The sequence below is a fragment of the Elaeis guineensis genome, chromosome 7 (assembly GCF_000442705.2).
Source record: "Elaeis guineensis isolate ETL-2024a chromosome 7, EG11, whole genome shotgun sequence".
Classification (NCBI taxonomy): Eukaryota; Viridiplantae; Streptophyta; class Magnoliopsida; order Arecales; family Arecaceae; genus Elaeis; species Elaeis guineensis.
The window spans coordinates 88,170,980-88,232,638 of record NC_025999.2 but is presented as its reverse complement, the minus strand read 5'-3'; the positions used below and the strand labels follow the sequence as shown (position 1 = coordinate 88,232,638).

At 38.4% G+C, this 61,659-nt stretch overlaps 3 protein-coding genes and 1 long non-coding RNA gene across 8 annotated transcripts in view; 2 read left to right on the top strand and 2 right to left on the bottom strand.

The window, feature by feature from the left end:
• Window positions 1-2,303: 2,303 nt before the first annotated feature.
• LOC105048738 (phospholipase A2-alpha) lies at window positions 2,304-3,436 on the bottom strand. The gene is made up of 4 exons (XM_010928173.4): window positions 3,170-3,436; window positions 3,016-3,064; window positions 2,787-2,912; window positions 2,304-2,631 (listed from the first exon to the last, which is right to left on the bottom strand). Exons 1-4 carry the CDS (start codon window positions 3,305-3,307, stop codon window positions 2,456-2,458), a joined length of 489 nt encoding a protein of 162 aa, XP_010926475.1. The 5' UTR covers window positions 3,308-3,436; the 3' UTR covers window positions 2,304-2,455.
• Window positions 3,437-25,594: 22,158 nt separating this feature from the next.
• On the top strand, window positions 25,595-30,741 carry LOC105048737 (transcription factor bHLH30). 3 transcript variants are annotated; one of them, XM_073261430.1, is made up of 3 exons: window positions 25,595-26,956; window positions 27,726-28,177; window positions 28,324-30,741. In XM_073261430.1, the coding sequence occupies exons 1-3, from the start codon at window positions 26,321-26,323 to the stop codon at window positions 28,364-28,366; spliced, it is 1,131 nt and encodes a 376-aa protein (XP_073117531.1). In that variant the 5' UTR covers window positions 25,595-26,320; the 3' UTR covers window positions 28,367-30,741. The 3 variants fall into 3 exon arrangements, with proteins under 3 accessions (XP_073117531.1, XP_073117532.1, XP_073117533.1); XM_073261431.1 differs by having other exon boundaries at window positions 28,925-29,685; XM_073261432.1 differs by having other exon boundaries at window positions 25,596-26,956; window positions 29,298-29,685.
• An 11,406-nt stretch (window positions 30,742-42,147) lies between these two features.
• Window positions 42,148-47,988, top strand: LOC105048736 (uncharacterized). Of its 3 annotated transcripts, none has more exons than XR_012142994.1 (5): window positions 42,148-42,478; window positions 43,931-44,112; window positions 44,353-44,485; window positions 46,064-46,115; window positions 47,505-47,988. It is a non-coding gene; the product is annotated as an uncharacterized lncRNA (long non-coding RNA). The 3 variants fall into 3 exon arrangements; XR_832692.3 differs by having other exon boundaries at window positions 47,109-47,988; XR_832691.3 differs by having other exon boundaries at window positions 42,148-42,532; window positions 47,109-47,988.
• Window positions 47,989-61,416: 13,428 nt separating this feature from the next.
• The window catches only part of LOC105048735 (DELLA protein SLN1), a 2,779-nt gene continuing 2,536 nt past the window's right edge, over window positions 61,417-61,659 (bottom strand). Inside the window, exon 2 of the mRNA XM_010928170.4 lies at window positions 61,417-61,659. This exon is cut by the window's right edge and continues 2,389 nt beyond it. The gene's annotated coding sequence lies outside the window, so the exon portion shown is untranslated.

Genomic DNA, 61,659 nt, shown 5'->3' with positions numbered 1-61,659 from the left:
TAAGTCATTAGATATGATTTACTATATTTAGATTATTTATATATAAAAAAAATTTATTTATTTTTTCATCATTTGACGTGTAGGTTAAATATCTTTGAATCATATAATTTTTAATATATAAATAATTTAAAATAATAAATCACGTACAATGATTCAAATCATACCAAATATTTATCATCCCATATAAATATGAGCCGGTCAGAATAGAGATCCATTCAAGTTTGCAAACCACAAAGCATTTGTTGTGCATTCCTTTTTTTTTTTTTTCTTTTTCTCGATTGAAGAATCACAATTCGTGTCACACGCCTTCTTGATAATATTGGACGGCGGATGTTCTTTTGCCTTCGTAACAATTTTTTTTTTTTTTAGGGTAGATCTTTGTAACATTTTAATGCATTAAAAAGAAGAAGAAGCAATGTGCTTTATTTTTCTTTACTTGACAAGGGAAGCAACTGCTTTTTATCCCCCTCTCATCTAGGACAATCCGTAACGGAAATATAATTCCGGTGAAAGAATAAGAAACATCTTGAGGTTTGTCTCGTGCACTAAAGTTTGAAATTACGACAACACCGTTGCACCTGCCTGCTTTTATCCCCCCCTGTTCTAAACTATTGGAAGTACGGATAATAGTAAAATCCATTGAATTATGACCAGCTATGTGCTTGCATAAGGTTAGAATTTGTGCCGACAATATCGTCAGGAAACACATGCAAGCAAACAAGCTGGGTGCAGCTCCTGCCGTTCCTTGGCCCGCTAAAGGTGAAGGGTTATTAAACTCTTAAATTCAACTTGGCTTTGAAAAGTATATTAAGGATGACCTCGAGCACATTGAAGTTATGCACCATATGATCTTATGCCTCCTACATTATGTTGAATTTTAGTAATGTGCTATCAAATGACATCAAACTTCTCAAAAAGGTCGGTAGATTCATCCCCTTATTTTATAATTGAGCATTGTTAGGCCACTTATATTATGTTTTGTCGAGCCAATCTATGATGGACCACACTTCTCAAACTTTGATTTATTGCATTGCAATTCTGCAAACTATGTGCAATGACACTCTTGAAATTATAATCCATACATAGCATCACATGTTATATGCATTACCGTCCTCGGATCAACACCTAATCTGGAAGTTAGAGGTGGCAATTTTCAAGCCATCAAATGAAGAGGATCACAATTCAAGTGATTGGCCATTTTTGGATCTTAGAAATCGAAACTTATACTCCTAACCCAGCATAACTTAACCCCAACCAAACCTATTAAAACCCCTACTTGCACCTTCCCCCACGCAACCTCAAAGGGACTTGGATATACAACCAAAGTTTGTGGAAACCACCAAGACCCAATCAAGTTGTAGAGGATTTGACAAAGAAACCCTATGATGGTGGAAGATCAGCCCACTAACTAGGTGGGCCACTAGGGCGAGTACCTTTCTAATGGACGTGTGCCCCAAGTACAAGATTCCACCAGCTCATTAAATCGGTGGTTCTTGCCTACAGTTGTCGTTTTGAATTCTTGGAAAGTTGCAGGCTGGTCAAAATAACTGTGATTTCTACCACACTTTCCATAAAAATTGAAAAAAAAAAAAAAAACTCTAATTTCTACCATTTTTATGTGATAACGTCTAACCCCCGTAAACTGTTCACATTAACTCTGTTTTGTACACCGTTTACTTAATGCTCTTGTTTCTTTTTTTTTTTTTTAGTCTCCAATGCTCTATAAGCAGCAGTTTTAATGGAGCATCGCTTCATGAATCATGAATCTTTGCTTGCTTTGTCTTTTTCACAAGCAAAAAATAGTCCATACAGTGAGAGTTAAAATTAAATAACCAAGAAGTACAATCATAGAATTAGCATTAAGGAACGGTTTTGGATGATTAAAAATTAAAGGCGAAAAACAGAAGTGTAGAAACTAATTAAGATCATTTGATAAATATTAACATGCATAAAAAAACAAAGCAAATAATAGCAGAACACCATCATCTCCAAACCATACGCCATCATTAAATTATCATTCTATGTATTTCATTTGAAGTTGGTGTATATAATTCATGAATAAACTATTAAAATATAAAAAACAGATAACTTTTCATTACTTGTGTTTCCAAGTGAAGGAATCATTCATCAACAAAAGAATCACTAGCAATTTATGGAATATTATATATATTAGCCTTTTGTTTTTCCTTTTTTTTTTTTTTTTGGGTGGGGGTTGGGGTGTGGTTTGTTGGGGGTGCGGGTTGTCGGTGCTCTCAGATCCTCATGCCAAGGAGGACATCAGCAGTTATTTCAGAGAAACCATTAAAGAAAAAAAACAGCCAGAGACTGGGTCTCCATCTGTCCAGGACAAGAGATCACCTTATTATACAATTGGGATAAGATTACACGCTAATAGAGCCCATGTGATGGGCTCAAAAAAGGACAACAAATCCAGACCATCATCCCATACCATGCGCTAGGGCTTGTGAACAATCCTCCCAGCCAACAAGGCAGCCTCTATCACCAGGGTGATCACATCCACCACCTCCTCCACCATGCACTTGTTCCCCTTAAATGTGCCCTTGCCGGATTCCCTCACCTCCGCCATGCAGTTGAGGAGGTTCTCGTTGCACTCCACATTCAAGTAGTCATCTGCGCATCCCCACCACCATTTCCACACCCACCAACCACCCATCAAAACAACAAATGAGTGACACCAAATTAACACACGCACACACCATGAGTTGTGAATAAAAGGAGTAAAAAATAATAAAAGAAAAGCCGGAGGGAAGGTGTGGAGAACAAACTGTTCTTGGATTGGACGCATTTGTCGTGGGTCATGCAGCAGGCATCGAGAGCATCGCATGGCTTCTCCCCCGGGCAGCCGCTGTACAAAATCCCGCAGTATTTTCCGTACTTAAGAAGTGGAGGCACTTTGGTTCCAATTTTCATCAAAAAAAAAAAAAAAAACCCATAATTAATGTTAGTAATTCATCAAAATACTTTCATCAGAATTATATTGAGGCGAGACCTTACCGTTGCAGTGCTGTGACTCGCACGTTCTACTGCACTGCTGCTGCTTGCTCTGTGGAACAAATCAAACAGATATAAAAATGCAAAGCAGTGAAAAGAAAAAACAACAAAAGGAAAAGAAAGAGGGGTTGTTTTATATTAATTTTATAGTGCAGACCCCGGCGATGCCGGAGTCGACAGACTGGATGCCGACGTTGAGAGCGTGGATAGGGGTAGTCGAGATGAGAAGAGCAAGAAGGGGATGGAAGACAAGGATGGCTAACTTCAGAGACTGATGCCTTTTTCCTCCATCCATTTTCTCTGCCCACCGCTCAAACTCACAAGAGAGAACCAAAGAAAGAAGAAACCAAATGCTCGGAAACTTTAGAGCTTGGTTTTCGCCGAAGGCGCTGATTTTATAGAGCAAAAGGGGGGAGAATGGGGATTTGGGGAAGGGAGGAACTGAGGAGCTGTGAACGGTACGTTGTCTTGCGCGGCTCGTGACAAAGCTATGTCTTCTAGCTCACGGGTTGCCATCAGACAATGCCTTTCTTTATCAAATCGGACGGTAGATGGGGTCGCTTTAGAATGATGTGGCTGTTGATACGTGAAGGAATATCTCTAGATGGTGCCGCATGTGTGGAATTCTTCAAAAAGGAATCCACCCAACAGTATAAGATAAATATCTTCTGGGTGTGACGCTGACCGAGATCGCACCCATCTCGGTTTTTAAATTATTTTCAGGGATATGTTAAGCTACAGCGGTTTGAGTTCACAAATCATGAAAACGGACGTCATAACAAAGCAGTTCAGATAATTAAGATAATTTGACTTCGCTGCTTCTAGTAGATATGTTTCCTGGAGTTCAGGTTGGGGAGGGCTAGGGCTAGGGCCAGTAGATGTTTACAGCGAGTGTTGGAGACGTGGCTGCAGCTGTCAAGTGTCAACCGGCCGGGGGGGTGGAAATGGGCTGCACCCAGGGCCTAGTAGGTGTGTGGCCCGGCCCATTTCCAGTCCTATGACCAAAAGGCCTAAGATTGGAGGCATGAGGTCCAAGCACAAAGGGCTAAAACTGAAAGATTATTGAATGGACCAAATCCAATGGACCAATTCAATTATTGAACTGGTCCACTAGATCTGCTTTATCTAATAATTTCTGCAAAAAAAATATCTTCTTGTTGGAGGCCGAGAATTACTGGAGTTATAGAAAGCAAAGATAAAAACCTCTTGGTGGAATTGGATAACAAAGCTAGTTTCAGCTATAGTTCCATTAGAACTTGAATTTTAAGCCATAAATATCTTCAGCTTTTCTAGTAGTTACTTAGACAATTTAGTTATCATTGGCCATTTGCACATGGAATTTAGTTTCATAAATTAGGGAGTTACGGGAAACAAGATAGAGCTAGCAATTTATGTTTTTTTTATTAAAGCCACGATAAATAAGGCTATGGTTAAAAGTTGTAGTAGCCATTTTTTTTGTAAAATAGAAGAAATTATTAGGTAGACTCATTCTACTATAGGCAAAGCTTTCCACACATCAGTTGATTGTTTATTAATTATTATTCATGATGGATCATGATTGGCTGTGAGGTGAAAAGGAGCTAATCAAAACTCACAAAATACTTTGCCTGCGATAGAATGAGTGTACCTAATAATTTCTCGTAAAATGGGGATTGATTGACCACTTCTAAAATGGCATGGAAGTGGTTTTAAGTTTAGGTGGGGGTTGTAAACAATTTGTTCTATAATTTCTTCCCTTGTCCTTCAAGCCTTTAGGTATTTGGAGTTAGCAAATCATTAGTATGATTTCCCACCACACTACCGAAAGCAAGTCTAAGGATCTACCTACAACCCATCAAGCATCAATAGGGATAAAATGGGCCAGAATGCAGGGCATATTTTACTTCCTTTGGCTGGGCTTTCAAGCTGCTGCCCTATTGATATTTTTGGACACACAAATCTAAGACCCAACCCATTAGCATAGAGCATCCCTTGCTATTAAAATCTTGGATTTTTTTGCATGTATACCCTCCTAACAATGCAAAATTACATGAATACTCACATAAAGTTGCTATTTACATGTATACCCTTTTAAAATACTTATTTTGTATGCATATTTTTTTACATATATACTCATATCATTTAATGACGTTATAAAATAAATAGTTTAAAATTAAAATGACTGAAATATCTTAATGCATAGACATCCAAAAAGAAATGCTTATAAAAATATACATACAAATAGGAACTTTATGAGGATATTCATGCAATTTCGTATATTTATGAAGGTATACATGCAAAAAAGATCTATTAAAAAAATGATCAAGACTTGACTGAGGCTTGCCAAATTTTTTATGACTTAGTTAAATTGATAACTGAAAAAAAAAAAAGAAGCCAAGTAACATTATCTATTTTTATTTGTTTAAGCTCTTGACTTGGTCACATTGGAATATTAAACGACTCTTTTAGCAATTATATTCTCACATTTGATTTTGATCTAATTATCATTATTAAGTCTACGAAATCTATATATTCTTCATTATTTTTATAATATTAAAATATATTGAATTTAAGTTAATTATAGATGCTAATATCAATAAAATGGCTTTTAGTAATTTATATATGGCGAGTTGTTCATTCGTTAAGACAAGAAGTTTATAAAGATAATATGATTTCTTGTATAACAATTGATATCAATGTGGGATCATGTGATATAATAATATTAATTTTTGTCATCCTCCTCAACCAAGAATGGCTGAGTTATTTTCACTATAATTAACTTTTATCATATGAGCAAGTGCTCCAATTTTTAATAGGCTTTTTTAAGTGTATATCCTTATACATATATAAAATTACATGAATATTCTCATAAAGCTACTATTTGCATACCTATCTATGTAAAGTTTTCTTTTGCATATCTAACCGTAAGGATATTTCAGTCATCTTGATTTTAAACTATTTATTTTCTAATGGTATTAGATGATACAGGTACATATGCAAAACAAAAAAAAGTATACTTTCAGAATAAGTATTTTATGAGGGTATACATATAAATAGCAACTTTATGAAGATATTCATGTAATTTTATATATTTAGAATGACATAAATGCAAAAAAAATCCTAAAACCTTGCACCATAAAATTTTGAAACATTAACGATGCTGATAGAAACATTTATTTGAGATTAGGATTTGAAATCAAGGCTCCATCCTCTAGTTATGGAATAATCAATGGCCCAATGATCAATCCCCTCTTTTTAGCCGAGGTTTCAAGTTCAAAAATTGGAATGTTTCCTAAAAAAGATTGGCTGTGGGCAATTTTACATGTTGCTCCTTCTACCTTCCTGCACACTCGTGTGTGTGTGTGTGCGCACGCGCACGCGCACGTGAGAGAGAGAGAGATCATTGAAAAAGAAGTTGATAGTTCATAAATTGATGATAAACCATCCAAACTTAAGATCCAAATGTAACCATGATCTACAATACAAAACACTTTGAAATAAAGTTTATGAGTTCTAACCTAATCATCAAGTAAGTATTAAAATGTAAAGATATTAATTATCTTTTTTATATGGACTTGAGATTTAATTGTGTCTTTTTTTGTTGTTAACAATTCTACCTACATCAAAGTAGATGTTTGGGCATTAATAAAGAATGTTGCTTCGTTGTATAGTGAAAAATTTTTTATGGGCCTCTAAATATTGCAATAAGATCAGAAAATTAATGAAGTCATGATAGCAGTATGCACTTGTACAAGAATTCATCATATCAAACCATCAAAAGTTAAGTTGGTTCAAGTTAAAGTTGCAAGCTATGTTGTGTAACTAGAGGCTTAAGTTTGATCAATTCAAAATACTCGAACTCAAAACTCAACTCGAAATGGATCGAATCCTAATATCCAAGCTTAAACTTAACTCGATCAAAATAAAGCAATACTCAAGATTAACTCAACTCAACTCGAATATCAACTAAGATATAATCGACCTTAAATTCAAGCTGAAATTTGAATTTTGGTCATAATTAAATAAAGTTAAAAACTAGGAGTTAAGTCATATTAAAAAATATAATTATTATATTTTAAAATATTTAATTGATAATTATATTATATAAAATTATATATATATATATATATATATATATATATGATTAAGCTCGTGAGTCTTCAAGTCAAGTATTTTGCTACTTGGGTTTGACTCGAAAGATTGATTAAGGTACTTGAGCTTGATAATAGTCAAATTGAACTCGGACCTGAGTAGAACTCGAGTTTTATGAGCTACTTGGCCCTTAAGTCTCAATTATATCTAGGTGATGTTTGCTTGGGGGGAATGAGCATTTAGAATCAGAATGGGAATGGATGACTCCCATTCAAACTATTTGGTTCGAAGGAGTTCCATTTCAAATCTGATTTTATGGTGGAATGAGAATGGCCTAATCTATCTAAAACTCAATCTCCACTCTCTTATGGATTCAAATTTCATTTTGATTCTAATTCTGATCATGAACCAAACGCTTCAAAGGATTTGACCATTCTGACTTCAATTTCAATCCATTTCAATTTTCATTCCAATTCTGATTCCAATCGCAAGCCAAGCACCTCCTAATACTACAAAAATATTCACTATTAGCAATGACTGTATTTAACGATATCTTATTACGATGGACAAGAAATCGGTTGTTAAAATTTAGACAACTATTAACGATGGAATGTCACCGTCGATAAAAATCTTAACTTTTATTTATTTTTTTCTCCATAGAACATGTATTGGCGATGGCGTAATCTAATTATTAGCGATGCAATGGATCGCCATCACTAATAGGTGTCCTAAAATTCAAAACTCCTTCCCGATCGATCACTTTCCGTCACCACCTTCCTCCTTCTTCCCCCATCAGATCCATCATCCCTGTCATCTCCCTTTTCTTCCCCCATCGGATCCCCCATCCCCGTGCCCCCATCCCTACGACCCCGTCTCCCCTCTTCTTCCCCTACCGTGGTGGTTCCACCACCACCCCCGTCCTCATGTCGCCATCCCCACATCGAATCCTCCATCCCCATGCCCTCACCTCCCCTCTTCTTCCTTGTAGTAGTTCTCTCGCCATCTCCACTACCTCCCCCTTCTTTCCCCGCTGGATCTGCCGTCCCTATCACCTCCCTCCTTCTTCCCCCATCAGATCCACCATTTCCGTGCCCCCACCTCCCCTCTTCTTCCTCTATTGTGGTGGTTCCCCTGCCCCCACTATCCCCGTGCCGCCCCATCCCCATGCCGCCGTCTCCGCATCAAATCGCCATCCTTCCTTGCCATTCCCTCCTCTTCTTTCCGTCCTCTGGTGAGTAGTAGCGACGTCGGCGACGACGGTGACAGAGCTGTTGCCGCACACCATTGCTAATAAAGATTAATTAGTTATTTATTTAATATATAGATGTTTATTTAAATTTATGATATAAATATTTATTTAACATATATGTGATGTTTATTTTAATTTGTGATGTATGAATTTAATTTGCGGTGTGGCCCGATCGTCCAGTGCCTAAAGGCCACGTACACGGGACACACATTTCGACCCTCCATTTACAATACTGCTCGGTACTTTGAAACCCTAGGGTGGGATTTGCCTAGATGCTCTACTAAAGTGGTAGGGGGTGCCGCCTTTGCGGATGCCCTGGCTTGGCCCATCGGCATGGGATGCGCAATCCGACTATCTTGGACGATAGTCCCTATTACACAGGTCGCACGATCCGATCATCTTATGATCGAAGCCTGCATATGTGGGATATGCGTCCCAACCTTATCCATTTACAAGGCTGCTCACTACTTTAGAACCTCTGGGTGGGATTTACCTAGATATCCTGCTGGGGTGCTAGGAGGACAGCCACGGCTCGACCCATCAGCATGAGATTCATGACTCGACTGTCTTAGACGGCAATCCCTAGTGCATAGGGTGCACGGCCCAGTCGTCTGACACCCCAAGGCCGTATGTGCGGGACGCATCCCAGCCCTCCCTGTTTGTAATGCTACTCGATACTTTGGAACTCCCTAATTTAAAAATTTTAAAAATATTATATTGCATAGAACCATGGACCCATCTTTTGATTAATGTACATATTCTATAGCATCCATACATTTATATATTTTTGTACGGATGAAAGAATTATGTATATTAATCAATTGGTTGTCCAGTATGAATAGTTTGAAAAATATAATTAATTCTATGGGTCATTACAGTAATCTAACAGTATATTGAGGATTCACAAAAAATTTCAAATAGTATTTATCTTTAGTCTCCTCACACATCTTAAGCCATGTATGAAAAACTAAGAAAAAATACTGCTAAAAATTTTTTGGCCCCATCACTACAAGAAATTCATGTATTAGTGACGGCTAATAGCAACGGTAAAAATATTATCGCTAATAGTGCTATTCACCGATAGAATATTACGATCAAAAATCTTTCCATCGCTAAAAATTGATAAATTATTAGCAACGGCTTAATTGATTATTAGCGATAAGAAAGTCATTGTTAATAAACTATTAGCGATGGAGTGCATGCCGTTGGTAATAACTTATAACTTTTTTTAATTTGATCGTAATCTTAGTAGCAATAAAAAATTTTATTAGCAACGATGTTTTGCCATCACTAATAGCACTAGCAATGGCTATAGCAATGGTAACTTTGCCATCGCTACTACTACTTATATTTCACTCCTCATCTAATTTTCAGCTTTTCACTTTCCCTCTTCTCCTCCTCTTTTTCCCACCTTCGATCCCCACACTGCCCCTCTCTTTACCCCACCTCTGGTCTCTCTCTTTTCCTTGCTATCGGATCTCCCTTCTCCAAGCCCCTAGCCACCGGATCTCGCTTCTCCAAGCCTCCAGCTGTCTCCTACCTCCTCGAGCCCCTGGTTACCTCTCCGAGCCCCTGGCCCACCTCTCTCCGGCTATCTCCGATCCCCCTCTTTTCTCCACCACCGGATCCGACTTCTGCGAGTCGTTGGTCGAGCCCCGGGCCTACCTCCCTCCTGCTGCCTCCCCGAAACCCCGATCTGCCTCCCTCCAATTGCCTCCCCGAGCCCCCAACCCACCTCCCCCCATTTTCCCCCCACCTTCCTCTTCCCCCCTTCCCCTTCTTCTCTTGCGGCGCAGTGCCGTCTCCTGCCGCACAGGCCGCCTCTATGCCGCAGCGACATCTTTGTGGGTTTGGTTAATATTAGCAATGGCTGCACAGTGATCGTCAAATATTGTTATTTTAAATTTTTTTATATTTTTAAATTAATATTTATAAGATTTAGTTAAATTAAATTTAATATTTAAATTAAATTAATAATATTTAATTAAATTAGATTTAAATTAATAATAGTTAATTAATTTAAATTAATAATAATAATAATATTATTATTATTATTATTATTATTATTAATTTTAATAATATTATTAATAATATTATTACTTTTAATATTATTCTCAAGAGGTAGAATCACTTCGGAAAGCTCTCTAGCGAGTCTGGGTCAGGACATGGTTTGGGTCTGATTTTTTTTAAAATCATTGGGTCTAAACCTATCCTGAAGCTCGAAAAAAATTTTTGGATTGGGCTCGGATAGGGATGGGGGGCTCGGAGAGGCTATGATGACTATCTATATGAGATGCGCCTAAAGAGTCTAATGAGAGATCGATGGAGGCGATGCATTTTTATTCTTGTTGTTATAGTTGCAGGACAAGCTTGGATGGTTTGTTACATTGCAGACAACCGTTTGCAGTCATCTCATGGTTAAAGGTGCAGAGGAACTTCCAATGTCTTATTTTTCAAAGACAGATCTGAGCCTTCTTCTTTTCCTCCTTCCCTTGTTTACTTTGTTGGTCTCTGATTTAAGTACTATTTTTAAATTTTTATTTTATTTTTTTAAAAATTTCTACTCCTAATTTGCAGCCTTCTTACTTTGCAGCCACCTCATGGTTCGAACCCATCCAAATGGGTTTGAGCCGAGCTCGAGCTTAGGCTAGGATATGGTTTGGGCCTAATTTTTTCTAAAATCATTAGACCTAAGCCCACCCTGAAACTCAAAAAAAATTTTCAAGGTAAGTGTGGGGGGCTTGGGGAAGCCATCGGGGGCTCGGAGAAGCTACGATGACTGCCTATGCGAGATGCATCTAAAGAGTCTAAAGAAAAATTGATGGAGGTGATGCATTGCTGCTCTTATTGTTGTAGTTGTAGGGCAAGCTTGGATGGTCTGTTACATCGCAAATAATCGCTTGCAGCCACCTCATGATTACAGGTGTAGAGGAACTTGCAATGCCTTATTTTTCAATGACAAATCTAAGTCTTCTTCTTTTTCTCTTTCCCTTGATTACTTTGTTGGTCTCTAATTTAAGTATTATTTTTAAATTTTTATTTTATTTTTTTAAAAAAATTCTACTCCTAGTTTGCAGCCTTCTTACATTGCAGCTACCTCATGATTTGGGTTCGAGCCGGGCTCGAGCATGGGCTAGGGTATGGTTCGAGCCTAATTTTTTTTAAAATCATTGGGCTTAAGCCAGCCCTGAATCTCGAAAAAAATTTTCGGACTAGACTCGAGAAGGGGTGGGGGGCTCGGGAAGACTATGATGACTACCTGTGCAAGATGCACCAAAGAGTCTAGAGAGAGATCGATGGAGGTGATGCATTTCTATTCTTGTTGTTATAGTTGCAAGGCAAGTTTGGAAGGTTTGTTACATCGCAGACAACCAGTTGCAGCCACCTCATGGTTAAAGGTATAGAGGAACTTGTAATGCCTTATTTTTCAATGACAGATCTGAGCCTTCTTCTTTTCCTCTGTCTCTTGTTTACTCTGTTGGTCTCTGATTTAAGTATTGTTTTTAAGTTTTTATTTTATTTTTTTAAAAATTTTCAATGAATTTGGGTCAGGCTCAAGCCTCCCAGAGTTATGATACTTTAGCTGAAGTATTTGAAAGATGTGATTTTAAATTACTGTAAGTAAACTACTTTCAGATAAACATGATGAATACAAGTGTAATATACTTTTGGAGATGGCAAGATCTAGACATCAACTACAGGTTAATTTCTAACTATGATTCTAAACTTTTTGGCATACTTATCATGAAAAAATTTGCAATATTTAGACTCGAGATGCACACTTGAAAGGCAAAATCAAGTCAAGAAACAAAAAATATTCAAACCTCCAAGATATTATGCTCTCTATCTTGAGAGCGTTCGCATGTAAAAGTCAACATTTCAGTTACTTGTCGCTCATTCAGCTGAGCTCATTGTCACAGCCATCACAACAAGTAAGTCAAACAGCTGAGCTCGTTGTCGCTCATTCAGCTTTAAATTTTTATATTTAGAAGCTTCAAATAGTTATGTTTGAGTCGGAGAAAGGGGATCTAAGGGTCAAAAATCAATCTTTCTATTCGATGGATGGGATGGAGGTGTAGATACATTCGCATTATCAAATAGGATGTATAGGAACAATCCATTCAAGAATCGAAGGAGTATATCTAAATATACTCCTACATATCGGTTTAGACTTGAGGTGGAAGGAATGGGTATAAGGGGGTCAAAATTTAATTTAACCATTTGATGGATGTGTCAGAGGTATGTACAGCTCTATATCATCAAATAGAACGTGTAGAAATAATTCATTCGAGAATCGAAGTAGTATATTAAAATATATCTCTCCGTTCCAGTTTAGGCTTAAGGCATATCAATTAAGTAGATAGATCATATTGAGTTTGTTTTTAAGGAGCATCCTATCGAGGAAGGTGAAGAAGAGGAAGAAGAAGAAGTGGAAGAAGTGAAGGAAAAGGAAGAATCAGATGAAAAATTCGAGCAGTACCATACATCTGAATAGGTCGATGAGTAGTGCTTGATTTTATGAACATATATACTCGACTTTATTCATATATACTCAATTAAATTTTATAAACATATATAACTTCTTTAATGTTATCCTTGATCTACGGCAGATGGCTTTTCGAGACTGAAGCCATCACAGCCGAGGAGAGAGCTCTGAAAAAGAGAGCTCTCATGCTGCCAGCTCGCATGGTTCTGTGATACACATTCCATACGGTAAACTCTGATATTTTAGATATTTTTTATATTATTTTATCTTTATTATCTAATATAATATTCTTTATGATATCTTGATACTTTCAGATTTAGATGATATGGGATCACCAGTGACCCCACACTCACATGAAGTAGCATCCGACTCTTAAAGTCAGCAATGTGGTGAGGATTTGTCAGGCTCGTGACACCCCCAACTCGGTCGGAAGATAGAAAGCTCGTCTACATTCAAAACCGTACATAAGTACTATATATCTTCACTGAATATGTTTAAATTTTAATCATTTTAGAGTTTAACATTTATTTTTAAAATAAATTTATAGCATATTCATAGAGTCTGAGGTGCCTCGTGTGGTTACTGATATCATCCGACGATTGATGCCAGGATCGGTGAATGAGTTCTCCTATTGGCCATCAGGAACTCGTGATGTAGTCTGGGAGATATTCCTGATAAGTCAAAAATATTTAATTTTTAAATTTATGATAGATTTATATTCTATTTATTAATACACAGTTGCTTCTACTTGTAGAGGTACTATCAATTCGAGACTCCTCAAGATGAAGATGCTAGCCGTCGGACCTTCAAGGAGGTGGCCACACAGAGGTTTCAAGATGGGCTGTATAACTTTCGGCAGTCCATCATAGAACACTCCAGTTTTAAGTCACCATCAGATTGAAAGTCTTACACAGATCATTGGATATGACGAACATATGGGAGGCCCTCTATGACCAATAGAGTATTGATGAGTACTCTAGTAGGTGGCAAAGGGTACGATAAAATCGATCTGTCCTGCAGCATTCGATCAAGCACACTGGTGGCTCAGTTGGCACATATGTTGTAGCCGATATATTGATAAAAATTTTACACTTAAATTGATTTCATATTGAATTAATCATATATATATTAATTAATTTAATTTTATTATTTATTTATTATAGACACAACAGCTGAATCGTACATCAGGACAGCTGCAAATATGGGAGGCCACATACTAGTCTAGGAGGACTGATGATTACTTAGATCCTCGATCTCGATAGATCACGATAATAATTTAAAATATTATTTATTAAATTTTTATATATGTTGATATATATGGACTAATAAATTTTTAAATTGTATAGATGAATCATGTAGAGTATCTCGTATTGCGGCACGGTGAAGACCCATCATCTCAACACCTCCTTGACCTCAATGGATGGCTCAAGGCCATCGAAGGGATGAGTAGGAGTCAGATCATAGGATTTAGCCATAGCTTCGACCCTTCAGTAGCTTAATACTCCTCTCAGGACTCGACGACTCAGACGTGGGCTGATGCATATGTGGAGGAGGTCGTGCAGAGGCTATGGAACCAGCGATCTTAGAGCTTGTAAAATACCGTCTGTGATACGGTCATTGAGATTCTTCGGGATCTGCATCTGTGCGATCAGCTAGGCTCATTATCACAGCCATCATAGCAGGTAAGTCTATTAATAATTTTTTTATTTATTTTAAATTTTTATATTTAGAAGCTTCACATATTTAGACTTGAGTGTGAAAAAAAGATATAGCAAGTAAAAATTCAATCTAACCAACCAAATGATGGGCCGAGGGATGTCTATAGCTCCGTATCATCGAATAAAATATATAGAAATAATCTATTCAAAAATTAGAGTAGTATATCGAAATATACATCTCTACATCGATATATATGCTTTCATATCAAAATTTATTAATAATATTTTATTTTTCTTCATTACAGGATATTAGGACATCCGACTCTTATCCACCAGCTCCTGAAAAGGACGTACAAGAGCAGGAGAAGGATAATGAGGAGGATCTTATATGATTTTTTTTTATGTGTATGTAATTTTGATACTTATCAAGTAGTATAAATTTATAAAATTATATAATTTATATTTTAATATAATATAATTAATTTTATATTTATAATTATGTTAAATAATTATTATTTTTATAATAGATTTTAAAAATATTATTACTCATTAATGTGATTAAAATAAGATTTAAAGTATTTAATTATAAATTTTTTAAAATAAATTTAAAACGATTAACGATTGTATTTGCTGTCACTTATAGTGTTTTAAAATTTTTATTAAAAAATTATTAACGATGGTAGTAGCGTCGTCGTTAATAATTTTTTTTAATACTTTAATTAAGAAAAAAATTAAAATTATTAGCGATAATTTTTTATCATTAATACCATCGCTAATTATTGTTATTAGTGATAGTAGATTTTTTATCGCTAATAATGATAATTAGCAGTGAGGTTATTTTTGTCAGATTTTTAGCGATGGCGTGCCATCACTAATATTATTAATGATGGCAACATGACTATTAGCGACAGCTAAGATGGTGAATTTTTTTATCACTAATAATGATAATTAGTGATGAGATTATTTCTGTCAGAATTTTAGCGACGGCGTGCCATCACTAATACTATTAGTGACAACAAAATTACTATTAGTGATGGCAGTTAGCCATCGCTAATAGTCAATTTTTTTGTAGTATATTGCTTATCGTTTGATTAATATAATTGATCTATAAAATTAATGTAATATTTGAATGGGACAGGACCTTCTATACCATTAGTCGATGCATGGTAGGATGTATTTATTATATAAGTTATTTGAAATGATAAAGTAATCATTTAGCAATTATCTTGTATTTGTATATGCAGAATCCTTAGGTAGTGTGCCATGGACTGTAATTGGATGGACCGTCGAGTAGTCGACAGAATGATTTCTACTGAATATAGGAAGGATGTAGAGTACTTCTATGATTATGCTTTTATGAATGCAGCACTCTTACATCAAAGACAGGCTCGTTGCCCTTATAAGAGATGTGGTAATAGAGAAATGCTTAATTAAGATACAATGATTATCCATTTATATAGGAATAGATTTATGTCCAACTATAAGTATTGTACCTACATCGAGAGATGTGGAAGATAGTTGCAAGAATTAGAAGTGAGGAGGACAAGGACACAGATAGAATGGTAGACATGGTTATTAATGTGTTTGATCCTGAATTTAACTGGGATGTAGAGGATGATCCAAAAGATAGCAGTGATAATTTCTATCGTATACTGAGATATACTGATGAATCACTATAGTCGGGATGTGAAACACACACTATATTATCAGTTGTGTCAGAATTATTAAACTTGAATATCGAGTTTAATATGACAGTCAATTGTTATGATAGGAAGATAGCAATCATAAAGAAAATGCTATCGAAGGATGAGAAGCTTGTTGGGAGCTTCTATGCTTCAAAAAAAATGATAAAAGGATTAGACATGAGATACGAGAAGATAAAATATGCATGCCGTAATGATTATATGTTTTTCTATAAAAAGCAAGAGGAGGAAGAGGAGGATCTCTATTGATTATTTTTAATTTTGATATAATGTATTAATTTTGATATTTAAGCAATATTATCTTATATAATTGAATAATTTATATTTTTATATAATATTAGTTTTTTATTTATAATAGTGATAGTTAATTGTTAGTTGTTATAGTATCTATAAATATATATTGCTTGTTAATTTAATTATAACATATTTTAGTAAATATAATTACTTGTTAATATAATTATAATAAATTTTTAACAAATATAATTTCTAATTTTTTTTTAAAAAAATTATTATTAGCGATAACAATGACGACAGTAACTCCATTTCATTGCTAAAATCACTATTAGCGACAGTTAGGAATTATTAGCGATGGAGCTATGCGATTGCTAAAACTTGAAACCATAGACAATCGACATGTGTCTCAATTATCATCGATGGCATATGATTCACTAATGATGATATTCCATTGCTAGTGTATTTTTAATTTTTTTAATTTAAATTAAAAAATAATCAAAAAAATATTATAAGCAATGGATTTGTCGTTGCTAATAACCGTCACTAATATGATTGTTAGCGACCATTATTTCTACTATCGCTAATAATGATCTTCAGTGCCTAACTTTTTTTCAATGATTTATTGGCGATGGTGATCCATCACTGTTGCCTAAGGATGGCTACTTAAGGGAGGTGAATTGGATATTTAAAATTTAAATGACAATTATATAGAATAAAATACTAAGTACTTAATAAGATAAATTAAAACATATATAATGAATGAGAATAGTAAAAGAATAAGCACACAATCACAAACACTATAATTTTATAATGGTTCGGTGCTAAACTCAGCACCTATGTCTCCTCTCTAAATAAACTACTTGAGAATTCAACTATAATCACTAAGTTTGATTACAGTTTAATTATTTTCTTTGGGTTCACAATCCAATCCAGTTAGTTTTAACCTTGGCTCACTAACCACAATCGTATAAAGATTGTTTTCCTAGGCTAACAATTAATCCTGATTGATTTTAATCTTGGCTCATCGATCAAATCACTATAAGTATCCAATTCAAGGCTTGGACCAACCCAAGTTTTTTACCCCAAGAAATTTGAAAGAATACAAATAAAAGTAAGTTTAAAGAAAGAAAGAAAACTCAATAAAACCCCAAAAGAAGAAATTTTGAGTTATTGCTTATTGGTTGCTTGATTTCTTCTCTTTGAATGTTTGAGAGAGGTAGGTGGAGATCTTCAATATTGATGGCCTGACTTCTCTCAACTTGAGGATGATGGAAGGATAAAAGATTATCTGAAAATTAGTCCTTCTCTTCACTATTTGGCTTATAAACTTGAATGCACTGAAAAATGACTTGAATGTTCTTCAATATAAATTTTAAAAATATCTTTGATGCTCCAAAGATTTTTCTTTTATACTCCTGAGGTTTTTCATCACTTTAAGTCACCTGAAATGGTTATATTTAATGTTCTAGCCGATGGAAGAGAGAAACTAACTGTTGGGAGTGATTAAGGGGCAAAAAACTGCAGTTCTGAAAAACTAGCCATTACAGTCACTGGATCGACTCAATCTTCTCTGAGTCGGTTCAGTTTCTTACTGGATCAACTCACAAATCCTCTGAATCAACTCAGTATCAGGTGGCTCAAGCTGACTTTCTATCTTGACTTCTTCACTGCATCCTATCGGCTCAGGCCCTGTCTGGGTCAGCTCAATTGATCTCTAGGTCGACTCAGTGACCGCTTGGTTAGCTCAGTAGACTTGATCCAAAATTTTATATTTCTATCTCTATCTGTCTTCTGAGACTGGATCCGCTTACTGATATTTTGGATCGATTAACTTCCTGTCTGGGTCGGCTCATCTGAAACTTGATCTGCTCACTGAATACTGCTTGAAAATTCAACCTTTTATCTTTTGTTACCTTCTGAAATTGGGTCGACTCAACAGGCGTCCCAAACATACCATAGATTCTTAAACAGCTTTTCTTTTCTAATTTGATTTCTAGACTAGGCTTGCCTTCTTAACTTGATTTAATCCTCATTAAAATTTTTTTCAATGTGTATCCAGTCTAGAGTTTCTTTACTAAGCTCTTGAGTGGTGGTTCTTCATTTAGTTGTCGAAAAATACTTGAAAATTATGAGCACTTGGAATTTGAAACTACACATCCTCATAAACAACATTAGTAATTTAATAAATTATACTCAAATACTTTTGTTATCATCAAAATCAATCCAAAAATCAACAATCTTCTCTTTTTTGATGATCATAAATCCTTTGAGTATAATTTTTCTTTCAAATTTTAAATTACTTTACTTTCAATCATTGCATACACATCATATACATTCAAATTTTATCAAATTACATATACTCCCCCTGAGTATGATAATCATGCCCAAATTAATTTATAATTTAGTGTTGCTCCCCCTTACTATGTGTCAAATGTTCTTTAGGATTTTACTTTGTTCTAAATTACTTTTTCATATTTTATCAATTTGTAATTTTAATTAATACCCATTCTTCTCCTCCTTTTTGTCACTATCAAAAAGATAGATATTGTCAAACATTCATAAAGGAGACATTGCACATATAAAGAAAAATAAACTTCAAGTTTCATTCATTCATTTAAGAAGATACAACATACAATAATCTCAAAAAGAAACTTGATTATAACATAAGACATTGATAAACAAAAAGCTCAAAATGATAATGCAATTGCATGCAACCTAATCCAAGCTAGAATCGAGAGGGGCGGAGGAAGCTGGATCCATGTGTACAAAAGAATACTGTTTGGTAAAGGCCTCTCTCACAGCATTCTTCACCAGTGAAGAAAGACAATCGAAAATCCAATCTAATACATGCTGCACGATCTCTTCTACCTGATCCTCATCAATTCGAATAGTGGATGAAGATGTAGCAAGTGCTGGATGCTCTAGCAGGTCTGGCTGAACTGTAGGATCTACAGGATGTGGTACGGGCTCCGACACACCTCAACTTTCTCTTCCTCACCTTCTCTGACCCACTGTCCTTCAATCTTTAAGAATCCCATCCTCTTCATTGACTTCTCATTGTATATATCATAATGTTGAAGTATCTTGCATAACTCTCCTACCACACCAACTCCAAAGTCATGGAACATCATAGTAAGGAACATACAATAAGGAAGAGCTGGCTTGGCTCTCATTTTAATTTCTTGCATTATCCTCAACAAAGTGCTAGCAGATTAAATTTTTCTCTCTTTAAGATATGATACATAATCCCAACATCAGTCTTCATCACAAAATCAAACCTTCCAATCCTTGGAATGAGAATCTTAGCAATTATGTGGTGGAGAAGATGGTGTTCAATAGACAGATATTTAGCAAGACTTTCTTCAAAATCTAAAATATCGTCTCTCCCAAACAACAACCGCAACCCACTAGACCTATCATCCAGTCTCTTGGCTCCCTTAGTAGGTGCCTTCAGAAGTTCTCCCAACTTCTCCACAGATAGATTAAATTTTAACATTCTTAACTTTAGTTTCAAAAAAGTTAGCTTGGATCTTAGCATTTCCAAAGAACTCCCTTATAAGATTAGGATAAGTGGGCAAATTCAAGGTGCATAAATACTCCCACCCTGAAACTTCAAACATTCACCAATCTCAAAGTGCTCTCTTTTTAGAAAATCAAAATCTACTTTTCTTTCCATGGCGACAGCCCTAGAAGAGAGAGAAATCACCCTTTCTTGTGCAGGATGCGGTGAAGGCTGAGCAGGAGATGGTGAATGCGGCTGAGCAGGGGCTGCTGGAGGAGGAGAAGATGGAGGCACATTGTGAGTAGATTGAGATGACTCTAGGCATTGGTCTTGATGAATCTTGGTCTGTTGTTCTTCGTGAATCCCTCTTCTCGATGATGAGAATGTGCAGGGATGCTTTGTCTACGGAGCAAGTCACTTCTTAGGTACCATAGATCCAAAATCCTCTTTGATTTGCAATGGATGTAGGGTTCTAAGAGATGGATTTAGGGTTCTAAGGGTCTAATGGTGGGACGGCTCAAAAGAAACAAAAAATGAACAGTAAAGATCTCACAAAAAATCTCATTAAAAAAATAGGATTTCTGACAACTAAGTCGACTCAGACTCATTTTGAGTCGGCTCAGTGATTGATAGACTATATTTTTCATTAGTCAACTCAAAACTTAATCAACTCAAGAAATGAGTTAGCCAGCTCAGTCCAACATAGACCCAAACTATCTAGGTTTCAAGGCCAAGAATAATGTAATTTAAAAACATCTTTCCTAATAAAATTAAAATATGAATAATTTAAGAAAATCCATCATATTAGAAGCAATCATTTCAACATAAAATGCACATTCAATAATTCAATAAATTAGATCAAATAATCCTAACTGTTTTCTTATTATACAAAATCTTTCTTCATTTAAAGATTTAGTAAAAATATCTGTAATTTATTTTTTCAGTTGGTACAAATTCAAGAGTTATATCATTATTTTGCACAGGATCTTTAATAAAATGGTGTCTAACTTTTATATGTTTTGTTCTTGAGTCTAATATAATATTTTTAGTTATGTTTATGGCACTAGTATTGTCGCATCGAATAGAAATATTATTATAAGTAATATCATAGTCTTCTAGTTGTTATTTGTTCCATAATAGCTGAGCACAACAACTTATAACAATAATGTATTCGGCTTCCGCCATAGACAAGACTATGAGTTTTATTTGTTGCTAAACCATAAGAGCAAATTTACTCTTAAAAATTGATACATACCACTTGTACTCTTTCTTTCTAAGTAACAACCAGCAAAATCTGAATCACTATATCTAATTAAGTCAAATGATGATTGTTTTGAATATCATAAACCTTCATCTTGAGTGTTTATTAAATACTTAAAGATCCTTTTAACTGCAACTACATGAGATTCATTAAGATTTGATTGATAACGTGCACACATATATACGCTAAATATTATATCCAGTCTATTTGCAGTTAAATAGAGCATAGATCCAATCATATCTCGATATAGCTTAGGATCTACTATTTTTTTTTTTGGAACTTGATCAAGCTTGCAACTCATGCTCATAAGGGTGCTACTTTCTCTGGCATTCTCCATCTCAAATATTTTTAATATTTTTTTGATATATTTTCTTTGATTGATGAAGATCTTCTTATTTGATTGCTTGATCTGAAGTTCGAAGAAGAAGTTCAACTCTCTCATCATGCTCATCTCGAACTCATCTTGCATAAGTCTAGCAAAATCTCTACATAAGACTCATTAGTAGCACCAAATACAATGTCATGAATATATAATTGCATAATTAATAAATCATTTGATCTTCTTTTTTTTTACTTTTTTTTTCTCTTGGTTCATGTTCAACTCATGAGTAATGAGTGAACCGATGAGCTCTTCCAATATAAGCTTATTTAGGTCCTTCGCCTCTTAAATGGCAATCACCTTTGGCTCCCAATTTTTTGATAAAGACTTAAGAGTTTTTCGAACCACATCACTGTTAGTATAGTCTTTTTTGAGACTTTTTAAACCATTTAAAATATTAGTGAATCGTGTAAATATTTCAGTGATAGTTTCTTGTAGTTTCATTTTCAATAGCTCATATTTATGTACCAACATATTTATTTTTGATTCTTTGACTTGACTAGTTTTCTCATGGATGACTTTAAGTCTATCCTAAATCTCTTTGATGAATAAACTTATTGATATCCTATTAAATTTATTAGCATCCAAAGCACAATATAGCACATTCATTGCTTTGGCATTAAGTTGAGCTTGCTTCTTGTCATGTTCATCTCAATCTTTTTCAAGCTTGGAGATAGATATGCCATCAATTATGATTGTGAGTGTGTGTAGACTGATAATTATGACATTCCACATATCATAATCTTATGTTGGATGAATATTCTCATTCTTGCTTTTCAATAGGTATAGTTAGTCTCATTGAAGAGCGGAGGTCTATTAGTTGATTGTCCCTCAATCAATGAAGTTTCAATTGGAGTTACCATATAATTTTTAGCTCAAAAAGATGAGTAACAAGTGAAGACCTGCTCTGATACCACTTGTTATCCAAAGATGGCTACCAAAGAGAGGGGTGAATTGGGTATTTAAAATTTAAATGATTATTATGCAGAATAAACTACTAAGTGCTTAATTAAAAGATATGCAATGAATGAGAATAGTAAAGGAATAAGCACACAATCACAAATACTATAATTTTATAATGGTTCGGTGCCAAATTCAACACCTATGTCCACTCTCTCAGTAAATCACTTAAAAATTCAACTATAATCACTAAACTTGATTACAGTTAGATTATTTTTCTTAGGTTCACAATCCAATCTAATTGATTTTAATCTTGACCCACCAACCATAATCGTACAAAGATTGTTTTCTTAGACTAACAATCAATCCTAGTTGGTTTTAACTTTGGCTCACCAATCAAACTACTACAAGCATTCAATTCAAGACTTGGATCAAACTAAGTTTCTCACCCTAAGAAATTTGAAAGAATATAAATAAAAGTAAATTTAAGAAAAGAAAGAAAACTCAATGAAGCTCCAAAAGAAGAAATTTTGAGTTGCTTGCCGGTTGCTTGATTTCTTCTCTTTGAATGCTTGAGAGAAATAGGTGGAGATGTTCAATATTGATGGCATGACTTCTCTCAACTTGAGAATGATGGAAGGACAAAAGATTATCTGAAAATCAGTCTTTCTCTTTACTATTTGGCTCACAAACTTGAATACACTGAAAAATGACTTGAATGCTCTTCAATGTAAATTTCAAAAGTATCTTCAATGCTCCAAAGATTTTTTTTATACTCCTGAGATTTTTCATTACTTTAAGTCATCTGAAATGGCTACATTTAATGTTCTAGTCGTTGGAAGAGAGAAACTAGCCATTAGGAGTGATTAGGGGCAAAAAGTTGTAGTTTTAAAAAACTAACCGTTACAGTCACTCGATCGACTCAACCTTCTCTGAGTCGGCTCAGTTCCTCACTGGGTTGACTCACATATCTTCCGGGTCAACTCAGTATCAGATGACTGAAAATTGACTTTCTATCTTGACTTCTTCACTACATCTTGGTCGGCTCAGATCCTGTCTGGATCGGCTCAGTTGATCTTTAGGTCGACTTAGTGACCACTTGATAGGTTCAATAGATTTGATCTAAAATTTCATATTTCTATCTTTGTCTATTTTTTGAGAATAGGTCGGTTCACTGATCCTCTGTGTCGACTAACTTTCTGTCTGGATCAACTCATCTAAAACTTGGTCGGCTCACTGAATACTACTTAAAAATTTAGTCTGCTATCTTTTGCTATCTTCTGAGATTGAGTTGGCTCAGATTTTTACTGGATCGACTCAGCTGGCATACCAAGCGTGCCATGGATTCTTAAACAGTCTTTCTTCTCTAATTTGATTTTTAGACTAAACTTATCTTTTTAACTTAATTTAATCCTTATTAAAATTTTTTTCAAAGTGTGTCTAGTCTAGGATTTCTTTACTAAGCTCTTGAGTGGTGGTTCTTCATTTAATTATCAGAGAATACTTGAAAATTGTGAGCATTTGAAATTTGAAACTACGCATCCTCATAAACAATAGTAATAATTTAATAATTTATACTTAAATATTTTTATTATCATCAAAATTAATTTAGAGGTCAACGATCACTAATACAATTAGCGACAATGTTCTGTCGCTAATACAATTAGTGACGGCTTTTTGGATATTAACGACGGCATTTAGCCATCGCTAATAATCAATTTTCTTATAGTATAAAATATTTAGTAGAATTTATAAATATAAATAAAATTTATATTAATAATATCTAGTAGACATTATGATAGAGAATCTATTGATGGTAATGTTTCAAGCTTAGGAGGGATGGACCATACACCGGCACATTTGACACTTAGGCATGATTAACCATGCAATGCGAACCCCACTATGATGCAAGTAAGGAGATAAATAGATCATATATGTTCTTTTTTGTGAAGATAACAAAGAAAAAGTACTTGAGAGAAGCATTGCTTGTTGATCAAATAGAGCCTCTTATGGAGAGATCGATGCAAAAGTGATGCAAAGAGAATTAAGAATCCTAACCCCAGCAAGGGGCTCATAATTAAGAGGCTCAGAATGGTATCTCGTCGATGCGCCATGCTAGCATGATAGGTGTTTGGTGTGATTCATGATGGTTTATGTGATTCATAATTCCTCATAGGTGAGTGGTTGAATCAAAACATTCCACATCCACATTGAGCTTATGGGGCAATTAAGGGACAGCTTAAAACCTTGTTTTTGTTGTTTCAACAATTTGTAAGGCTCCTCCTTAGTATATCAAACCATCTGTGCATCTCACAATGGTTTTGATTGAGTGGGCCTTGTACAGTATCATGAGACAGTATTTCATGTGCCAGAAGGGTTCAATCCAGTTATCATCATCATGCGGCTGCACAAAAAAGATCGGACGTAATCGATTCATGTCCAAACCGGAGAGAATCCACACCGAACTTTTGAAAAATTTTATTAATCCATATATGAGGACCGTGGTGCTTTCCAAACACTGTCCCAATGACCGCTGACCAATGTGGTAATAAGGACGTAATGAAGTGGCACCAGGAAGCTAAATTTACAAAAGATTCGGTGCGAGATACGCGGAGGCAGAATGAACTCGGAAAAGAAGAAAAAAAAAAAAAAACATCACTAATTAGACACATAAAAAGATGCTGTGGTACTGCATGCGCTCATTCGATCTCCATGATAGCCACGATATGGGAGATAAATGGAGGGGGAGGGGGAGGGGGAGGGAAAGGAGGCAAGAGTGGGAGGCATAAATGCCTCGAGCAGCCCACGTCACCAAAGCGTGGCCCTGACATCATCATCAAAACCTCCTTCCCCTCCATTCTCTCTCTCTCTCCCCACCCCTCGCGGGTGCTTGTGTTGCGCCTGTGGTGGTGGCATCATTCGGATCTTTGAATGGGGAGAGGCAAAAGGGATAAAAAGGGCAGGCGGGGGGGGACCGAATCGAGTGCATGTGCGCGACCACCGAAACCAGAAGGGGTCCGAAAGCGGCATACAAAACACAGTCCAAAAGGCCCCAGAAGTCCCACTCTCTCGCTCCTCCCCCCCCTTTACCAAAACGCATATAAAATCCCATGGAAACTGAAACAGAGAGAGAGAGAGAGAGAGAGAGAGAGAAATAAAGAGTTGGAGAGAGAGCAGAGAAAAGCCGAGAGGTGTAGGAAGAAGAAGGGAGCATGAAGCAAAGATGGTTGAGATTATGTTACTGTAGCCAGCCAAGCCAAAGTGAGAGAAAGAGGAGAGAGTAGGGGAGGACTGAGGAGTGTATTCCAAGACACAATGATTACGTCGTTTTAGGGAGGGCAGGAGGGGAGGCGTGGAATTGGAAAGCAGAAGGTTGGGGGTGGGGTGGTGCAGAACGTGGGTCTTGACCGAGGTGGACCTGCATCCAATTTTTGGATCTCTTTTCACCGCGTCAGGCCTGGTCGGCTCTATTTCAATGCTCGGCCATCGCCATGCTCCCTTTTTCCTTCCTTGTCCTCTTTTCTTGCTCCTGTCGCCGTAGCAGCGGAGCGTAATTATAATATCTTCGAGAGGGGCGGTGCCGAAAAGAGAGAACCCCTCCGAATATGGGGAATCGGAGAGCGAATAGCGTAGAAGGAAAGTAAAAGCCCTGAGGATTGCCGTACACGAGAGAGGAGAGTAGATTAGCTGGCTTATACAACTCCCCCAACTGCGCATAAATAGAGAGCCCAATTCTATCTATTCCCCGGAAGGATTAAAAGGAGGAGAAGGGAAAAGAAAACCAAAAAGATCGCAGCTTTTTATGTTGAAATACCCTAAAGAAGGAGAGAGGGAGAGGAAAGGGACGTAGGATTGGGTCGAAGAGATGGAAAATAATGGTGATGGTTCTTCTAGTAAGATCCACGAATTCCAAGGCTATCAGGAAGAGGAACAGCGGCAACAGCAATACAACAATAACAACATGAGCAACCATATTGGTGGTGGTGGTGGTCATGCGGGGTTTGTCTTTCCAGCTGAAGCTGCTGCTGCTATTGGTGTTGTTGGCAGTGTTGCTTCTCCTTCTATTCTGCCATGGCCGCTAGCGACTCAGTTTGCGCCATCTAATTTAGTTCGAGATCAGAATCAAGGGCAGTTCTTTCCTTCTCTCCCGACACTCCCTCCGCCGCCTCCTCTTTCCCCTCCTTTCTATGGCGACTTGTATGCACGGCGGGCTTCGACGGCTCTACAGTTTGCTTACGGTGGTGCTGGTCTTGGCTCGTCATCGGATACTTCGGGATTGGGTGGTCTTTACATGGGGTCCGAGGCATTGGCTCGCGGCGGAGGGGTGTCTTCTTTGTCGGCCTTCGGAGGCCTTGAGTTGGGTAAGTTGACACAGCAGGAGATCATGGACGCCAAAGCTCTTGCAGCTTCCAAGAGTCACAGCGAAGCCGAGCGCCGGCGGCGCGAGCGCATCAACGCCCATCTCGCTAAGCTGCGCAGCTTGTTGCCCAACACTACCAAAGTAAGCGTTAGATTAATTAGATATATTTTCATTCATGGTCCATATATCCTTCTCAATTCCCACGCGATCCTCCCATTTATAATTCGCATAAATTGGTCACGAGTCCCTTATTTTTGTCTCTATATACATCACGACTCCAATAGAAAGAATCTTTTGAGATGTACCAAAGATTCAGAGCTTGAAAACATGACTGGCAGTGCAACTCCTAATATCTATTCAGGTCGCTTAGCTTGTTCCTTCTTAGAATCCTCACTTCTTTTCGGGGAGCCCATAGAGTGTGGAGAAGAGATAGAAAATGGACAGTAGAGGGACAAAGGATGGAGAGGAGCCGCCCTTTTGACGTGAAAAAGAGGAACCAGGGGAGGAATGGTCCAGCAAAAGGCTTGCTTCGAAATAGCTTCTGCCGGAGAGGGGTGATACTAAGAAAGACAAACATGCGCACTCCTGTCAGATAAAAAGAGAAGCACTTACCAGTGGCTTCTTGTCCACCCACCCACAAATCCCACTCCCATGTGGAAGCGTGCGTGCAAGCACCCTAGGACTAGGCGCTGACCATTCATCCCCTCTCACCTCAATTGGCAATAATAATATTAAATTCTTCATGTGAATCCCACTTCCCTTCTTTCCTTACCTTCCCTTTCCTTGTCAAGGCCAGCACCGACCCTCCTCATCCCTCTTCTTTAATCTTCTCATATTTTATCCACTAGTCCACACCTCAATATTACCTACCCACTTCCAAATATTTAATAGTTTGTTACTGTTCTTGTAGACGGACAAAGCCTCCCTGCTCGCGGAGGTCATCCAGCACGTCAAAGAATTGAAGCGGCAGACGTTGGAAATCGCCGAAGAGAGCCCGCTGCCGACCGAATCCGACGAGCTCACAGTTGATGCCGGCAGCGATGAGGATGGCAGATTCATCGTGAAGGCCTCGCTGTGCTGCGATGACCGCTCGGATCTCCTTCCAGACCTTATCAAGGCACTGAAGGCTCTCAGGCTTCGTACGCTTAAGGCCGAGATCACCACCCTCGGCGGCCGTGTCAAGAATGTGCTTGTCATCACCGGCGAGGATGATGCTGACCATCAGCAGCAGCAGTCTATTGCCTCCATCCAAGAAGCACTGAAAGCGGTCATGGAGCGGGCGGCGGCCAGTGATGAGCCGTCCTCGGCCGGAGGTATCAAGCGGCAGCGGACCACCAACCTCTCTACCATACTTGAGCACAGGTCTATTTAACTCAAACAAAAAATATATACATATATAGTAATATAAGATTGTAACTATAACTATATCTCTCTCAATCTTTTTTGCCATGATGGGTTTAGGATAGTAATTATACTGTTGTGTTGTTTGGTGCCTGTCTGCTCGCCAGAAGGGGAAGCATTTTGTTTTGTTGTTTGTGGGGATTGCAGTGATAGAGAAAGGGGAGGTTGGGCCTCTGGCCGGAAAGGGTGGAGGTGGATCCTTTTCGTGAGAAGGAGTGGGGTGCACAATAAATATTCTGATTGAGAAATAGCGGGAGTTAATGCTACTAATGATGGATGGATACCGGACGGGCAATATTGGGCAATGCTTCCCGTGCTGGCTTTGGCCTCTGCAAGGCTTGCAGTCGAGTCTCTTTTTGGTGGATTTGCTTTGTAGTTTGGGGCGCGTCTTGCGACGTCGGCATCGATCCAAGGCGCCGTGCATGACGTATATATGATCCGAGGCATGCAGCTCCCGTGTGGATATCCACTGGAGAATTTGAAGAGAAAAAAGAGGTTGGAGCTCGAGGTTCTATAATCCGTCATTGCCCAAGTTTCTTATGCTGTTGATGGTGCCTGAGTTCAATATTTTTCAGCCAACCATATTTAGTTTGAGGGTCTTAGGCCTGTTTTAGAGAGTGCAAGCATGTATTCAGCTCTAGAAATGTTGCTGTTCTTGTAATCGAGTCTCTTTCTCATTCATTTCCTCATTTACAGTCTTGACTGCAGCTTCTGGAATTCTCTACGCTGAGGAGTAATGGCTATTGTAAGACTGCAAGGTTGTAGCGTTTGGAATGTGGAACCAACATTGCATGAAAACAATGGTAGAATGTTATATTCATATTTTCCTTTTGGGTGTGCGAAAAGGAACATGAGAACAGGCTCTAGTTACTGTTTAGTAAGTTCATTTTGCTCGGAGAGAGCATGCACTTTTGCCCTAGTTATGACTGCTTTTGAGGGACATGGCCAATTCTATATTGGGATTGCATGCGAGCAGTATATATGTAATAGAATCTTTTCTTTTCTTTTGTTCTCTGGGGTTAAGATCACGCAAATATAACAGTTATTGAACTGCGCAAAGCTGATGAGAGGTAAATACCAGATGAGCAAAAATGGAGAAGGGACAAAGCACGAGCACAAAAGTACCCACAAGGAAGGTGCACGGAAGGAGTTGATCAAAAGTACAAGTTTGTGGCTGATCCAAGCAACAGGAGATAGAGAAAGCTTTAAAAGGGTAGGTTTGAAAGTGATCAAAGCAAGTGGCAGAGCTCTGTAAAGGGTAATGTGGCTGGTCCACTTCCTTTGTAGCCAATAGCAAAGCTGCTTGTTTGAATGCTACTTTAATGAGCTTGGCCGAGAATTGTTCCCCTTTTGTTATGTTTCACTTTAAACTGATCTACGGTTCATCCAGATAATTCTGAATTACTAGTAGATTGTTTACAGGTGAAACTTTATAAAATTTCATTATAATATTATGATTTTGGAGGATATAGGGAAGCAGATATATAACTCAAGTACCATATTGAGCACCGGACGGGATCTCTTTAAAGAACAGTACTGACATTTCACTTTTATTCCATGTTTTGCCATCTATCAACCGATGAGAGGTAGCTTTACACCAGCTTTCTGGATGGCATTTTTTGTCTTTTTTCTCTTTTAAAATATTTTTCTTGAAATCATATCAATATTTGTAGTATGCTTCACACCTTCCAGGTTTGCCTATTTTTGGAGCAGTGAGACCCAAATGTGCAGGAATATTTTGCAATTCGATGATGCTAGTAGCAGAAATGCTAATTTAGATGGTACAGTTCAAACTTTTGTGGAAAATTTGATAAATCTTTGAATAGATTCTTAAGTAAAATTTCATTGCCATTGTGTCTACTTCTTAAAACTTAAGTCTAATTGCTTTTATCTTATTCTTTTGTTGAGAAACTAGCTGTATCTTTTGTTCTTTTTTGAGTAAAGGGAAGGAAAATCCTACTCAATTCATTGAGTTAGTGAAAAGAAAAGTACAAAGTAGTTGCTTCTATTGTTTATTTTCTCTGTTCTGCCATCTTTTAATCATCAGACTCAATTCTAGATTCCATCTCCACTCTTTTGCTCATACATGCATGTATCCGATAGAAGTTTGTTGCGGATCGTTGTGTGAATGTTATGTATTAGACATGGTGAGCTTACCTAAAATTGAAAAGTAATGTATAAAGTGGGATGGGATGGGGGTCGAGGGAAGGGAATAAATCACTAGAAAAATAAAAAAGAATGTGGTTTATTGGCAGAAGCAAATGAGTAATATAATTGCATTAAAATATGGAACCACGGAGGTGGAGGGAGGATGAATCTGATGATAGATGGAAAGATAAAACACTTTTTTTCCATTCCATCGCTTCGTGCAGCTTACACTATAATTTAATATAGGACTTTATATTTGTATGCCCTATAAATGATTGTTTACTATGCTATTCCAAAGTCACAGCTGGTAAATAAATCATAGAATCTTTTTCTCAGTCAAAAAGAAGTCATAGAACCTAAGAGACACTTCCTGAAAACTCCAAAAAAAAAAAAAAAAAAAAAAAAAAGCACATTTCATGAATATATGCTGCACTATAAAGATCTAAGATATGCACTAACACTGACTAATACTTCTTTGGATTTGGTTTAATATCAAATATTCATATCTAAATTAGCTCATAGATATTTGTAGATCTACAATGTATGGACTCAACCAAGATAGATAAAACATAAGCGATATAGATTTCATAGGTCAAAATTGTGGTCCAGCTATGACAATGTTCTAGGGCAAAAGTCTCTATGAGAAATTTAAAGCTTCTTGTTCACAAATTTCATGGTATCACGGAAAATATTCAAAGCTTGACAAAATTGAAAATTGTTCGGTTGCATCTTTGAACATTACCCTTAATTAAGGGTTTCACCTTTGTAACCTCCCTTTATACTTATTCTGATAATCAACAAAAGCCAGGCGGCTGCTTTTCCAGCCTCTTTTTACGATAAAGAAAAGGGGTTTCTCCTTCAAATTAAATTTCTTTCATCGTGATCATTGCTTGCAAAGAACGAATATTTGATGGATTGTATGAAGGGATTTCTCTTTGACAACCACTTTGAGAACCTATTTGTAGGGAAAGAGGCCGTGTATCACATATAACAATCGCTTGACATGTCACTGCATGGAGGGACAATGTGATATCTTTCAGTCTGAAAGCTGATTCCAAGTGTTTCGAGACTTTCGACATACTGGAATTGCAGTAGCAAATTCTTGGACTGAGTGCTTGTTGTGTGTTAGAAGATCTGGTACCTGCTGAAGCAATTACCTTTTGAAAAAACAAATAATAACAACTTCCCCAGTGTCAAATATCTGTCTCCTTCCATACTATCAGGAGTGACTATTTGGCATTGCCTATTCAGCCAAACATTTGCTGATGCTTTTGAAGTACCAAATGCCAATGCATTGTTGTGTGGAACTCGCTCATCATATTTAGAGATGCTAATGATCTTTCCTTGTATGCATACTAGCCAAATAAGTGTAAGTGATCAATATCAATGTTTGCTGCAATTGGCATTTTTCAAGCCACACCTAATCTTTATATTTGCTCGACTACACTGTCAGACATGCATTACCTGGCTTAAGATGATATATAATTAATTGCAATGACAGGCTTCAGCATTTGTTGTTTCCTTCTTTTAATTGATGGGGCATTTTGATTGTGCTTGAATTTCTATATATGATGGTCATTAAAATTATGTGGCATACTGTTTCGACCTGTTCAAGACTACAAAAAGCAAATACACCTATCCGGATTGCATGGACTTTGAGGACTATATGTTTCAAAATGTAATTCTAACTTGCAGAAGCCAGATCGAGGTTGGTCATTTATGACCTTCTGCAGAACCATATGCTTAATGTTTCCTATACTTGCTATATCGCATGGATTTCAAAAATGCCCCTTATTGACAGAAGATCAACTAATCTAAGTCTGGACCTTAATTAGTATCTTTCAGATAACATGGCCACATAAGGTGTGACTTTAATCTGATAGCTTGCACCGTCACGTTCCTATATGATTGTGTCTGATAATTTCCACGATGTTAGTGACTAAGATCTGGTAGTTTGTAAGGACAATCTTTAGAATGTGAACTGAATGTGGTCCTAGGATTATCTTCGATGCCACATAATTATCTTCCATTTAAGTGACTTCGGTGGGAGTTTATTGAATTAATGCTCTTAACCAAGTCTAATGCATTAAAATCTTATACTACGACTTTCAAAATTTCAAATGGTTATTCTGGTGGATTGCCATTAGTAATAAAATTTTAACTAGAGATATTCATCTTGAGTTCTGCTATGGCCAGAGCTATTTGGAGTTGGTTTAGAAAAAGTAGGCTAGGTGTCAAGGGGAAATTTGGTGAAGTGTCACTCTTGGTGATCTTGGCGGAGATGCAAGAGTTGGAAACAAGGGACAGACATACAGCTGATACACGAAGTGCACCTGTTACCTGGATGTTATGGAAAGAAAGAACTGCAAGCCTTCCTTAAAAAGTCCCAGTCGTTTCAAAGTCCACATCTTATGACAATGTTTCAATTCTGAACTTGCGGGATGTGTGTTCCAGGAAGATGAGGAAGAAGTTGCTTGCAAATTTTCGGGGGAAGACCCTTTTTTTTTATTTTTTTGGTACAGAAAGACCCTCTTTCAGTTGAAGAGGATTTTTCTGCTGCGTGACCTTGTTATTAGCTGCTGTATTTGGTTTTTGGGTAAGCTAGCTCGTTTGCTTCCCCTTGGCCCTTGGGGTCCTTATTGCAAATACAAACAGGCTGGAGGTCACCTCTTTTTGGGAAAAGAAAAAAAAAAAGAAAAAAAAAGGAAAAAGACAAAAAAATTTAAAAGGCTGGAACAACTTTAAACATATCAAACCAGCTACATGTTCCTCATCTCGATATACTTTCTCTGAGAACAGCCGCTTTCACGCCCTGAACTTAATATCCGGATCAGATACGTGATGGCCGCACATTCCTTAGAGCAAGCCCTAAAGAATATGCAAGGCCAAATTAAATCATTACAACCTTATCAACCATAATATTTAATTTCAATAATAATTCATAAAACTTGCATAATTACAATTAACATTTCTTCAATCCTCTAATCAGGTATCAACGGTACTCTATGTATCTATCTACTCATCCGTAAATCCATACCACAGCCAATCATGAGCATCCTGTAACTCTGAGAAGAAAAAGAAAGATGAAAGATGTAAGCTTTACAGTCCAGTAAGAATTCCCATATCACACTGATATAGTAATATAGTCTGAAAATAAGGATAAGCAATAAAATATAAAATCTCATGTTCAATATCCAGAATAATGTAAACATTCATAAATTTTCTATCTTATTAAAATAGATGCATCATCATATGTTAAAAGGTGAAACACTTTTGTTCAACAATTGTTTCATGTCTTATCTTTCATTTCTCTTTTCATAATCACATGATTTTTTAACCTTTTCTTTCTGGCTCTGGACTATCCAAGTCTATACCTCAGTCATCATCCGAATCAATTTCTACATAAAAGCCTTTCAAGGCTGTCCTAGGATGAGCTCCTGACCGGCTGTCTCACGTACGAAAGCCCGTGAGAGGCTGTCCCAGGCATAAGCTCCTGGCGGGCTGTCCCAGGCATGAGCTCCTGGCCAGCTGATCTACCTGTAAGCCAGTGGGGGCTATCCCAGGTATAAGCTCCTGGCAGACTGTCCCAGCATAAGCTCCTGACCGGCTATTCCATATGACAAGACTAGTCCATACCATATATTTCTTTCTTTTTATTTAATCATTATATATTGATTTCATCAAATCAATTCTGTCTTGCATTATGATCAATTCAGATATGTCATATCCATATAATCATGTCATCAATCTCTGATACATATATATTGACATAACATACTCAAGCTCAAAATCAAATAACAGTATCTTAGATATAATAAATTCATCGATCTCAAATCCGACGATGCAAAACCAATGATGCAAGACCAACAGTAAAATAGCATATATATAATAGTGATCATGTATAGGGATTCTTATCTTTATCGGTGACTGATCCAAACACAAAAATCAATGTTCTTCTTTGATTTATGATTTTTTTAATAAAATATTCCACTCGATATCATATGCAGACAATCATCTCTTCATAACCCTGATCAAATATAAAAATTATATATGAAGAAAATTATCGATAATCGATCCTAATAACACAAATCTAGGACCTCTCTTAGGATTAACCAAAATTAGGATTTGTCTAAGTATCTGGATCTTCCACTGATCCATAAGACTTCTAGAGAGAGAAAATCCATGAAGAGAGAGAAAATTTTAGAGAAATAAAGTGGAGAGAGAAAATAGAGAGAAAAAATTTTTGTATCCTTCAGACGAGGCAATCATGATCGAGATCATCAAAGATCATATCAGGGTGACTCAATATGGATTAACCATGATTGATGTTATCAATTTCGAATAAAGATCGGATCGGAATCTAATCTACTGCATGAATTTTGAAGCAATCTCAGGTCATCATATTTTCATATCAATTTTATCCTAGGATTCGTGATGAAATCAGAGAGAGAAAGACACTAGAGAGATAAAATCCATAAAGAGAGAGAAAAGTCTAGAGAGAGAATTTAGAGAGAGAAAATATAGAGAGAATGTAGAGAGAGGAGAGAGGAAAGAGAGAGAAAGGAGGGAGAGGAGAGAGAGAAAATTTCTCTCTCTTCTTCTTCTTCTTTATTTTTCTCTTTCTCTTTTTCTTTTTTTTTTTTTCTCTCTTTTTTTTTTCTTTTCCTTCTTTTTTTTTCTTTTCCTTCTTCTTCCCACGGCCCTCTCTTGGGCCGAAACAGGGGAAGACCGATGAGGTCCCCCCCAGTGACTCGGGCTCCGATGAGGTGGGTGGTGTCTGGTCGACGGCAACAGAGCAAAGCCGGCCGACAGCAAGGTTCAGTCGGTGAATTTTTTTTTTCGAAAAATAGGGATCCGTCCCCTTTCTTCATGATTTTCGATCATTGGCCGGTCACCGGCCGTCAAGACCTTCAAGGAAGAGGGATAGAGGGATGAGGGTCTTATCCTAGGGGTGAGACGCCGCAAATGACGACGTCGGTGGCCGAAAAGAGAGAAAGATGGCTCGTTCGAACAGAGTAAAACAGGACCATGATGTTTTATGATTTTTCGACGATCCCGACGGCCGGTGAGGGTGCACGAAGCCATAAAAAGGAGGGAAGGAAGAGAAAAAAGAGGAGAAGGGTTTACCTCTGACTTCGGTGAGGTCTCCGCGAGTATTTGAGATGAACACGATGAGGACATCCGCGGCTTCAACGAAAAAATTCGAGAAAAATAAAAGGAGAAATTCGGTGCTCGTCATGGCCAACCTTAAAGGAAAGGAGAGGGGGTTTTATAGGGTGGAGGGGAGGTCGAATCTCCCTCGGATTCAGCTTCTCTTCCGATGTATTTGAGCAGAAGAAGACTCCCAGCAGGACTCTTCTTCGTTTGCCTCTCCTGTTTTTTTTTTTTGTATGGGCTGTGGGCTGATTCTGGGCCCAATTGGGCCGGGTGTTACATTCTGTCCCCTTCAAATAATTTCATCCTCGAAATTAAGTTATGTCGTTTGAGATACATATTTCAAAGTATACATTTTTCATGTCATTCTCAAGCTTACGATAATGTCTTATATATTATTTATTTCTCATGATCTTGTTATAACAAAAATTATTTGAAATCTCAAACTCATCCCTTCTTATTGATTTCTCAACTTTTTTGAAGAACTATAACATTTTAGACTTGTATTAATATACCACCATTATTTGTCTAATACATTCCACTCGAAATTCATAATTATCTCAGACTGTCCATGATAGAAAAATAAATAAAGGCCAAACATCGGGCACTCTTCACGATTATTGATTTTTTTCTTCTCTTGACCTTCCAACAAATTTTATATGTAAACTCTCATCTTAGGAAAACCTCAATCTTCTATATCAGTTCGAGTAACAATATTAAATTTAAAAAAAAAATATGAGATCTATGCAGGACATTCTAAGTTTGAACTAATATCAGAACTATCAAGCTGTTAATAAACTTGAGATATCTAAAATTTTTGGTATTATCTACAATAAAGCAACCTACTGACAAAAATTATCCGGCTATGATCAGATTAGATCAAAATTTATAGCATCCTTTCATTATCAATAAAATCCTTCATTATTTGCAACTAATGTATTCCATCATAATATCTTTTGAATCAAAGAATTAATATTTTTAATCAATTTAATCCACCATGCTTTTGCTGCGCACTCTGATTTTAATTTATCAAATTATATAAGTCTATCAAAGATAAAAAATATTCTTATATGTTAGATCAATCCAGGATAGATCCCATCCTTCAAATTTCATATAAGATTTAGGGCAAAATTTTAAGTTTTTTATCTTTACTACCTTTGGGTATAGCATATAAAAATTAAATCTTGATCCACTTCCTATGTTTGAAATTATTGCATAAGTTTCATCACTCTTCAAAAATCCAATATGTCTAGAATCAATTGGAGTTAACCTTAGATTTACCTTACAATCATTTAGATAATTTCTAAATCAATCTTTCTTTTTAAAAGAATTAATTCTAACTTGACAAACTAGAAGAACTCAAGCAACATCCTTAAGTAGAATCAACTTGATTATTTCTTATAGAGCCCCCTTCATCACAACTCTTAATATTAATAAGTCCATACAAAATCTTGTCCCTTGTATAAGTCATTCAAATTTAACACTAGCAAGATGTCTTAGTTCAATTTAAAAAAAAATCCAAACCTTGACTTGAATAATTAATACACTTCACCATCTTCAACAATCACAAAAAAATTAAAAAAAAAAACTAATCCGCAGATAGTAATATGAATTATTAAAGATTTCATCATAACCTGTATATCATACTCTGACAAAATAAATTTTCTTCTTTAATTTAACAACAATATCAAAATACTTTTGATCCACTTAGAAAAGTAAGCTTTTGATTTGAAATTCAATATAACTTGAAAGATTAAGGAATCATATTCAGAATATGATATTTTGAGTAACCAAAGATTTCACCAAGATGTATATCTCATATTTTATAATAAAATTCAAGTATATTTTTTATCTAAGATTGAGTTTCATATATGATCCTCTTATAGGTTCAATGCTCAAAAATATTTCTCTCTCATATGATGAAATTTCTTCTTAACCATATCCTAACTTCCTTCTGATAAATTTAAAATTTATAATGCTCAAATAATTAATATCAAAATCAAAAAAGTTATCATGATTTCTTCCATATAAGTTTAGTATTCCAAAATCATCGATTATACTCAACATAACATATCAATACCTCCCGCTTCCTTCCAGGGTCAACTCTTCTTATATTCAGGCCACCCTACTAATTGAAATCCAAGATATAACTCGTCAATTCTAATATAGATATCTTATGCCACTTATGCATAAATTTATCTTAATATCTATTGATTCGAAATCTAAATATTGAATCTTCTCTTTTATATCTATCATGTTTCTCATAATTATAACCTAAGTTCAGATATTACTAAAATTACAATTCTGAATAATTATAACCTTAAACTCAAATACCACTTAAATCATATTTTCTAGTGATCATAACCTAAATCTAATATCATTCTATCATACCTTTAATGATCATAATCTTAAACTCTGATATTATCAATCATACTCTATTGATTATAATCCCAAAGTTTTGATATCACTTTATGACAATCCCTAGTGATCTTAAACCTGAGCTCTAGTACTGTTCTATCATATTCTCTGATATCACTCTGTCACATCCTATTGATCATGCATAAAGTTTTGATATCACTTCATAATCCTAGTAACTTAAACTTAAACTCTAATATCATTTTATCAAATTCTAATCACTTATATCATAATCTCCAATGATCATAACCTAAGCTCTGTTATTACTCTATAATATTTTAATCACTTATATTATAATCCTTAATGATTATAACCTGAGCTCTGTTATTACTTTGTCACATCTTATTGATCTTACATAAAGTTTTAATATCTCTTCATAATTTCTGGTGATCTTAAATCTAACTCTGATATTATTCTATCATATCCTAATCACTTATATCATAGATCTCCCATGATCATAACCTAAGCTCTGATATTATTCTGGCTCTGATACCATTCTGTCACATCCTATTGATCTTACATAAAATTTTTAATATCTCTTCATAATCTCTGGTGATCTTAAACCTAAGCTCTGATACCACTTTGTACATTCCGAACCCAACATCCGAATCGGATACGTGATGACCGCACACTCCTTAGAGCAAGCCCTAAAGAATATGCCAGGCCAAATTAAATTATTACAACCTTATCAACCATAATATTTAATTTCAATAATAATTCATAAAACTTGTATAATTACAATTAACATTCTTTCAATCTCTAATCAGGTATCAACAGTACTCTATCTATCCATCTGCTCACCCATAAATCTATACCACAGTTAATCATGAGCATCCTGTAACTCTGAGAAGAAAAAAAAGATGAAGATGTATGAGCTTTACAGTCCAGTAAGAATTTTCATATCACACTGATATAGTAATATAGTCTGAAAATAAGGATAATCAATAAAATATAAAATCTCATGTTCAATATCCAGAATAATCAAACATTCATAAATTTTCTATCTTATTAAAATAGATGCATCATCATATGTTAAAAGGTGAAACATTTTTGTTCAACAATTGTTTTATGTCTTATCTTTCATTTCTCTTTTCATAATCACATAATTTTTAATCTTTTCTTTCTGGCTCTGGACTATCCAAGTCTATACCTCAGTCATCATCCGAATCAATTTTCACATAAAAACCTTTCAAAGCTGTCCTAGGATGAGCTCCTGGCCGGCTGTCCCACGTACGAAAGCCCGTGAGAGGCTGTCCCAGACATAAGCTCCTGCGGGCTGTCCCAGGCATGAGCTCCTGACCGACTGATCCACCTGTAAGCCAGTGGGGCTATCCCAGGTATAAGCTCCTGGCGGACTGTCCCAGGCATAAGCTCCTGGCCGGCTATTCCATATGACAAGACTAGTCCATACCATATATCTCTTTCTTTTTATTTAATCATTATGTATTGATTTCATCAAATCAATTCTGTCTTGCATTATGATCAATTCAGATATGTCATATCCATATAATCATGTCATCAATCTCTGATACATATATATTGACATAACATACTCAAGCTCAAAATCAAATAACAGTATCTTAGATATAATAAATTCATCGATCTCAAATCCGACGATGCAAAACCAATGATGCAAGACCAATAGTAAAATAGCATATATATAATAATGATCATGTATAGGGATTCTTACCTTTACCGGTGACTGATCCAAACACAGAAATCAATGTTCTTCTTTGATTTATAAATTTTTTAACAAAATATTCCACTCGATATCATATGCAGACAATCATCTCTTCATAACCCTAATCAAATATAAAAATCATATATGGAAAAAATTATCGATAATCGATCCTAATAACACAAATCTAGGACCTCTCTTAGGATTAACCAAAATTAAGATTTGTCTAAGTATCTGGATCCTCCACTGATCCATAAGACTTTAGAGAGAGAAAATCCATGAAGAGAGAGAAAATTTTAGAGAAAGAAAGTAGAAAGAGAAAGTGAAAAGAAAAAATTTTTGTATCCTTCAGACGAGGCAATCATGATCGAGATCATCAAAGATCATATCAGGGTGATTCAATATAGATTAATCATGATTGATGTTATCAATTTTGAATAAAGATCGATCGGAATCTAATCTACTGTACGAATTTCGGAGCAATCTCAGGTCATCATATTTTCATATCAATTTTATCCTAGGATTCGTGATGAAATCAGAGAGAGAAAGACACTAGAGAGATAAAATCCATAAAGAGAGAGAAAAGTCTAGAGAAAAAAATGTAGAGAGAATGTAGAGAGAGGAGAGAGGAGAGAGAGAGAAAGGAGGGAGAGGAGAGAGAAAAATTTCTCTCTCTTCTTCTTCTTCTTCTTCTTTATTTTTCTCTTTCTCTTTTTCTTTTTCTTTTTTTTCTCTCTTTTTTTTCTTTCCTTCTTTTTTTTTCTTTTCCTTCTTCCCACGGCCCTCTCTTGGGCCGAAACAGGGGAAGACCGACGAGGTCCCCCCCAGTGACCGAGCTCGACGAGGTGGGTGGTGTCTGGTCGACGGCAACGGAGCAAGACCGGCCGACAGCAAGGTTCGGTCGGTGAAGTTTTTTTTTTTCGAAAAACAGGGGATCGTCCCCTTTCTTCATGATTTCTGGTCATTGGCCAGTCATCGGCCACCAAGACCTTCAGGGAAGAGGGATAGAGGGATGAGGGTCCTATCCTAGGGTGAGACGTCGCAAACGGCGACACCGCAAACGGCGACGCCAGTGGCGGAAAAGAAAGGAAGATGGCTCGTTCGAACAGAGTAAAACAGGATCATGATGTTTTGTGAATTTTCTGACGATCCCGACGGCCGGCGAGGGTGCACGAAGTCATAGAAAGGAGGGGAAGGAAGAGGAAAAGAGGAGAAGGGCTTACCTCCGACTCCGGTGAGGTCTCTAACGAGTATTTGAGATGAACATGATGAGGACATCCGTAGCTTCAACGAAAAAATTCGAGAAAAATAAAAGGAGAAATTCGGTGCTCGTCGTGGCCAACCTTAGAGGAAAGGAGAGGGGGTTTTTATAGGGAGGGGAGGTCGAATCCCCCTTGAATTCAGCTTCTCTTCGATGTATTTGAGTGGAAGAAGACTCCTAGCGGGACTCTTCTTCGTTTGCCTCCCCTGTTTTTTTTTTTTTTTTTGTATGGGCTGTGGGCTGATTCTGGGCCCAATTGGGCCGGGTGTTACAGCCGCACACAAGAAAACTAAAACCAATTCTATCTGCGCAAGACCCATAAAATTGTGCATTGCCTACTTCTCATTTAGTTGGCAAATGCTTCAAGAGGGTGCTTGCTTCGTGACTGAAATCAGAATTCGAATGAAAATCGAAATGGCTTGAAATCGAAATCGAAATGATCAAATCCTCCGACACGCTTAGTTTGTGATTGGAATCGGAATCGAAATTGAAACGAAAATTTGAATCCATAGAGAAGAGTAAGAATTGAGTTCTATACAAATTGGGCAATTTCCATTCCTTTCCGGAATTGGAATCAGAATTGGACTCCTTCCAATCAAATGGTTGAAATGGAGCTACCCATTTTCATTCCGATTTCAGACCCCCATTCTCTCCAACCAAAAACTCTCTAAGTAATATCTAGATAATTCTCACAGTGAAGAGGTGTCTGAGTTGCGTGATTTGAAATTAATTCACAAATGCTCCCTTGCACATGCACCGTGAGCACATGTTTAGCATTTGTGCCTCCAAACTTTAATGGATACCAACGTCTCATGCGAAAATGTTTGGATGTTTGAGCTACTAACCAGAGTTCACAATGCCGCAAGTGTGATCTATTTCTACTGGTTGGCATTCTTCTTCTTTTGATGTACTAGGAAAAGGTACCAGGTTCAAAAAGGAAAGGTGACATTCCTATTATACACTACATGCACTCATGCACAAATAAAAGAGTTCATTCTGAGGAGGCCATTGCACCCTAGGAAGTCCATGGGAAAAAAGGACAGCCCAAAAATGTTCCATTAGCTGATCTTATTGCTAGGAATAGGTTTCCTTTGGGCTTATCAGCAATATTGTCGTAGCATAGGGGTTCAAGAGAGTATGTTGGACAATCTGGCATTTACAATGGGATCATGGGTTACCCCTTAATAGCAAACCAGATACCTAATAAATGATGGATGGACTGTATTATAATTTATAAACCCGCCCTAACTAATAATATAATACTAAGCCGCGGGTTTTAGGTTAAAGAGGCGAAGGGTCACTGGGGCGGCGTTACACTCTCCGCGGCAATCGGCATCCCTCTCCCCTTCCCCCTTGTCGCATTTTTTCAAACTACGAGAAGGCACCGAATAAGAAGCGCGAGGCAGAGAGAGAGAAATGGTCCATGTCCGCGTCAAGCAACCTATGGGTTCTTCTCGGGCTGGGCCTCGCCGGTATCGTCGTCAAGACCCGGCGGCTGAAGCGTGCCATCAAGCAGGATTTCGGGCGTTTCGTCGAGCCGTTCGAGCTCCTGCCTCCCAAGGCCCCCCGATCCCTTGACCGGCCTCTCCTTCGCCATCGCCGACATGTAACCTTATCCGTCCTTGATAGAATCCTCTTTTCCCTCGCGTTTTAATCTTTGGTTGGTTTTCTTCCCTCTGTTCCAGTCGTGAGTTATGCCTAAAATTAATCTTGAATGGCGTTTTGATTTTGTTTGATGTTGTGTTCCTTATTATTGTGGCTGATTCATTGTAGAGTTTGTTGTTATGTTGCAGCAAAGTGGTAATGAGCTGCTAGTATCCCTATGGGTGGAGTTGCCTGTGGTTGATTCTTTAGGTGGGATATAGGACGCTGCTAGTATACCTATGCGTTTTGATTTGGTTGTTAGTTTGGTTCTTAACAGAAAGTAACTATAATTTGGTTATGCCGGACGGTGTTGAACGCTGGCTGTGCAATAAGAACATGTTAAAGCTAGCTACAAGAATGAGATGTAATGGAATGGAAATTTATGTATGCTTGTATCTTGTATTATGTTTCACAGCTTAGAAATGATGTACCGCGTACGATGTAACTTCTTTCTTGGTTGTTCTGAACAACTTCAGCCTTGAAAAGCTTAGACAGCTCAATTAGTCCTGCAACTCATTCTAAGAAATATTATGATTAAATCAAGGCTTTCTACCTGCTTTCTACAGAAGCTACCTATAGGTGAAGACATTTGAATAAGATAGTCTTATGACAGTCATGGGGATTTTAACTCCTATGCATGAGCAAAATTTATAATGATAACTAGGAGCAAAGAGAATCTTATCTTGTTCATAGCTTACTGCCCTTATTCACTGCTGATTCCCTGGCTACAAAGCACAGCATGCCAAGCATCATGTTCTGTTTCTAGGAGCTTTAGACATTGTGGGTGATAATGAGTTTTCGGAGAGCACAATCATTGAATCCCAGTGACACATGCTTTGACAATCTTCTAGATGTAAGGCATTTGTAAACTTGGGGCCAAGCTATGAATCAACAACACAACTACTGATCAATATAAAGTATGAGAACGAATATTTCCTCTTCGCTGGGAGTTTTGTAAAATGTCACACATTCTGTTGTTTCCAAACAATGAAGCAGATGTTGTTATATAACTTGATTGAGTATGTTTATTGTTATGTCATCCCCATTTGCTTGGATTTAAGTCATTGCTAAATCAACATGTTTCTTTGGAAATTTGAGCTTGATACATGATTTGTATTCTACTTTTCATATTAGTGTCTTTATGTTTGGATTTCTGTTTTCTGCGAATTCCTGATCAAAATATGGAGGTGGTTCATCTCTTGCAAATTGTTACTTGCATTTTGCAGTAAGTGCCAGGGCTGTTCTTTCTTTTTAAATATATTTATACTTTTGGTTTTCTTATTGCAAACATCTTTTATATGAGAGCCTAACTAGCACTGCTTGCTGAAATTGACTATTATGTGGGTACCAAACAAGTTATGCCTTAAACTTTCTTGACATACCTTTAATGGATTTCATTGGGTAACCTTGGCAGGGCTATTGATCATTTCACTGATTAACAGATTCGATATCAAAAGATGTGTAACTGGGTTTGGCAATCCAGACTGGGCAAAAACTCATGAACCTGCAGCACGAACATCTTCAGTGGTTTCAGCTCTCATAGATGGGGTTGCTACTTGTGTTGGAAGAACAATCATTTGATGAGATGGCTTATAGGTCAGATTAATATCTCATTATCCAATTCATCACATTTTCTGTTTACGTTTATACAATGACATACAATCAATTGACTACTTGTGGCTTCTTTTGACGTTTGAACCGACCTCTTTCTATACAGCATGACAAAAACGGGATTTTAATGAAGTTTTAAACTCTTATTATGTCTTTTCTTCTCTGGTGGTTTTTCCCTTAAAATTTGTAATGCTTTTGCTTAATTTAAGTGCCTTGTATTTTCAGTATCAGTAGTGAAAATGAACATTTTGGTACACCAACAAATCCTGCAGCTCTTGAGCCAATACCTGAAGGATGTTCAAGTGGATCAGCTGGAGCTGTCGCTAGCGGTGTAGTTGAGTTCCTCTTGTAGTCTTGTGTGAGCTTCAAAACCCCTAAATATTTTGTACAAGATGTAATGCTAGATATTTTGAAAAATTAATGCTTGCTTGGCCTTTGCTTAAGATGTAAGAATGAGCTTATAAACATAAATTGTAAAGTACCACCTATTGGACTAGTCATGGTTGAGCTTATGGAATGCCAGTATACCACAACCTGCAAGAATTTTGGACTGAATGTATTAAGTAACTGCATTCAGTTAAGAAATTACAGTTTCTCACTTTTTATGACCTCAAATAATCATGTTTGTTTATTGGGGCTCTTTTGGAATGCATAACTTCCTGTATATGGAAGACTTTGTCTTCTCCCATAACTTTCATGTTGGTGCCATTTTCTGTCCGTCATTCTATATCATTGATTTATCCATCTCTTCTTTTTATCATCATCTTCTCAATGAGTCTCATATGTGTCAAGATTTATGCAGCTGTTAGTTTATTCAGTAGGTTATGTGTCATTGTTGGCTTGTGCTCCTGTTGTTGAAGTATATGTATGTCTTAACAGCCATGGAGTTAATAATGCTTCAATGATGAACAATAACTTTATTTTTTTCTTGCTGTAGCTTCTACCTAAGCAATGTGAAGGATGACTGTTTAATCAAAATGGCAGCATTACTTCTTATTTACTCTCACTGAATTTGTTATAGAAGAGTTTGGTCTTTGTAATTTGACATTTTTTCTATGCTCTTGGAGCCTTTTTGTTGCTTTTGCTATTCTAGAGGTGACCTAGATATACCTTGCCCTCACCATGCTCTTAAGCTATTAATTGCTTGAAGTATTTGGGTAGTTTAGGAATGCAATCGATTCATCCTGTCTTGACAACATTTATTGTGATGTAAATACATCACCCATGGGCATTTTCTCTGTCTTAATTTTAGTTCTTGCTGTCCTCTGATCGATAGGTAGACAGAACTGAGAATATAAAAGGAAAAAATTTTTTGGAATTAAATGGACTTTTAGAGTTCATTGGCTTCAAGAGTAATAGGAATGTAAAATAATTATCATCGTTAAGGTGAATGTTTTTGTGATCATCTGTAGAGAGTTTATAGCAAATTAGATAATCATTTAACTGGAGCCAAGCAATGGAGTATAACTGAGGAATCCAGAACACATCCCATATAAAAAGTGTCGTGGACAAAAGCTTGGTTTTCATTGTTGCGTGCGTTTCAGATATCGACTTTCTAGGAAACTTGTTTGCACCGTTTTAGAGGAATCAGATTGTAAGGCAGTAGTTTAGTTCTGAAAAAGTGCTGTTAGAATTTCTGAGGTGATCTTGCACAGGAAATTTTAGAAGCAATGGGTTTACTATACCCTTTTTCTTTGGCGATAAGCTACTAGGATCTCCAAGTTAACAACCTTTAATACCTGAATATATTATGCTGGAACAGGCCTTCTTTACTGCCGGTATCCACCTGATGATGTAGCCTGAAATATGTTTCTTTAACTGAAAAATGCTTCCTGCACTATGAATTTCAATAGTTATTCTTATCCATGTGGAATGGTTTTTATTTATGGTAGTATTATCAAACAACTGATTGATGAATTTTGTTTCGTTTAACCAGTTACCTTCAAACTGAAGCTGATTGCGGCACTGCCATAAGCCTTGATAAAAAGGTCAGTGATCTTGTATAGAACACTGAGTGGATTCAAGACTTGATATCATAATGTAGTTCCTCGGTTGAAGTTTGTTAAATGATTATACAAAGCTGGAATCCTAGACCTTTGTGCATTGGCTTTACCATGAGTTCCTCATCCTGAATATCAGAGTTTTCTTTTCTTTTCTCCCTCTTTTTTTTTTTTTTTTCTTTTTTTCTTTTTTTTTTTTTTTGAGGGAAAGAAGGGCCAAAGCCCATTAATTATTAAGAGAGAAAATTATGCATGGGTGAGCAGACCCCAGCTAAGTTTACAGCTAGCAGTTAATTTTTAATTCATGCCATGACTCTATTGTGATTTTTCTATAGAGAGTACTTCACCTAATGAAATGCTGGAATTATATGCGCATAATCTTCATTATGTACATGTTTTTGGTAAGGACCGCTTGATCTACATGAGCTTGTACATGGTTCTTGCCTAGATGTGTTGGATTTAGAGCTAACCATGGGCCAGGCCTCGAGCCTAAACTATATTCATTTTTAATCAAGCTTTGGGCCAAACCTATTTAAAATTTGACATTTTCTTTGCCCAAGGCTGGCTCATCATCATCTCTATTTGGATTCATTGTTTCTCTTCTTTTGGAATGGACCTTCTGCAACATTGCTAGTGGACTCCACATTACCAGTAGGAAAGGCTGTCTCAAGATGCATGTGGGGAATTTTTGCCTACATGCTTGCATAGGTTTAGCACCAACGTTGCTATTGTTTGCATCCTTCCATGTTAAATTTGTGCTATCATTGCTGATCTTCTCTTTTGTAGAAGCAGTTTAATGTGTTTTTATTGCAGATTTTAAGGGGCTTTTTTTGGATAATGAGATGTTCATTTAGTTAAGAATGCCTACCTGATTTTCCATTTAAGTAATATCTTGCATATACCAAATTTAGAACTGCACTTTCATTTTAAATTTGTTAGCCCTTTCTGCATTTTCTCTCATTTTTTTTGTTTGTCATTCAGAATGTCAAAAGCTTATTTACGAAGAGGTAATTAATGGGAGATGTTGGACGATTGAAGGAGGCCATCGAAAGTCTGTGTGTGTGTGTTTGTGTGTTTCTAAAAGCATGGGATGCTTCCCTTGCCATGTTAGGAGCCAGAATAGCTGGAATGACTATATTGTTAGGTGCAAGATAGGTTGCCTGTTAAGCTTGCACTACTGGATTTGATGCACAGTTGCATTTGCGAACATTAGTTTGTTTAGCTTACCTTGCTTCCAAAAACAAAGCTTTTTTCCTACGTACAAAAGACATGTATGGATGATGTTGAGATAATTCAGTTAAAGACAGTGTTACTCAAATTGATCATTTAAATTTACTGAAGTGTAAGCTTTTGCCTCCTCTCACTCCTGTCTAGCAGATTTCAAATATGCACTCATTTTGGAACCAACCAACAAGACGGCAATCCTTGCTACTAGTAGATTAAAGAAGTTATTCCAGTAGATACCACACCAGTAATTTCCAGAAGGTGCAAATCACCTGTAAAAAGTTTGATCAGAATTGACACATACAGGTAAATTTAGAGACGTTGGGGCAGCACCTCAGTGGAGCACTGACCACAGGATTTTGCAGGCATCTGGATTGCTCATCTATTCCAGCAAGTGCTCCACTTTTTTACAGAATCAATGGCTCTTAATATTGCCCGTGTTATTGAAGATAGGTTTATTCCAGTTTTGTTACACTGCTTATATCAAATGGCAGATGTTAGTTTCAAATTTACCATATGCTCTTGGTATGTTCTTCACTATTTTTTAAACTTGTACTATGAGATCATCATTTGTTGCAGCAGCGGGGAGTGGTATTTTTGAATAAAATCACATAGTTTGTGATGGCTTTCCAAGCAATTTATACTTGTCATTATTCATATGTTTTATTGCTTTGCTGTTCTATCAATTTTCTTATGCTGTGGGAATTGCTGGATTTGAAATAATTAGGAGTGAGTTCCTTCTAGAAAATATTTGGCATTGTATACTTGAGTGATGTGGCTGTACATAAAGAAAGGTAACCAAATAGTGTCTGCCAATCATTTTACCTGCTTCCCAAAATTAGCGTGGTTGCAAAGTTGAAAAATAATTTCTTTCTATTTTTTATTGAAAAAGAGAGAGAGAGAGAGAGAGAGAGAGAGAGAGAGAGAGAGAGAGAGATTTCCAAGTTGCATAAGATTGTTTTTTTTTTTTTTTTTTTTTTTTTTTTTTTTTTTTTTTTTTTTTTTTTTTTTTTTTTAAGGTTGAACCTCTGAACGTGAAAGATGATGAGAGGAAGTCACTTAAGTCGGTCTGGTACCCTTTTCCTGCAAGCCAAAGGGCAGTCCTGTTCTTTGCTTGTCCGTGCAATTATTATCATCAGTAAGGTTTCGTACAAAAAGCATTACAAAAGGCATTTAACAATGAGGTTTTGCCATGGTAGTTTTTTTATATTATTTTATAAAATATTAAGAGACATCTTAACCGTTCGATAGATTGGAACATTTAAAATGTTTTAAGATTGCAGGTTATCAGCAAGTTTCAGTCTCTCCATCTTTTTTTATTTTTTTTTTAATTTATTATTTTTCATTAGTTACCAACCTCTATTATCCATTATTTTTTGAAAAAAAATATTTTTAATCAATTTTATTATTTTTTCTATCTACATGTTTCTTTTTCTAATTTTCTTTCCAAAACCGCTTTCCATCTTTCGATGAACTGTCTGCATCCATTTCTCTACTGGTTTCTCCATAGATTTTCTGGATATTTTTGGACTTCTCTTGGATTGTATGTTGCCGGCCTTAGGATTGGGGTAACTTTGTGAAGGAGCAAATTTAGTACCGGAGAGAGGCGAGAGCAAACCGAGCATTGATCATATGGCCTGTGGAGGTGGTGGCCTCGATGTTAGAGACGGTGGAGTCCATAGTGGCGGGGTTGGAGGATTCGATGGCAAAGAGAGAGCTAGATGTCTTTCGGGTCATTGCAAGAGTTGAATGAAGAGGAGAGCTTGAGGGTGGAGCGCCAGAGCTAAACTCATGGGGTTCAAACTTCGAAGAGTCGTTGAGGTCTTCATTTGTGATGACGAGGACAAAGGGGTAGAGGGTAGAGGTAATGGAGAGCAGGACAAGGAGAAACAGGAAAGAGGGTGAAGATGGTATGCTGGCGAGGCATCGCAGACTTTGGTGGAAAAGATTAGCAAGTGGACGAACTTTATTTTGGAATGCCTCTAAACAACAAATTTACCACGCTAGCAAAGCTAGCAATAACCGGTTGCCTATGGATAAATCAAAGCCATGTTAAATCCGGCAATCAGGGATATGCAGAAATAAAAAATAAAAAAAAAATTGATACAAACGGTTGGTCACATCTGTCTAATGTGAAAGCAGTCTAAAAGATCAAAATATACAAAATTTCGTAAGGCCAGCGGACAGTCTTCAACCTGTCTCCAAATTCAATCGTTAAAGTACTGTACAACAAAAGCCGCCATCCAGTCTGCTGCAGTATTAGCCTTTCGATAAATATGTTGAACTCTAACTACCGCAGCTTGGCGAAAAGAGGTCCAGACATTTCGAATAAAAGGATGACCTTCGAGCTGCCTAACATCTTTCTAAATCCAAGCAATGACTGTGGTAGAGTCACCCTTCAGGTAGATCCTCTCCACATAAAATTGCTGTCTGGCAAAAGTGACACATGTCCAGGTGACATAAGCTCCGCATCTGAGACAGAAGACTCAAAAAGATGGAAGCCACCAGCCGCCAGAAGTCTACCATCAAAGCTGCAGATGACAAAGCCAGCTCCGCCTCTCCCATCTCTGACACTGCCATCAAAATTTACTTTGACAAACTCCGAGGGTGGGGGCTCTCAAGAGATGGATAGAACCCTACGGGTTGCTGTCGGGGCAGCCAGGAAGTTTCAGGGATCGGGGATATCAAGGAACATAGTGGCAGTATCAAACTGGCAATACTCCTGAGCAAGACAGACAGCTCTATCCAAAATTCGACGAGCAGGAATCACATCACTGTCGAAGATAAGGTTATTCCTAGACAGTCAAATCTGATAAGCAATATAAGCCATCTGTCTAACAATAGCGGTCGACCCATCAATCATACTCTGACGAATCAAGCCAAGGAAGGAAACCAACTAGGGATCAGTGCTCGTCTCCCAAGAGTAACTGCCCGTCTATCTCCAAATGATCCTCGCCTTAGGGCAACATAAAACAGCATGCTCCACAAACTTGTTCTTCATCCCACAGACTAGGCAAAAGGTCGGAACCTCCATGCCCCTATCCCTAAGTAGTGTCCAAGTGGAAGCTAATTTCGGATGAGTTTTTAAAGAAAAATCCTCACCCTAGGATGAGCGACAACTCTCCAAATACAGGTAGTCTCGATCCTCCTAGTAAGCATCGGTCCATACAATTGGAAAAGGTCCCTTAAGAGAACCTTCAAGCGACAAGAATGCCCCCAGATCCTCGCATCCTGACTGGGGTGCACTGAAATCGGGATGGTAAGGATCAACTCCGCAAGTTGGGCCCCCAAAGAGTCGAGTGATCTCCTCTATTCTCCAACTGGAGCCGTCAGCAATAATGAGAACAAACACCCTCAAGTGATCCTCCACCTCCTTGCTGATAAAGGTCGGCTAGCTGGAGAAAGAATGCCCAAATTTTAGGCATCCTGGATCACCTCTACTGACCGTCCATCTCCAATCAAACATCTGATCTGATCCATAATGTCGGACCTCCGAGCGTAAATCTCCCTTCAGATGAAAAAGCATCTTCAGGCAGCGTAGATGGAGGTCCCATGGCTCCACTTGCCATAGCGGGCCCTCATCATCCTACTCCACAGACAGTCCGGCTGGATCAAAAATCTGATCGCATGACTCGTAAGCAACGTCTCCCTCCTTGTCAATAAGGAGTGGATCCCTAAACAACCATCCCGCACAGGCTGGCACACCACCTCCCAAAAAAGTAGATGGACTCGATGACGATCGCGCTCGAAACCCCACAAGAAGTTGCGAAACTGCTGCTCTATCTCTCTAATGCAAACAACCGGCACAATCGTATTAGCTAAGAGGTAAATCAGAATAAAGCTCAGCACCGATCTCACCAGAGTCATCTTGCCCATGAAGGATAGAGCATCAGCCTGTCAACCTTAAAGATACTCCTAAACCCGCACTCAGTCTACCGCTCCAAAGGCCTACACTCAGCCCGCTACAGACGACTGTCCGTGATCGAAACTCCAAGGTAGGATAGCATCTCTGTCTGCTCCCAAATCTCTAGGATCTCCTTGATTGTCAATTTGACCTAGGGCTTCATCCTCGGACTGAAGATGATCGCAGACTTCTGAATGTTGACCAACTTTTTCGACGATCGATAGTAGGCCCTGATAATGGAGGCAAAGCGCTCCGCATTTGGGGTCAAGGCATGCCCAATGAGAAGGTAGTCGTTTGCAAAGAGAATGTGTGAGAGTGGTTGGACCCCATGGGTAGGCCAATATGGCTCCAGGGCCTGCCCTTGAACTGTTGCTCTCAATGCCCTGGATAAGGCATCAGCACATAAAATGAGCAGATAGGGGAGAGAGGGCAACCTTGGTGAAGCAGAGGAAAGAAAAAACTTCATCAGGTGTCTTTAACGAGGATGGCGGAGCTCAGGCCCTCAACACAATCCATGATCCAGTAAATCCATCCCTCCCCTAAATCCAGCTCCTGAAGTGTCTGTCGAAGGAAAGGCCAGTACATTCGATCATACGCCGCTCCATATCCAGCATGATTGTCATGAGGCTGTGGCGACAGGGAGCTCTCTGGAGGTCATGCATGAACTCCTAGGCCGGCATAACATTGTCAGTGATAAATCGACCTCCAACAAAGGTGCCCTACTCCGGGTTAATTAGACGAGCCATCAACAGCTTCAGCCACCCCACCAAAATCCTCGCACACACCTTATAGAGAGTGGTGCAGAGACCGATAGGTCTAAAGTGCTCTAGGAGCGAAGCATCAGGCCACTTCAGAATGAGGGTGATCAAGATCTGCTTCTACGCCATCGAGATACCCCTGGACTCAAAGGCCGCCTGCACCGCTTCCACTACCTCCTTCCAGATGATCGACTAATACCGATAGAAGAATAGCGGAGGAAAGCCATCAAGCACCAGAGCCTTATCCTCTCCAAGAGACCAAAAGGCCCCACGTACCTCCTCAGGAGATATTGGGCTAGTCAAAATATTATTCTCCTATGTGGAGATACAAGCCATCGACTGGGCACCTGGGATGGGGTAGTCCTCACCAAGTGTCATCATCCATCAATCCTTGAAGAAGTGGAGGATCTTCGCTCCGATCCCTCCACCATCATCCACAATACTACCATCACTCCTCTGCAACTACCTGATATGGTTGGCAGACCGTCGGATCATGATGGACTGATGAAAGAATCTGATATTTCGATCCCCCTCTCGAATCCACTGAACTCTGGACTTCTGGACTTCCGCGTTCATAAGGTCTAGTGCTGCCTCAGTAGAGAGTGATGCTCGAAGAGCTTATCGCGGAGCTCCCCCATCTCTGGCTCGTGTAAGCCATCGTCTTGGTCCTCCCTTAGCTGCATCTCCACAATATCCATCTCAACCTGCTCAATCCGTCAAAAAATATCGCCCACCTCCAAATGGTTCCATCTGAGGAGTCTGCATCTAGCCAACTCCAACCTGCGGGTTATCCTGTACCTCACATCCCCACGAAACAGCATCCTCCACACCTGCTGAACCAAGTCCCAAGATCTTGGATAAAAGATCCAAAACTTCTCGAACCGAAAGGGGGCCCTGGGCCAATTCAAGCCATCCATCGAAACAAAAATTGAGCAATGATCCGAGGCTATCCTCAATAGGTGCTAAACATAATACCTCAAAAAATGCTAGATCCAGTAAGCAGAGGTAAGTGCCTGGTCAATTCTCTTCCAAATTTGAACTGATCCAAGCCGGTTGTTGCACCAGATGAATCTCGAGCTTGTAAATCTAAGATCAATCAACCCAGTACTACTGATGAACTCTCTGAACTCCTTGGACTCCATGCTGTCCCCCTACTGCCTGCTGTCTCACTTCTCGTGGGAACCCATGATGTAGTTGAAGTCTCCAGCCATCAGAGAAGGTGTGCCCTACATCAAGAGTCTAGAAATCTCCACCCAGAGCACCCTCTGATCTCTGTGCTCAATGCTCGCATAGACATCAAAGAAGAGCCAAGATCTCCCAGACTGATCCGTGATGACTAGAACCACCTACTACTTACATATGTGGAAAGTATCCACTCTGACCAAGCCACAATGCCACATCACTAAGATACATCCCGACAGTCTCCGAGACTACAGCATAAGAGCTCCAGGCCATAGGGATCCTCCATCGAGCTTGAGCGAGCCCAGCCCCGGAGAGGCAAGTCTTGCTTAACATATAAATATCAGAATCATGCTACTAGATCAACCGATCGAAGGTCGACCAAAAGGTGGGCTTCTCCACCCCCGACAATTTCAGAGCAGGATCCTCATGGAGAAGACTCACTAAGAAGAGGGCCTGCACTCGTACCCCCCTCGATCTGAGAGTCCACCTCAGCTACGTCATCCATTGAGTCCTCCATCTCGAAGGTCGTCCCCTTATCGTGGATGGCCTGCCTGAATCTAGCCACCACAACCTCATGAGAGGGGCCCTAGTCCACGTCTGAAGCCTCCATGTGCTCTAAACCCTCAACTGCCGCACCCCTGGGTGGGATATCCTTCATCTCAAGCTCGGGCCTCCACTCCGACACCCCTACCACCACAGGGGCGCCAAGCTCTCGGCTCGCTCCTCCAAGCTCCAGTGGGCCCTCCTCTGCCTCTATCGGGCCCTAGCAGCAAAGATGAAGACTCCAGGGCCCCGGGATCCCATTATCACCTCCAGATCCATGGAGGAAGAGGCCACAACCTTTCCCTTTCCATTGTTCTTCTTTGTTCCAACTTTTTTGGAGCTCTCCAAGCTCAAATCTCGGCTCGTAGGCTTCACTAGAGCACGGCCCATTTCAGAATCCTGGGGTCGGACTCGCTTGGGCTGGCCCACCACCCGTGCCCTGCTCCCTTTTCCCACCTGACCTGCTTTCAACTGGGCTAGGCCACCCGCAGTAACTCCCAGCATGCTCGCACTCTCGTCTACACCCGCAAGACCCAAGTTGGCCAACGGGCTGAATGGGTTCAGGCTCGAAACCTGCCCCTCGCCTCCAGCACGCATCTCCGCATCCCCCGCCAGCGGATGCAATCTATCAAGCGATCTCTGCCGCACGACCTGGAATGGCTAGATCCATCCGTCGGCTCCAAGCTCCGAGTTCACCCAGATCGAGTCAGCCACAGAACTTCCTAGCCCAGGTTGACTTGCCAGTGACCCATGCTGAGTCGACCTTATCATCGGCCTCCTCCCATCCACCCCAGCCTCCTGCCTCAGCTCCCATCGATGGACGGCCAACAACCAAGGCCCAAGGGGGGGCCCTGCCGTCCCCTAGTCTTTTTCCGCCTCCTCCGCTCGGATGAGGTTGTCTGGGCCCAACCCCGCCGCCACAACTCCTTTCCCCGACCGACACCGCTCCTCTAATGGATGGATGTATCTGCAATAGAGACAAAGTCGATCAGCACATTCGAACATGAACTGCTGCTAAAACGAGCCTGCCGGTGCCTTAACCAAAACCCCGAACCGCAAAGAGCGATCGAGGTCGATTTTGATGCAAACACAGGCCAACCCCAGCCACCTCAGGTCCGCCATGCATTCGTCAAGGAAAACCAACTCACCGGCTAGCCGCACTACCTCCCAAAGCGCTTCCACATCCCAGTACTCCGCTGAAAGTCGTGGTAGACGAACCCACACCAACGCTGTCCAAATTGCCCCTTCCGTCGGAAAAAATCCCAGCCTCCACGGTTTAAGGGCTAAGGCCTGTCCTACCACATTCCAAGGCCGCCGGAGGATCAGATCGTACTCTACCATCTCCCCAAACTGGAAGAGGAGCAGCCCCCTCTCCAGTCTGTACACCGTAACCTCTCCTTTGACCACTCCCCAAAGTCGGAACTCTTTGGCCACCAACTCCGATGAAATTCGCCGCCCCAAGCTCCTTCCCACCATCGTGGATGCCTCCCTCCATGCCGAACGCTTCCGAAGGGCCGCTGTTGGGGTCTCCACAACCTCCAAAAATCATCGGATGAGCTTCATCACCTCCTTCGGTGACGAATCCGGCGAAACCCACACCGTCCGCCCTTACAATGCCGCTTTCCAACTCGTCTCCGATGGGTCGCCGCCCTTGAGGGCACTCGGTCGGTCTTGCGTCTCCTTCGCCGTCATCTACCACCTCGACGGCTCTGATAGCTGACCAGATCGCTGGCGATCACACCCAAAAAGACAACAGCTCGAATCTCAAAGCACTTCAGAAAAAAAAAAAAAAAAAAAAAAGGGTCGCACAGTTCTCAGCTTCACAGTTCTCAAAGCACTCAGTTGGAAATCGAGAGAAAATCTTTGGACTACAGCAGCAAAAGCCTTAGCAATGATTAGCAGTACAAGTTACTGACGATTATCTGGTTCATGTTTTTAATCAAGTAGCATTATAGCAGTGCAAGATGACCACACAACTGAATAATGAGTCAGTCAGCAAACAATTTCTGATATCAAGCGATGGAAAAAAAAATGGTACGTAAATCCACCATCTAGGCTCTGGGCATCTCTATTAGCTCGCTCATTGCCGTCTGAAACTTCCTTGCACCGGAAGGCCGTCGACATCAGAAAAAAGAGGTTTGCGGATGATTGAATTATTATCGTCGGTCTCTTAGATGGATTATGGTCAGTAGGAGTTGCTTGATAACGACGTGATCTCGACGGATTTACGCGGCAGCGGTGCCGGATTGCTATTCTCGATGGCGATGTCAGCTGCTTCAGCTCTGGTGGTGGGTGGGAACTGGGAGAACAATCCCCCAATCCCTGTGGCTCAAAGGAGGAAATACTAGTCTCTGGCCTGGAAAATCTCCATTCCTGGTTTGACTTGGCTTCTGAATGGAGGCCTTTCAAAGCAGTAGGGAAGAAATGGATATTCCCTTCATGCACGAATGGGTTGGTGTGGGCTCCATCCGACACCCGCCAGTGGTGGGAATGGACGACTATTGCCTGTGTTGAATTTAGCGTGGAATAATATGGGCATATGAAGTTAGGTATCTTGGGAATGGTTTAATACTTGCAAGTTGGTCAGGTAAAGAAAGACCAGAAGTAGGATGAAATGTTTGTGGATCTCTGACCTGTGGACCTAATTAGGATGGGCAATTATGTAGATTAGAAGTAGGTAACTTTCCAATGCTCTGGCTGGACCTATGAAGGAATGACATGACAACAAGTATACAGGCTTGCATTTGCTTCATATTTGCTGTCCTCTTGTGAGTTGAACATGGAAGGAGCAAGTAGCTCATCCAATCCCTGAGCTTTAACCTGATGCACCACCTGGCTGAGAAACAGAGTGGCCAGCCCACTTCAATGTTAGTCCCACCTGAGTACATGGTCAGAAAATGTGGTACCATGTACTGTTCGGTATGCGACCTTTTGCTTCGAACCAATTCGCATAATGAATCGATGAAATGCGACGTATTTCGTTGTTGAACTAATCTAATCAAATTGGTGTATAATGAGTGCCGAACCAATTTTTCTGCAATGTACTTCATGAGACATTCTACCAAGGGTCTTCGCCCTAGTAGCATCGTCAAAAAATTTAGGACAAATATGTACCATTAGTTACATCTGCATCCAACAAGACCAGGTGACGAAGAAATAGACCCAGAAACTGAGTGGTCATATCTGGGCACCTGGAGGATCTTTGATAATGCCTAGGATAGCTCTGCAGAGATTGGGATGATAGCCATAATTGATACTACTGATTTCATTCGGGTCTGGAGTTTGAAGAGGCCTTTGACAGCTAGAAAAATCTAGGGTTTTACTAGTGTAGCTACTATGTCTCAAGTGACTCACTTCTTTATGGAATCCTCACCCCCTAGCTTCCTTAAGCTCAACTTCGATAGCAACGTGAAAGATTGAGGGCAACATAATGGAGTTAGTTTTATTATTCCTGATGCGAGGTCACTCCTTGACGTTGCTGGTGGTTCCTCACTATTTGATATTTTCATATCTCAAGCTAAGTTGAGGGCGACTTGAGAGGTTCTGATTTATGCTAACTCTATCTTGCATGCTAATAGAGTGATGTTGGATTGGGACTCTAAGAAGGTGATCTTATGGTTGTCTTTAGAGGCTACATTTTAGGAGAACCGTTCTCATCTCTTGTCAGCTAATGTTCAAAGACTTATTGTTCTTACTATCTGATCAGACACACATACAAAGAGAGGAATAGTATGATTGATTGGGTGACATCCTATATGGTTCAGCATACCAGTACTATGAGTTAAACGTGTACAAATTTGGTTCCAATGCATGACCTCTAAACATCAAATGTCCAATGCACTATTACATGGCATCCGCTTATTAAGTTGGTGCAGTATTTCCCTTAGACACTCAGCATTTGAGGGTTGCTAGATTCTTGTAAGCAATTTAGAAAGGAAAGGAAACAATACAAAAGACTGCTATTCAATTCAAGATGCCGCAAGATGCACACACGTTATAACAAATTTTTATTCCATAAAATATAGGGGTATACAAGGAAACTGATTAGACCACAAAACCGGCTTGAACCATTAATTTTAGAATGATTTTTTCAGATTCAATTTGATTTTAGTTTGAAAATTTTAGAAACTAAAAAAAAATCGATTCGATTTCAATTTCAGTTTTAAAAAACCTGATTTAAGCCGAACTGATCCATGGGTATATATAGATAGATATTTTACATGAACAACCATTGGTTCACTTATGTTTTGTCCTAGTCTTATTGATTTATTACTTCTATATTTAGCCTATTTAACCAATCTCATAAACTGCATATTTAGCCTATTGCATAAGCTATCTATTTTGCATAGTTAGAAAAAAATAAAAATAGATAATAGCCTATTTAGCCCATCCCATAACTATTTATTTGATATAAATCTAATAACTCATAACCTAACAAACTAAATTGAACCAAACTAATTTTTTTGATTCAATTTGAACCGATTTTTCTATGTTGTCGTAGAGATGAAAGTGAATCGGATAATATCCATCTGAATTTATTTTCATATCCGAATATATCCGAATCTATGGATAGAAATTTGAGCATCTGACTAATATCTATATTTGTACCTATGTTTATTAGAGAAAAAAGAATATGGATATAAATAGACAACCATCCGATTTATATCCAAATATTTGATTCCATTTATCACCATATTTAGTTTTATATATCACTTATGAATTCTTAAAAAAATAAATAATCATATTAATATACTATTAACTTAATTTATAATTTATATATTAATATTTTAATTTTATAATCATAAAGTTTAATCATTCGACTTATATTCATATTTATCCATACTTCTAATATCTGATTTATATCTATATCTATATTTATATTTATTAAATAAAATAAATAGAATATAAATATGTTAATACCTGATTTGTATCCTGATCCATATTCAGTCCTATATAGTCTGTTCGGTTTCAATTTTAATTTTAAAAAACTGATTCAAATCTATTTAATTTAAAAATTGATCCCAATTGGCTCTAAATTACTTTATCAATCCCATATTTGCTCAATGTCATACCCACGTCCAACAATTCTTTTGTTTTGAATTATAAATAAAATCTTAAATATTAACCATGAAGACTCCAACCTAGTGTGCCTAAGGCATTAGGATAATCATAGTTTTGCTGTCACCTTTTGAATGGAACCTTCATGTCATAACTAACTAGCCTACACAGGTAAGGGAGGACCATCCCGAGGGATATCGTGCACATTGCCTGTGTAAATATTATCTAATAAATAATTTAATCTTTTGTTGACCAACTCATCAGTCACCAACATTTACTCGAGCTACAAATAGTTTATTCTGTCTGCTTGTGTGTTTATATGGATCAGAGGTTCTAAAACAATTGCTTTCTGTTTCGGCCGATTCGTAGGTAGGCATAGGATTGTCCTTGGATAATCTTCCTGCGTTCATGCAGTTAGCGTATAGGTACTAGTAGTACTTAGCTTGGGAAGCCAAAATTGGTAGTGTAGAAAATATAGTATATATTTTGCTCGCCCTTGCTGAACTTCTAATCTTGAAATAAAAGTTTTTCAGTATTCCGATTTCCATGTATTTATGGCGTCCAGCCTGTATGGCAAGTTGCGTTCTCAACAACCAAGGTAAGATGGTCCTTTTTTATAAATGTGCCATATCCTGACTTCGGAAACCTTTCCAGGAATTGGGTTCTTATCATCGCGGGACCTCGTGATTGCAAGCAAGAACCCCGAATCCACAACTAGGTGAGGTGTCTCGATCATCATTTGTATCAATCTGGACGATGCCGTCCACATCCTAATCATCTGACTAGCCTTCTTCTGAATCATCTTGTTTCTATTTTAGGTGCATTTGTTTGACTATACTCTGCCCTTTTCCCACCCTGGCCTCAAGACATTCATTCGAGATCCAATTTGATTTCATACTCACTATGGACTATGGAGACCAAAGTTAACATATAAACTATGGCTTTGGAGTTCTATATTGATGAAACACGGACATGTGCGTCAACGGCTTTCTCATCCTCCGTTTATCCTTCGAGCTGACATGTCTCACCCCATGTAGTCCATATCATATAGATATAAACCAAAGATCCTTTCCCCGCATGCAATATACACCATAGAATCCGATGCATCGCTTGATGACCACCATCAAAAGATGGACATCCATCAAACACCTCTTATATATCATACACAGTTTATCTTATTTGATGACCCTCTATCTTCTCTTGATGAAGATCATCAAGCATCGGATTTTGGGGTGCAAACTGTCCACTGCAAAGGATCCATTGCACTCCTAGCAATCACTGGTTGCATAGTTCGGGTCCTTCTGAATAAAATGTCAGCATACACTTGTAAGCACACCCAGAAGCAGGAAGCTCCACGACAAGCTCTGTTTCAATTAGTATCGCAAGTGTCCGTATTCTAAATAATTAAACGAAATCTTTCCCAAGAAAAAGTAACGATGCAATCTCCATTCCCTTTGGAGATGATGGTCTTGTTGTAAAATTATCCCCCAATGATTAACACTTTCAAAAGAACCAGCCAGCCATCAGGAACCAATATCTTAAACAAAGCACATCTCAATCTACGTACAAAGAGAGAGTCATTAAGTCCAAGAAGCAATGAGTAAGAAATAAAGATGAACCAAGCCGGCCATGTAACGAAATAGTCTTAGCTCAGAGCGACCCATTCAAAAAGCCTAGAACACGAGGCCTCCCTCGAATTCCGCGGCAGATGGTGCCAGCTGAATGTGAGACATTCACGTGTCAGAGCTGACACAATTTAAGTTGGAAAGAAAAAAAAAATAGCGAACAAATGCATCTCGCCAATCAATCCACCCATGTGACATTACGTCCTTCATTTATCAACTCATAGATTATAAGCAACAGCCCGATAAACAGTCTGCATGAAGCAGCGTAGCCCAGCAACTTTCCTGTAACCCCCGATACCTGCACGAATACTGACATCAAAACCCAGACAACTATTCACCTTTTTCCCGATCCCTAATTAATTAATCCCAACACCCTCCCCAACAATTAATGCCGACACCCTCAACAATTAATTATACTCCCAAGAGCTTGATTCCCTCCATTCTTTTTCTTTACATTACAGCTCACTTGGTTTACTCCTTGATGATGTTTGAGAGAGCGAGAGAGTGAGAAATCGTTGGCATGTGTGAGAGTGCGTCTGGTGAGAGATGTAAAGGGGTGGGGACCCAATCGGGGCAGTCGCAGTCGATTTGACTCCACAAGCATAGTAGGGGCCGCCCGCCCGCCGGCCATCGCAATTTCGCTGTTTAGTGGTGGGTCCATGGTGTTCCCCCGGTGGGTCCGCACCCTTCCCCTCCTGACAGCCACCTGATCCCGATTGGACAGTTGTGGTCGTGACTTCTCTCCCAATTTGTGGGCCCCAACGACCCATTTCCATGCTCCGTAACCTCTACCTCCGTCGGATAATAATTGTTGGTATGCCTCTCACAAATCTATGAAAAGGAATATAAAAGAAAGAGAAAGATAGAGAGAGAGAGCGCCAATCATCCCACTTCCTTTTCCAGACTTAATTTCACTAAAGGAAGCATATTACCGCACCGTACCTATGTTCAGGTTCCACTGACTTCCGCTGACAATCCATCCAGCAATTAAAAACTTTCTATTTTTCTTACATAAAAAACACCTCTTCTTATTTTATTTAGAAAATAAGGTAGAAGGTACATAGATACACATGATAATATTCCCAAGAGGATGACAACAACAAAATTAACTTAAAAAAAAAAAGAGAAAGAGATGGAGAGGTGAGAGATAATGGGAGGGGTCCGGGGCGAGCCCCGAGCCGGGGCTGATCCAGTGATTCAGAGTACTGCAGCATCATCAATCACCCTGGACCGGTGGA

Bases quoted from the DNA above. Each gene is read 5' to 3' on its own strand.
- LOC105048738 (XM_010928173.4), bottom strand. From the start codon at position 3,307: ATGGATGGAGGAAAAAGGCATCAGTCTCTGAAGTTAGCCATCCTTGTC. The intron at 3,065-3,169 runs GTCTGCACTATA...TTTGTTCCACAG, and splicing joins TCGACTCCGGCATCGCCGGG to AGCAAGCAGCAGCAGTGCAG. The intron at 2,913-3,015 runs GTAAGGTCTCGC...TTGGAACCAAAG, and splicing joins CGAGTCACAGCACTGCAACG to TGCCTCCACTTCTTAAGTAC.
- LOC105048737 (XM_073261430.1), top strand. From the start codon at position 26,321: ATGGAAAATAATGGTGATGGTTCTTCTAGTAAGATCCACGAATTCCAA. The intron at 26,957-27,725 runs GTAAGCGTTAGA...CTGTTCTTGTAG, and splicing joins TGTTGCCCAACACTACCAAA to ACGGACAAAGCCTCCCTGCT. The intron at 28,178-28,323 runs GTCTATTTAACT...TCTGCTCGCCAG, and splicing joins TCTACCATACTTGAGCACAG to AAGGGGAAGCATTTTGTTTT.